Here is a 67,032-nt window from a genome sequence, read left to right on the forward strand (position 1 = left end):
CATAGATCTCGGCACTTTAAACATATATCTGTCAGCAGTTTAAACATAGATCTGTCAGCAGTTTAAACATAGATCTGTCAGCAGTTTAAACATAGATCTGTCAGCAGTTTAAACATAGATCTGTCAGCAGTTTAAACATAGATCTATCAGCAGTTAAACATAGATCTATCAGCAGTTTAAACATAGATCTGTCAGCAGTTTAAACATAGATCTATCAGCAGTTAAACATAGATCTATCAGCACTTTAAACATAGATCTGTCAGCAGTTTAAACATAGATCTGTCAGCAGTTTAAACATAGATCTGTCAGCAGTTTAAACATAGATCTGTCAGCAGTTTAAACATAGATCTGTCAGCAGTTTAAACATAGATCTATCAGCAGTTAAACATAGATCTATCAGCAGTTTAAACATAGATCTGTCAGCAGTTTAAACATAGATTTATCAGCACTTTAAACATAGATCTGTCAGCAGTTTAAACATAGATCTATCAGCACTTTAAACATAGATCTGTCAGCACTTTAAACATAGATCTGTCAGCACTTTAAACATAGATCTGTCAGCAGTTTAAACATAGATCTGTCAGCACTTTAAACATAGATCTGTCAGAAGTTTAAACATAGATCTGTCAGCAGTTTAAACATAGATCTGTCAGCACTTTAAACATAGATCTATCAGCAGGTTAAACATAGATCTGTCAGCACTTTAAACATAGATCTGTCAGCAGTTTAAACATAGATCTATCAGCACTTTAAACATAGATCTGTCAGCAGTTTAAACATAGATCTGTCAGCACTTTAAACATAGATCTGTCAGCAGTTTAAACATAGATCTGTCAGCACTTTAAACATAGATCTGTCAGCACTTTAAACATAGATCTATCAGCACTTTAAACATAGATCTGTCAGCAGTTTAAACATAGATCTATCAGCACTTTAAACATAGATCTGTCAGCAGTTTAAACATAGATCTGTCAGCACTTTAAACATAGATCTGTCAGCAGTTTAAACATAGATCTGTCAGCACTTTAAACATAGATCTATCAGCAGGTTAAACATAGATCTGTCAGCACTTTAAACATAGATCTATCAGCAGGTTAAACATAGATCTGTCAGCACTTTAAACATAGATCTGTCAGCAGTTTAAACATAGATCTGTCAGCACTTTAAACATAGATCTGTCAGCAGTTTAAACATAGATCTGTCAGCAGTTAAAACATAGATCTGTCAGCAGTTAAAACATAGATCTGTCAGCAGTTAAAACATAGATCTGTCAGCACTTTAAACATAGATCTGTCAGCAGTTAAAACATAGATCTGTCAGCAGTTAAAACATAGATCTATTAGCAGTTTAAATATAGACTCCTCAGAGGGTAATGTCACCAAAAATGATTTAAAGCTGTGTGAAAGAATTGAATAAACTTGATAAATTTGTATCACTGCCTTATTTTACTTTATACATTACTTGCTATCAGAGAGCAAATGAGTAAAAAACAAAAGTTAGGGATTTGGGTCCGTGAAGGCCTGTAGCTACCCTGGCTATTGTAAATGGTAAATGGACTGAATTATATAGCGCTTTTCCAGTCATACAGACCGCTCAAAGTGCTTTACACTAGAGCCACATTCACCCAATCACACTCACTCAATTCAATTCAGTTTTATTTATATAACACCAATTCACAACACATGTCGTCTCAAGGTTCTTCACAACAGTCAGGTTCATACATTCCAATTAATCGTAATCATTGAACAGTTCAGTCAGATTCAGTTATTTATTCAAATTGAATAAAAAGTTTTTCTATCTAAGGAAACCCAGCAGATTGCATCCAGTCAGTGACTTGCAGCATTCACTCCTCCTGGATGAGCATGTAGAGACAGTGGACAGTCACTGGTGTTGACTTTGCAGCAATCCCTCATACTGAGCATGCATGTAGCGACAGTGGAGAGGAAAAACTCCCTTTTAACAGGAAGAAACCTCCAGCAGAACCAGAACCAGGCTCAGTGTGAGCGGCCATCTGCCACGACCGACTGGAGGTTTGAGAGAACAGAGCAGAGACACAAAGAGAACAAAGAAGCACTGATCCAGGAGTACTTTCTATGGGAAGGAAAAGTAAATGTTAATGGATGTAGCTCCTTTAGTCGTTTCATCTAGAAAGAAAGAACAGATAAACTCTGATCCAGTTTTCAAGGTTAGAGTCTGAAAGAGAGAACATAGAGTTAGTTACAGTAGAAGCTCAGTCAGTAGCCATGTCTAGGAGAGAGAAAGGGTTAAACACTAAAAGACAGGGCCATGTGGATCATCTGTAGAAGGTGAGCATTAAGTTGTTGCCAGCAGAAGCTCGGACGATTCCCCTCTCCAGAAAGGTGTCACAGGTAGACACAGAGTCAGGCCAGGTGTAGCTCCACTAACGCTCAAACATTCATACACCGATATGCAGATCGGTAGGCAACTTGAGGTTAAGTGCCTTGCCCAGGGGCACATCGACATATGGCAGGAGGAAGCTGGAATCGAACCCACAACCTTCTGATTGAAAGAAGATTACTCTTCCTACTGAGCCACAGTCGCCTATTGTCCACATTGATGCCCTCCAATTTTAAACTGAATGGATATAGAACATCCAGGACCTGAGGGACCCGAAGTTCTTCCTTGGCCTAGGATCATACTGACGGGACGATGAGTCTCAGCTGATAATTCCCAGTGTTGTGATGCTACCCACAACCAGTGGCCCACAAGTGCTTTCATATTGAGGATTTTTGGCCCTCATGGCTGATTGTTTGGACACCACTGAAGTATCACTACTGAGTGTTCTCTATTACTAAAATATGTTCTTCTGGGAAGTTCTTTCTGATTCTTCAAACTTGCTTTGAAAGAACCTCTCTCTTCTGCAGGTAAGCTACTGACTACTTATCACTACTCTACAGGACCATACTGAGCGGTGTTTGGGAGCAGTGGGACTTTTGAATCATCTACTAGTTTCTTTCTTGTTCCTTCAGACGTCAGATGGATGTTGGCAGATGTTACATCAGAGATCTTCAGCCTGCTTCCTGCTGGTCAAACATCAGTTCTTCTGTTTCCAGCTGCACATCAGGATGGTTTCTCTTTGAGATAAACCTTGACCTCTCAGTGCTCTTCTTGGTTTCCTCAGAGAAGGTTATAGGTCTAAGTGCTGCAGGCAGAGGTCCAGATCTCTGCTGGAGAGGAATTAGAGGTTTCAATCTCCAGCTCAGGAAGGTGTGGGTTCAGACAGGATGCAAATATTATCAGGAGTGAAGATCCCGTCAGAGGAAGAAGCCTGTTTGCACTGTTCATAATGAAGGCGTTCACGTGAGTGAGGATGTTCTGCAACCTGACTCCTGCTGTGGACCCAGTTAAGAACCGGGTCAGACACAGTTTTAATCATTAGCCATTAAAGCTTTCCCTGCATGTTTGTGTGGCGTGGACTCGTGCACTTTAAAGATTAAACAATGTAAATGAGGCCGTGGGGGGGGGAGAGCCAATGTAAGAGTATATGGTCCAGACTTCCAGACACTAATTTAAAAAGTTTAATCCTCAGCAGGAGCTGTTTACTTCCCTGAATTAGGTTAATCTATTTGCATAAATGTGCATTTATGAATAATTAGTGGGCCACCGGGGGGTGGGGGGGTCAGGACGCGTGGCCAGACTATTGTTATCGTTGCTGGTGGTAAACAATGGAGCAGCACCAACAATGACCAACAAAGCAGGCGGGTGGCTGGCCTGAATTACTGCTATCATTTACAGGCGGGGCGGCAGGGCGCAGCTTAATCACTGTTGCTGGTTCTGCTGGTCCGGCTGGTGCTGCTGGGGTAATTGATCTCATTAGGGATCCGATGAGGCAGAAACATAAAACCCAGAACGTGGCAGAGTCAGTTTCATCGCTTCCTATTTGTGCTTCAGGATCACATTTCTTCAGAAATCTGCTTTTATCTTCCAAATAAAATCACCATAAAATTAAAACCAGCAACAAAAATGGAATAACAATAACATATAACATACCAAATTATTAGTAAAATACAATAAATTTAACAACTTAAATTAATGTTAGATAAATAAAATGAAAGTAAAACAAACATAAAATGAAACCTGTTTCACTCCCTGTTCAGAACCATTTTACCCGGTAACAAGGTCCAACAGATCTTCCAGGTGCTTTTTGGAGGGAAAGTGATGTTTTGCACGTAAGTGCAGAGGGGCATCATGACAGCCAACAGTCTTTGTGAGGACAAGCTGCTGCTCCTTTATGTTGGGCCCCCAGGGGCCCTGATGGGTCTCCTTGGGGTCGAACCTTCTGGAGGAGACCCGCCTCCTCTTTTCTCTGAGAGCGGCTGAGTGTGATTGGTCTGACTGGTAATCAATGACACACAGCCGCCATGAAGCTATAACCAGTCAGGTTAGAAAACTCCTGATTTATTCCTGCAGGAGGTAACAATCCTGCTGATATGGATCTGGAACATTTCTTCTGTGGGGGACGTCTGACTCCCAGGATCTTGTCTGTTTTAGTACGACTCTTCCTTTTATTTCTGATTTTATTCATGTTTTCTGTTTTTAGCCTTTTTAAATGATCCTGGTACATTTTATCGCACCTTTATTTCTTCATTCGTCCCTCTGCTTCAAATGTTGGAACATCTCTGAACAGAGCTAAGGACCTCTGAAGAGTTGAGCCAGATAGATAAAGATGGACAGCAGTTACACCTGTTGCCGTGTTTAATCAGGAACAAAGAACTTTTCTTTTGAAACTTTGTAAGGAAAGATTCAGCATCAGAACAGGGTTCTTTTAGTAAACCAGGGTGGTGGTAGCATCATGGTTTGGAGAAAACTGAAAACCTTCTTGATCTGAGGAGACTTTTCTGCTCATGAACGACAGAAATTTCTTCTGTTGCAGTCCTAATTCAAACCCATTGTTGCTTGTTCAGGTCATATTTGGGCGGTGCACTAACCTCCTATGTTCTTCAGTAAAGCCACAAAGGAACTGGAAGCTGCTTCTGAAACTCCAGCCTTGAGTCAGTTTGAAATAACTGAATTGATGCGACATGCAGATTACATTCAGCGGCCTTTGACCTCTTACATCTGCACATTAATTACAGAGGGTCAAAGTGAAACGATGAAACAGTGACCGACGGAGATGAAGGGTGGGTGAAAAGATCAGAGCAGCCAAAGATTCAGACCTTAATCTGAAGATTATAATAATCAATCAATCTGCTCCATCATATAAAGGTAATCCACAGTATTGATTTAATCCAGGTTCTTCATCTGATGTTCTGGCTCCTAATCTGCTGGCTTTGATCAAGTCGATGGATCCATCATCTTTTTCTGTTTAGAACAACAAAGAAGAAGATGGAGAATTATCTTCACAGCAGTAGACATGACAAAGATCTCGATCTAGTTTTTATTGAGGTCATTTTGGCTGAATGAAAGCGTTTTATTGGTCCAATAAAACTCACCGTGTGACTAGTTTATTATTGACTACAAGACCAGCATCAGGTTCCTTCTCAGCTCCCATTACAGCATTTCAATCAGGCTGATGTATGGTCTAGGCCATTGTTACACCCTGATTCTTCTCTTGTTCAGCCATTCTGTTGTGGATTTGCAGCTGTGTTTTCAATCATGGTTCTGTTGATGACCCAGTTTGGACCAAGCTTCAGCTGTGGAACAGATGGACTCAAATTTGTCTCAAGAAAGCTCTGCTGTTTAACAGAGATCACAATCCTTTAGTGACTGCAAGGTGCACAGGTCCTGTAGCTGCCAACCAAGCCCACATCATCAGCCCTCCACCACCGTGCTTGAAATGTTCGGTTTCCTCCATCATTGTTCTGTCCATCATGACCAAACGTCTCTACTTTGATCTCATTTGTACAGAGGACGTTGTCCCGGACGTCTTATCCTTCATTAAGATGCAGCTTTGCTAACCTAAGTTCTGCTGCCATGTTAATTCTAATGAGAAATGGCTTTCTCCTTAAACCCTTCCAAACAGTCAGACTGGTTTAGTGTCATGACCTTTAACCTTTAACCTGCTAACTGAGGCCTGTAGAGTCTGGGATGGAGCTCTTGGGTTTTTGGTCATTACTCCGAGCTTCACGCCCTGACCTCAGGCTGAATCTGCTGGGACGTCCACTCCTGGGAAGACTGGCAGCTGTCTGAGATGTTTCCCTCTTGTCTTTCCATCTTGGCATTGGGTTACCATCCACATGATCCAAGAATCTATTCCAGATGCAATATATTCAGTTTATTAATATGGATCAAATTCACTATATGTACTCTGAATGTGTTTTATAACAAAAAAAGGTAATGTTCACTTTCAGTTACATGTTAACCAGATATCTGTTAACCGTTGGTGTTAATTAGCTCTTAGCGTTAACCAGATATTTAGTACTTGTTAGAGCTAATTAGCTGCTACCATTAGCTTGATCTTGATTAACTATCAGCATTTATTAGCTGTAAGCATTAGCTAGATATAATTTAACTATGAGGTCTAAATTGCAGTTAGCATTAACTAGCTGCTGCTAACAATTTTCCAAACCTCTGCCTTATCTGTGCCAGATGAGTGTAGCTTGGTGTGTAGAGTCATGGCTGAGCTGAACCACCGTGATTATTATTACTAACATATTAGCCCTTCTAGTGCCGTCCAACATATTTTCCTGTTTTATTGATTTATTTATCACCAAATTAGTTAACTCTTGTCAGGCTAGTTAGCTATTTTCCCCAAACCAGTGGAAATAAAGAACAATAACTCCATTAAAAATGACAGTCTGATATACAGAACTGTATTTTTTCTTGTGTTTTTATACATTTCAGAACTCAGCTTTTATTAGAAGAACCTGTTTCACCTATAATCTGCAGTTTGGACTCCACTGAGTTCACTTTAAGCTCATTTTGTTGGAATTTTACAGTTAGATAAAAATATTCTGGTCAGATGTTCTACCAGACAGTCCATCAACATCTTCCAAAAACCCACATCCAGAACACCACTGGCTTTTCGAAATAAGAGCTTCAAGGCAGAAATGCAAACTAGAGAATTAAAATTACACAGATGGAAAAGCAGTGAAACATTTCTTTAGGAAGTTTTATTTCATGAAGAAATGTACATTAGCAGGATTAAAACCAGTATAAAAGGGGGATAAAGAAGGAACAACAGATATAGGAATAAAACTGTGATAATGGTGAGTTTTTAGTTGACATTAAATCATAAATCATCTTGTTTTCTGTGTTTCTCCCTGCTGCAGAAACCTTCAGGTTCTAGTTTAACATGATTCAGATATGCAGCTGAAGATAAATGAGATGTTGGAACCTTTGATGGTGGAAACCATCTGATTGTTACATTTTCCTGGTGAAAGTTGCTGTGGACAAAATCAGGGCCAAGTTAGAGTTTAATCCCTGGGGATTGACTGGCAGGCTGGCAGTGAGTGTGCTCAGTGTGTGTCTGTGTGGAAGAAGGTAAAAATGGTCAACGGGTTTAAAAATCAATTAGTTTGGAGGAATCTGCTTATCAGAGATAATTAAAGCAAATTTGAGGCTGGTGTTTTTAATCTGTCTCTGTTCTCCTTTTTCTTTCTGATGATGTCACAGAATCACTGAGATTTATTTCTGCTTAAAATAAACGGTTGAGATTATTTTTAATCAGTGAAATCCCGGTTATCTGTAAGTGGCTGAGCTGCAGGGAGGCTGCAGATCACAGTTCACCTTCAGTCAGAAACACAAATTATTCTGATGCACTGAAGGAGATCCATTTCTACTTAAAGGAACGGCGCTTGTTGTGAACAGGTTTAATGCCTCTAGTTTATCTAAATTGCTCGTTTTCATCGGTTTGTCTAAATCTAAACTTTTAACCAGAACTTGAAGATCAAAAGGGACAAATCTTCTAAACAGAACCAATAAAGATAATCTCGTGAATCAGAACTTAATCCTGAAATCAGCAGGTTTTTTGGTGTTGTCCACCTGCTGGTCTCTAATTTCTGTTTGGATAAAGTTCAAATCAGAAAACTGGAACATGAAGAAGTCTCAGATTTTTAAACAGGCCTGTGGGAGGAAGAAATATGTTTTCCAGCTGGAAGATTCATTTCTGTCCAATCAGCAAACTGGATCCTCCTCCTTCATCCAGGTAAAAGATGCAGGTGGACACAGGAAATGGCGTCACAGTTAAGCTTCTGTCACCCACGTGAAACTTATTTTTATAATTTAGCAGTTTGGACGTTCAGAGATCTGGAGCTGATTCTCGGTTCTAACAACATAAAACAATCATACAGTTATTAGTGAATAAAGTTTCCACCGCATTTGAAATATTATAGGAGAGTATTTCTGAGTTTCAGACTGTGGGTCATTATGGATGTTTTTATTGACATCATATCGGATCTTATTTTGTTTTTTCCTCCCTCTGAAATAATGAATAAATAAAGCAAGCCAAAAAGTTTCTAAAAATAATTATATTTTTAAGGAATCTAGACCGAAACAAAAGTGGCTTAAAGAACAAACGTTAAATTGTGAACATTAAAAATCATCTTTACGCGACTGATGAGAAATTAAAGTCATATTTAATTTTGTTTTTTTCGGCACTATTGACCTTTATGTCATCTTTTTTTGACATCTAGGCAGACAGGAGGTCGCTGTGTCTGGGACGGGAAACCGAACCCGGGACGGGAACCCAGGACGGCCGGTTCGAGGGCCGAAGTCTATAAACGGGCCGCTGGATTTCTTTCCCCTCTCTCTGCTCTCCTGGAACATTTTAGATCTAGAAGAACATTTCTTATAAACTAAAACTAATCCGTATGATTTCAGTAAAGCTGCTCATTTAATGTTTCTCTCTGTCAGAATATTATCATTTATATTTCTTAAAATCACTTTCAGCCAAAATACCTTCAAAATCTTGTTCATTTTAGAAACTTTTTGGCTTTATTTCTCATTTCACGTTAAAGGTGATTTATCATCTGAAGCAGATTTTATTTTGCCTTTTAATGTTCCTTGCTGTTGTTGCTACGGTGTGTTGTCAGGGTAACAACGGTTCTGACCCATTCAATTTGATTGAAATGCTCTGTTAACGAGACTCTGGTGTGAACTAATGTGGATGTTCTCCTGCTGGAGGGCTTTTCTCTGGGTGAAGAGTGTTTGTGGAGCAGATGATGAGGTGAACTCATGTATCTGTGATGTTTCTGTTCTGATCAAAGATCAACAACATAAATTAAACCTTCCTCCTCCTCCTCCTCCTCCTCCTCCTCCTCCTCCTCTGGCCGCACTAAATCCAGATCGGATTGGAGGGAAATTGGTGGCAATTAATCCTCTGGGATTGAGAGGACTCCCCCCCCGCTACCGCCGCAACCACCCCCTCCACACTTTCCATCCTCCTGGTTCTGCCCTCTGATTGGCTCCCGCTGTGAACCCGGGGGTCTGGGGGCCACATAAATTCCTGCCGCCTGGACCCGGTCCTGCTTCTAGACCTTCATCACCTCCTCTCCCTCAGTATGACCGGTAGGGAGGAGCTCAGTGAAGACAAACCCAGAGTCCGGATGCTCTCCCCCGGGTTCGGTATCGATAAGGCACGGCTGCACGGTTCCGGGTTCCGGTCCAAAGGCTTCGCCATCACCGACCTGCTTGGCCTAGAGTCGGACCTTCAAGTGCGTCAGCAGCCCGCCGGGCCCGCGGGTTCGGGCCTGTCTGGGGCAGATTCCGGTACCGGAACGGAGGCTCCGGGGGCGGCCGGCGGCCTCGGTGGCTTCTCCTTCCCAGGGGGGTCTCTGCCACTCGGCCTGGGCTTCCTGTGCAGCCTGGCGGCACAGCAGCCCGCCGGGGCTCCATGCTTCCTGCCGGGTCACCTGCCGCTGCTACAGGCCCGGCCCGACAGCCACTACCTGCAGAACCTGGAGGCCCAGAGGGAGCCGTATTCCGGTACAGACTGGTTCGACTTTAAAGCCCGTTTCTTACCGAGTTCTAAACAGCTGGAAATCTTTATCAGTAGAATTTACTGATTCAGTTTGAATTTTTTTATTGTTTTGTTTGTCTCACTGTTTCTGTCAGTTCGGTTCCGGTCATCCCAGCTCCTTTGTTTTATAGTTTCTCATCATGTTTTGGGTCTGATGTTCTGAATGCTGTTCTGCAGATGAAGAGTGTCTGTCGGACAGAAACGACTCGAAAAGCTCCGGAAACTCCCAGAAGAGGAAGAAGAGGAGACACAGGTGATGAAGACTTTCAGCTGAAAATTAAAAAAATCTACAGAAATTCAAAAAAATCTGAAATATTTAATGAACAAATTAAATTCGTATAAAAACGAAGGTATTATCTGCGGTTCGGTTCTTATGGATTTCTCTGCAGTTATTGGATCCATAGCTGAGTAAATACATCAGAGTTAGAAACAAAATTTAAAAAATATAAGTGAAAAAATCAAAGAGCAAATGTGAAACAAAACGAAATTTAAAATATGAAACTTTTTCAAATGAAACAGGATTATTCTGATGGACCGGTTTAGAGCTGAGTTCTGATTACTGATACATCATTTATATGTTAAAAAACAATCGAATTCTTACTGGTTTTATTTAATTACTTTGATCTAATTATGAATGATTTTAGAAAATGACTGAATTCTAATTTGGTAATTATTGAAAAGATTTAATTAAAAACACATTTATTGACATTTCTTCAGAAAATATCAAAATAAAGCTTCAATGAATAAAAATGTGCAGATTTGAATTTCCTTTCTTACATCGAACCATCAGAGAACATTAGATTCATGTATTAAATGTTTAGTCGTTCAGAGAAATATCCACATATAATATATATCCATTTGTTTCCCTCCTGGTTCCAGTTCTGAAGCTGCAGCTCATTTGGTTCAGTTCAACTTCTCTAAGGACAGAGTTTGACTCCTGTTCTCCTCTTCCTCCTCCTCCTCCTCAGGACAGTGTTCACCTCTCATCAGCTGGAGGAGCTGGAGAAAGCTTTCCATGAAGCTCATTATCCAGACGTGTACGCCCGGGAGATGCTGGCCGTGAAGACGGAGCTGCCAGAGGACAGAATCCAGGTGAGGACTGAGGTCCGGCTCAGCTGATCCAATCAGGCTCTGATGCTGGAAAGGCTGTTGTTGGGTTAGAGGTCAGGGTCAGGGTCAGGGCCAGGCCTTATAACTAAATGAAAAATGAATGTGAGTCAATGCAAAGTCCTTATGAGAATAGAAAAACCCAAGTGTGTGTGTGTAACCTGACAAACATGTCCGAGTTTAAGAAAAAACAAATGAAATCTTTGTTCCAGATGTTTATTTCCTGATTATTTAACAGATTTGTTTCTGACGTTTTAGATTATAGTTATAATAGTAATATAAACATGATACATTTGTTTTTATGTTAAAATACATCAACTAAAATGAAACAAGGAGATTTCTATGTTTATTAATAATTATTTAATTATTCATTGTCTCAATAAATAACACCCAAACTAAATAGATTATTATTATTTTTATGAATATGTTGCTGACACAATAAACGTATTTCTTTGCATTAATTGTGTTTGTTACTAAGTTTGTACTAATTTATTATTGAAACCTATATTTGTATTTGTTTGTTTCCAGTACTTTTTCACAACTGGTCCAAATATTCTGGTTCTGCGATGTTTTCCAGGTCTGGTTCCAGAACCGGCGGGCCAAGTGGCGTAAGCGTGAGAAGTGCTGGGGCCGCAGCAGCGTCATGGCCGAGTACGGCCTGTACGGCGCCATGGTCCGACACTCCATCCCACTCCCAGAGTCCATCCTGAACTCGGCCAAGAACGGCATGATGGGATCCTGCGCCCCCTGGCTGCTCGGTGAGCCGCATGCACGTCAGTGCCACGCACACGCACCACATCGTCATCAATACACACTCTCACACATACAATACATGGATCACATCCCCACAGTTCTCTCTGTGAACCCTGTGACCTGACACCCATTCTGAACTGAATCTGATCTGACTCCGCCCATTCAGGTATGCACAAGAAGTCCCTGGAAATGACCAAGAAATGTTCTAGTCCTCCGCCGTCCGACTCGACCCACTCCAACTCCTTCTGTGAAGCCGCTGGCGCTCGCGAGGAGGAGGAGGAGCTTCTGGAAGGGGAGGAGACAGAGGAGGAAGAAGTGGCCATCGACCTGTCCAGCTCCTCCAAACAGCAGCAGCAGCAGCAGGAAGAGGGCGGTGGCTCTACTAGGACCGCCCCCTCGCCACAGCAGCAGAGTGGCGGCGGATCAGAAGAACGCAGCTGAAGGCGGGAGAAATCTGGGCTGGACTGACTGACCAGAACTGTAATTTGATTGGCTCTTCCGTCAAGGGGCTTAGCCAATAAACAGCTGTGATATCATCTGTTGCTATGCAAAGTTGTTGCACTAAAATGTACAAAACGATCAGAAATAAGTTCAGAAATTTTATGATTTATTATGTGACGTTAGTCCAGTCGCAGTGCAACGCCTCACAGGCCTGTGGAAGCTGACCAATCAGAGAGGAGTAGGCGGGGCTGAAAGAGATACTGATCAAATGGAGAGAAGAAGATGAAATGTAGCTTTTATGGAGGTTCAGTCTTTCTAAGCTCCGAGCATCAAACGTAAAGCTAAAGGTTCTGCTCACGATCCTCCCTGCAGAACCTGGAGAACGTCAGTGTGATTGGATCGGCTTCCAGGACTCAGACTGACTGAGGAGGATGTAAATCATAATGTTTTTCTGTCTGGTCACTTTTCCTTGTTTTACATCTGTGTGGTCCCGGAGGAAACTTCCTGTTTTATCTGTGTTTGTGGTCTGAATCTGGAGCTCTGAATGTAAACTAAAAGCAATATTTATTGTTTATTATTATTATTATTACATGTTTGTACAGCCATCACTCATCAAAGTGAAAATAAAAATCAGATATTTTTGGAACATCAGAGACTTTTTGTCATAAATCATTATGAACGTCAGGATATTGATGAGAGATGTAGGAGGTCAAACAGCACCTGAAACATCTCTGACTATGGCTAGTCCAGCCTGTGTCCAGAATCTCCATAGAAACCAACAGCTGTATGTGATGGTGGTGTTTTCCACGTTATTATAGCATTTACCACAACATCAGGATATCTGTAGCAGACCCACAGCTGTGTCATCTGCACAGAAGGTCGCTAGCTATCAGCACCGCTGGTACATCCATGTTGCTATGGAGACGGTCACAGACAGCAGCAGACAGGTTCTACCTTGTAGATGCACATGTAAAAATCCACCCTTTTATCCAAGGATAAATATCAGCAGGTTCCTGTAGGTCAGCTGTGAGCTGCGCTCAGCTGACAGTTCTGATGCTCAGCCCCAATCTAAGGCACACCACATTCCGTGCATCCTCACTCAGTCACCTGGCTTTCAGGAGTGCACCCATTCTCCATCCATCCACCATCCGTCCATCCAGGAGTACTTTCCATGGGAAGGAAAAGTAAATGTTAATGGATGTAGCTCCTTTAGTCGTTTCATCTAGAAAGAAAGAACAGATAAACTCTGAGCCAGTTTTCAAGGTTAAAGTCTGAAAGAGAGAACATAGAGTTAGTCACAGTAGAAGCTCAGTCAGTATCCATGTCTAGGAGAGAGAAAGGGTTAAACACTGAAAGACAGGGCTATGTGGATCATCTGTAGAAGGTGAGCATTAAGTTGTTGCCAGCAGAAGCTCAGACGATTCCCCTCTCCTGAAAGGTGTCACAGGTAGACACAAAGTCAAGCCAGGTGTAGCTTCTAGGAAGAGAAAAGAGAGAGAACATAAAGTTAAAAGCTGAAATAACAGCAAATAATACAGACTTAGAGAGTAGTATGAGAATGTAGCGAAGAGGGTGAAAGTGGTCATTATGTCCTCCAGCAGCCTAAGCCTATAGCAGCATAACTACAGAGATAGTTCAGGATAAACTAAGCCACTCTAACTATAAGCTTTATCAAAAAGGAAAGTTTTAAGCCTAGCCTTAAAAGTAGACAGGGTGTCTGCCTCACGGACTAAAACTGGGAGCTGGTTCCACAGGAGAGGAGCCTGATAACTAAAAGGATCTGCCTCCCATTCTACTTCTAGAGACTCTAGGAACCACCAGTAAACCTGCAGTCTGAGAACAAAGTGCTCTGTTAGGAACATATGGACCAATCAGATCTCTGATGTATGATGGAGCTAGATCATTAAGGGCTTTATATGTGAGGAGGAGAATTTTAAATTGTATTCTGGATTTAACAGGGAGCCAATGAAGAGAAGCTAAAATAGGAGAAATATGATCTCTCTTTTTAATTTTCATCAGAACTCTTGCTGCAGCATTCTGAATCAGCTGAAGGCTTTTAACTGCATTTTGTGGACATCCTGATAGTAAAGAATTACAATAGTCCAGCCTTGAAGTAACAAATGCATGGACTAGTATTTCAGCGTCACTCCTTGACAGGATATTTCTAATGTTGGCAATGTTCCGGAGGTGAAAGAAGGAAATCCTAGAAACCTGTTTAATATGGGATTTAAATGACATGTCCTAGTCAAAGTTAACACCAAGGTTTTTTACTTTATTATCAGAGGTCAATTTAATGCCATCCAGGTTAAGTGATTGACTAAGCAGTTTCTTTTTTAAAGACTCCGGTCCAAAGATGACAACTTCTGTCTTGTCTGAATTTAGAAGCAAAAAATTTAAAGTCATAAAAGTTTTTATGTCTTCAAGACATGCTTGTAGTCTATCTAACTGGTTGGGCTCATCAGGATTCATGGATAAGTAAAGCTGAGTATCATCAGCGTAACAGTGAACATTTATCCTATGCTGCCTGATAATTTGACCTATTGGAAGCATATATATAGTAAAGAGAATTGGCCCAAGTACTGAACCCTGTGGTACTCCACAATTAACCCTGGAGTTTAAAGATGATTTATCATTTACATGAACAAACTGGAATCTGTCAGACAGATAAGATTTAAACCAGCCTAGCGCTGTTCCCCTGATCCCTACAGCATATTCCAGCCTTTTTAAGAGAATATTATGATCGACTGGATCAAATGCAGCACTGAGATCTAACAGAACCAGAACAGACAAGTCCATTATCTGAGGTCATAAGAATATCATTAGTGACTTTCAGCAGAGCTGTTTCAGTGCTATGATGAGCTCTGAAACCTGACTGAAACTCTTCAAACAGGTCATTGCTGTATAAATGTTCACATATTTGATTAGCAACTATTTTCTCAAGAATTTTAGATAAGAATGGAAGATTGGATATAGGTCTGTAATTTATTAAATCATCTCGATCAAGCGAAGGTTTCTTAAGTAAAGGTTTAATTACAGCTAACTTAAAAGCCTGTGGTTCTGATCCATTTACTAAAGATAGATTAATCATATCTAAAATGGGGCTGGTAATCAGAGGGAACACTTCCTTAAATAATTTGGTTGGGATTGGGTCTAACATACAAGTTGAAGGTTTAGATGAAGCTAATATTTCTGATAACTCAGGAAGCTCCACAGGATCAGAACAGTCCAAACACAGATCAGGTTCTACAGTTACTTCCAATGTTGTCTCACTTGCTGAGGATGAAGTAATCATCTTCAGGAGTATGTCAAAGATTTTATTTTTAATAGAATCAATTTTATTTAAGAAGAATCCCATAAAGTCATGACTGCTAAGAGCTAAGGGAATGTATGGCTCAACAGAGCTATGACTCTGTGTAAGTTTAGCAACTGTACTAAAGAGAAATCTAGAATTATTCTTGTTCTCTTCTATTAATGATGAGAAATAAGCTGTTCTAGCTTGGTGAAGTGTCTTTTTATACAACAGTAGGCTATTTTTCCAGATTAAGTAGGAATCTTCTAGGTGTGTAGAGCGCCATTTTCTCTCCAATTTTCTAACATTGTGCTTTAATGTACGCAGCTCTGAATTAAACCAAGGAGCTAGCCTCCTATGAATTTCAGCTAGCACTTTAAGGAGAAAGCAAGGCACTAATTGTCATGCTGTGCAGCAAAACATCTCACAAAGGCCCACTTAGTGTCACTCATGTTTGATAAATATTGTTGTGGCCTAGCAAACATTTCAAGCATGAATGTATGAATGTATACAGTGTTTTCAGCAGAGTGAATAAACATGCAGTTTTTGGAACATTTTTCACATATTTAACAATGATGAGCTTTCAATAGTATGCACTGCAGTGTTCGCATCTTATACTGCTCTACATTTACTCTTACTCATTTAAAACTGTGCACATATATTTTTATTTATATTGTAGCTATATTTATACTGTTTAATTTGTATTGTATTGCACCGACTACGCCAAAACAAATTCCTTGTATGTCCAAAAACGTACTTGACAATAAAGCTTTTCTGATTCTGATTGATGCAGGCCCTTAACTACGTTTCACAGGGACTGAAGATTATATTTACAATTGTATATTTTAGGTTAATGTAATATTCAATTTGAAGTCACAAGAGGGTTTTGGACAAACAAGTGGATAGTTTGTACAAGTATGATTTTAAGAACAAAAGAGTTGGGGGAGGCAGCTGGGGTAGCAAGGCTCTACAGCAGGGGCAGTTGCCCCCTCCTTTACCCCTCATAGATCTGCCCCTGGTCCCAACATCTTAATTTGACATTAATAGAAAAAAAGCTGCTTAAAAATGAGATTTTCAGCCGCTGTTTGAGTTTTTCCTTGCATGTTAGTGAACACTGTGTTAAAGTAAATAGAAAAGCAGCCACTAGTAGCAGGACGCGACAACTACGTCACTTCCAGTACCAAATTCCAGCCGCTTGTTAGCTCTGAGCTACCCGCGGCCCAACATGGCGGATTTAGCTGCAATCAGAAGCCAGGTGGCACTGATCGTGAGCAGCCTGGCCCAGATGCTGCTGACGGACGTCGACACCGCGGTGGAGGAGCTCTCTAACAGCCCGGAGTCCCAGGCCGAGGTAAGCTAACCGTAGCTAACGGCTAACACAATCAACACTTCCGGGTCCAGAAGCTCTCTCTTGGTGACGTCAAGGTCCTTATGACATTTCCAACCTCCGTTTACAACATTTTATCCCAGGTTATCGGAACAAACTTTAAAGTCCACATATTGGTTATTGTCGTATTAAATAAAGGTTCGGACCAGTTCCGCTTGGTTCGGCATTTCTTAAAAGTATACTTTGATAAGTGCGCTTCACCGAAGGTTTCTGGTGATGAAAGAGTTTCCTGCTAAACTGCAGGCCTGGGAACCAATCAGATGTTTCTCTGTGGTTTTCTGGAGGTCAGTAATAAACATTTCCGACGTTTCCGCAGCTTTCGTTCAGAGATCCATCAGGGTTTTATAAAGCCTCAACAAGTTCTCAACGAGGTGAAGATCTGGGAAGATTCCATGGATTTAAAATCTTTGATCCATGAACCACTTAGTTACCACCTCAGCCTTGTGATAACGATGCTCCATTATCCTGGAAGATCCACAGATCATCACCAGACTCTTCCTGATTATTGGGAAAGGTGAGACCACTGTTGGTCACATGGAGGGTCTGATGGTGCTTCATTCAGGAATACAAGTTGACCGTCCTTGTTCCACAGAGGAAGTTAAACAGACTGGACATTTCTGTAGTCACAACCACCGCCTGCATTCTCTCATTCATTCACAACATCTGTAGCCAACATGGGCTTCAGTGTCTTGCCCAAGGACACTTCAGCATGTGGTATGGGGAAGCTGGAGTGAAACTCGCTACTTTCCACTGATCCACAGGCAGCTTTAATTCTGAAGTATTAATGGGGCATTATTGGGTCTTCTGCAGTTGAGTTCTGGTTCTGAACATCCTAGATATTTTCTTAGAGAGAAGGTTCTTTGCCTTCATGATATCAGGTGAGCATCCAAAGGGGCCGGGGTGAAAAAAGTGCAAATTACTTTTTTAGATGAGCTTGATTTTCACAAGCTTTTCTTAACTTTGCAAATAAATTCATTTGATCTTATCAGTTTCCATAGCAACCAGATTCAGTGCAACTTGCCAGCATAAAGCTGTTGGAATATTGTTTTTAATAAACATGATTGCCACCACCACAGAAGGAAGGTTATCTTCAGGTTATCTGCTTTCATCGTAACCAGCTGATGATTTATGCTGATCCTGGATCTGTGACCTTCAACCAGGAGTCAACAACCTGTACACCTTCGCTTTTACTGACTCCAGATTGTATGGAGTAAGAACGCTGTCAGAAACAACGTGTCTGTAAAGACAGAAATGTGTGCATATTAGTCAATAGTTGTGCAGAAGTAAAATCTAAAAGAGGTTTTGTATATTTTCTCTATAAAAATACAAAATAAAATGTTACAGCTTCAAGAAATTACAAACACAAAGTTCAAGTTTACAGTTGTGGTTTATTCTTTATGAATACAATATGCTATAACAGTTTGTGAATATGATTTATTTTTTATGAGAATATGAATTTATATCAACGACTTGGTGTCACGTGATCTCAGGATCAGAATATAGTGGGTGGAGTTATATTCAATGATGTACAGTAGGTGGCGCTATGCACCTCTGAATTTGTTGTGAACCACCAGCAGAAGAAGAAGAAGCAGCATTAGCACCAAGATGATGGACCAAGAACATATATTAACGACATTAAGACATATATAAACTTTTTAACATCACCTGACTTTGTATCGTAGTTTCTTGGTACCTTCTTTTAGCGATAATTCTGCTTCTTCTTCTTCTTCTGCTGGTGGTTCACAACAAATTCAGAGGTGCATAGCGCCACCTACTGTACATCATTGAATATAACTCCACCCACTATATTCTGAGCCTGAGATCACGTGACACCAAGTCGTTGATATAAATTCATATTCTCATAAAAAATAAATCATATTCACAAACTGTTATAGCATATTGTATTCATAAAGAATAAACCACAACTGTAAACTTGAACTTTGTGTTTGTAATTTCTTGAAGCTGTAACATTTTATTTTGTATTTTTATAGAGAAAATATACAATACCTCTTTTAGATTTTACTTCTGCACAACTATTGACTAATATGCACACATTTCTGTCTTTACAGACACGTTGTTTCTGACAGCGTTCTTACTCCATAAGTTTGGCCTGAGCCCAAAACCTACACGATCCTAGCTTATTGACTACAAGACCTGCAGAGACAAGGTTTGTTTCAAGGAACAACAAGGTTCTACATGTGTTTAGGTTTTAGGAAAGCAGGGAAAATGTCAGACTTGTACAAAAAAGATTTAATTTGTTTTCTTGAAGGGAACCTTTCACAAAAAGCACGTTGTTCGTGGCCTAATGACAGAAAAACCCCTGAAAATTATCTGTTTTATTCTTTTACTAATTAACAATGTTACTTAGGTCTATATTCATTGGGCCTAATGCTATTCAGAGTGTCTCTGGAGGAGCTGGAGAGCCACATGGCTGCAGATTGCAGAGCCCGGCCTCGTCTTAACTAAACTAAATTTGAGTCCCAGTCAGCACAGATGGGACCCAATCACTGTTTTAAAGAATCTCTGTTTAGTGTAGAATAAGTCAGTCCAGATTGAGGTGGTTGAAGTATTTCAGATGTAGATCCAGAATGTGGAGTGATGGAGGTTTACTGGTTTTCTCAGGAGAAACTGGGAGCAGCAGTGGACAGGTTGTGTCTGGAAGCTGTGGATAAAATCCTGAAGATACTCGAAGCAAACATGACAAGGCAGGAAGAGACTGTTAGAGAGGCTCCGCCTTCTCCTGATGATACTTGTGGAAAGTTAATGAAGACTCAGACAGGTGAAGGTAAGTTCTCAATAAACCATTTGTCAGTGGTGGACCCCCAGGTAACTCAGACAGGTGTGAGAGACGGATATGCAGTGGGTTGAGTCCCATCAATTGTTCAGCCTATCTCCGTAGCTGAGACCTTCAGCCTTATTCTGTTAATTTCCAAGCATCTGGAAAAAGTTCCAGACTCATGTGTTTAGTGTAAATCAGATGAAAATCCAATTTTTTCTGTGTTTCAGGTGAAGATGCAGGTGTCCATGACCCCAGCACAGACCACACCTACATCCTGCTGTACAGAGTCAGTGACTGAATCCAGCTGTAAAAAGAGAAACTGTGGATGCTGAGCAAAGTCTGACCATGCTTCTGTTTTTCAGAGCACTGCTGGTGAGTCCAGGAGCCTGCTGGTGGCGCTGCAGAGTACTAACAGTGCTGATGGTGAGTTTACTTGTCAGTAAGGAGGAAAAAAGCAAAAAAAACAGTGGAAACTTTTGGATTTCTTCTGAAGCTACAGAAGGGATGTGTTAATGGGCCAGGAAGGGAGCCTCGAGGAACTCTGTGTGAAGTTATTCAAGCTGTTATTGATGTTTGTCTCTTTCCTGCCTCTATGTGAAGTGTTTATAAGGTAATTACCACCTAAATCACCTGATCAGATAAGAGCGTGACCACGTCCTCTGCTGGTGATCATATGAATCGTTGCTGCTCAATATTTTTCTCTCTTTCAGATGAAAACAAAACCAGCTCCTCTGATTCGACGGTTGAGAAAACACAGTTGCACCCCCGCTTCTCCTCTCCTTCATCTCCAACAAATGACCATGCTTATGCTCAACCATCTGCGCCGCCTGATGCTGCCTCAGCAGCAGAGGTCAGAGTCAGGACTAAACACTGCAGCTGGAGGAGACAAAAAACAGTCAAAGTGAGTGTCGAGACTCATCTGCAGTGCTCGCGGTGTAGCAAGCTGTTTCCCAGTGCTGAGCGGCTAGCTGACCATGAGAAGAAGTCCCATCCGCTGTGCTCGGTGTGCGGCACAACGTTCACCGGCATCTTGAAGCTTCGGGAACACGAGATCAAGGAGCACGGACGTCTGCCATACGGCTGTAACTACTGCCCGAAGAGATTCAACCACAAGACTCATCGTGACCTGCACGTTAAGGCGCATCACACCCGTGAGAAGTGCTGCCACTGTGACATCTGTGGGAAGGGCTACTCTTGCATCAGTGTGCTAAAAACCCATAGAATGACCCACTTTAACAAGACCTTCATCTGCGAGGTCTGTGGGAAGGCCTTCTACCACACTTCCCACCTGACGCGCCACAAACTGGTGCACCAGGAGGTCCGTCCGTACAGCTGCTCCACCTGCGGGAGGGGTTTCAACCAGGCTGCCAACCTTCGCAGCCACCAAGCAACGCACACTAGAGAGAGGCAGCTCTGCTTCGTCTGTGGCAAGAGTTTCCGATGCCTAAAGAACCACATCATCAGCAAACATTCACACGAGCTGCCAGCCAGTGCGCTGCCGGCTGCAGACGCCATCATCAAGTGTGAGATGTGCGGGAAGAAGTTCCCCAACCCATCGCAGTACAAAGCACACCAGCGCAGCCACACTGGGGAAAAACCATTCCACTGTGATGTGTGTGGGAAGAGTTACCGGCTCAAAGAGCTGCTGCGGGACCACCGCTACACCCACACTGGACAGAAGCCCTACAAGTGCTCGCTGTGTTCCAAAACATTCAACCAGGCCACCAGCTTTATGAGGCACTGCAGCATCCACAGCGGTGACACGCCATACAGTTGCCACGACTGCGGGAAACACTTCCGCCTCCTCACCTTCCTCAAGGCTCACCTGCAGACCAGAGCTCACCTGAAGCGAAGTCAGCAGAACCAGAACGCCACCACTGACCTCTGAACGAACTGCTTTTTTTCTCATTAGGCTCATTTCTGTTTTGTTATTCTTGAACATCCCAGTTTATTTTTCTGTGGGTGAAGGTACAATAAAAGTTGAGATGGAATGGTTTGATGGTTGTGTTTTGTTTACACTGGGGTCATAAATGGCAGGACGGGTGCTTGGGGTTCCTCCTCAGTGCAGGTGGATTCATCCATGTTCACACCCAGGCTGTTGCATTTGACCTTCTCCTTCAGATGTTGGAGCTCCACTTCTTCCTGGTCAGACTGGTAACAGCTGAGTTACCATCTGTGGTCAGCAATCTTCAGAGTGAAAGGTAAAGGATTGAGCACAGCCTTGAGGAACTCCAGGTGACGCTGGATGTGTTTCTGACCCAGACTAAGGTCCATTTTCCAGATGAAAGTGTTTTGGTCCAGCGGACTCGTTAACGTGTTAAAGAGGTAAAATACAGTTCAATCTATGAGTGAACATCTGAGCATTCATGTTTCCTTCATCACATCCATCTTCCTGCAGAACAACCACTTGACTCTAGCTTCACTACTGAACTAACACCTTAACCCTAAGAGCAGAATTTGTGAGCCTTTAACTACACCACATTACCTTTTCCAACTGTGTATCTGCTGCTTAGTCAGCTTAGACCTCTGACCCTGGGCCGTTACGATACATCAGACAGATGTGGACTGGTTTCCAGTTTGAGCAGCTTGTCAGAGGCCAGTAATTCCAGATGATAATGTGTAATCCAGTAGACCTGCAGTGAGATTACAGGATGTATACAACCGTTTATCCCACCTTTGTGTTTGAACAATAGATTTAATCACTTTTATGATGACTGGCTGTTAATCTTCTGCAGAGACAAACAGGTTGTTTACATGTTAAAGGGACAGTACGCCACATTGCTCTGTGCTCTGCCTTAATGTGGAGGAACCGATGGTTCCAGATGTTTCCTGCTGGCTAATAAAGCTAAGCGATGAGTGAAGCTGTAGGAGGAGACAACATGTTTGTTTCGGCTTTGACATCATCGTTAATATCATCATGTGACAAACAAGCAGCTGATCTGATTATCAGCTTACTGGGATCAATCTGACAGCAGCAGGGTTAATGAGCAGAGGCTGGTTTTGATGTTTTTATGAAGAGCTGCAGTCATATCAGACTCTGCTTCAGTCTCCAGTAATAAAGTAAAGAACCTTGTGTTATCTTTGACTAGGACATGTCATTTAAATCCCATATTAAACAGGTTTCTAGAATTTCCTTCTTCCACCTCTGGAATATTGTGGAAATGAGAAATATCCTGTCCAGGAGTGACGCTGAAAAACTAGTCCATACATTTGTTACTTCAAGGCTGGATTATTGTAATTCTTTACTATCAGGATGTCCACAAAGAGCTGATCCAAAATGCTGCAGCAGGAGTTCTGGTTTGTGTCAGACTCTGAGTCTGCTTTAAAACCAGACTTGTTAGCTGAACTTTCCTTCCCACCGTCACCAGATGCTGCTGCTGAGTCTCTGGGTCACATTAGGCTGCATCCAGAAAATAAAAGCACTTCAGCATTTCATTTGATTCTAGATAATAACAGGAAATCTTGATCCGGATCAGCGGCAGTTCGTCATATTAATATTTAATGAGAAAAAATCTGATGTAAGAATCATTTTCATCAGAATCTGAATTTTACAGCTTAAGATCAAACGTAAAGGTGAAACGTGACTGATCCAGTCTCTGATGACTGATCCGAGCGAAACCGAACCTGAGCTCTATCCGTCTCGGACCGTCCCGGTGAGCTGCTGGCCCCGCCCCCTGCCTCTGTACCTGAGGCCACCTATTGGAGCCGGGGAAGGGGGACGGAGGTGTTCAGTCTCACGTCTGACCGATCAAGATCAACATGGCTCACTGCAAGGGAACCGGACTTCTATGGATCCTCATGGGCCGCTACAGGACTGTCACGTCCAGACCGAGCCAGGCCCGGACCCGACTGTGCCGGTATGTGTCCTCCTCTCCCCCTCCTGGCTCCTGGAGCTCACACCTGTCCCGACTGCCCCATCGGGACCTGTACCTGCTCTCAGTCAGGGACGCGGACCGGTTCTGGGGCTCCGCAGCCACCGACAGACTCAAATGGATCGAACCGTTCCAGCGTGTCCAGGACTGCGATCTGAGCCGAGGCCAGATCCGCTGGTTCCTGGGAGGGAAGCTGAACGTGTCCGGTGAGTTTCTGGTGAACTATAGGGCTGAAGGTTCGGTCCGTTTGGTGAGTCTGTGTGCTGGTCATATCAGTCTTTTGTTTCGGTGTCCAGCATGCCTGTTCCATAATTAAAGTTCTGGTTCTACAGACTGAAAGTCCAGGTCAAAGTTCTTAAACAAAGCGGCTGAAAAACAGCATAAAGTCCCTTTAACTTGGATCTGTTACTGCTGTGGGTTCAGACTGATCAATAAAAGCAGAACAGAACCAGCAGGCAGGTCCAGGGGTTCCAACCTATGGGGAGTGGCTGGTCCAGAGGCAGTGAGCTGGAGATGTGAGGTTTATTATCTGCAGAGACCAGTTTATAGACTGAAGTCCAAAGTTCTTAAGATCAGAACTTGTCTCATCGTAGTTCTCCTTCAGAAATCCACATTTCAAAGCTTTTCATTCTTAGAACTCTTTTCTGATGCTGACTCCTAGAATCCAAAGCTGGTGTGGCACCAGAACCTTCATGGATTTGTCTACAAAGCCGAGTCAGTATCATGTTCCTGGAACATTAGAACATTAGATCCAGGATCCAATTGTTCATGAGGCAGATCTTTTAGATGATATTCTGGTTTAGATAAATCTAAGCTTATCTGAACTCTTCTGGTTTTGAATTTTTAAGTGGCAGCACCAAGGGGTGGGGGCAGAGCAACGAGTTGGTGTGACTAAGCAGCAGCAGATTACTTATGTTCTGATATTTATGTAAACTTTGGGTCCTCAATCCATCACTGGTTCCCAGCCCAACTCACCTGATGTAGAACAGGTTCTGGTCTGGATGTTGGTTTTACTTTGCCTCCCCAGGATGGGCCCCATCTGGCCCATTCCTTCAAAAGAAGCACCCCTCTTCCCTCTTTTTTATTCTTATTTTAATTATAGAAAGTTAAAAACAGAGACGTCTGGCACTGCACTGGATGGAGACTCTGGGATGTCTCAGAGGTACAGATGACAGTCAGACTTTATTTCTTTAACAGAGTTGTTGAAGCTGGAACGTTTATTCAGATGTTTGTCAGTTTTCTGTCTTTATTCTGCTCTGTTGTTTGTCTCTGTGAGATTATAATCCAATTATAATCCAATAACCGCAGCTGGATGAGTTATTCCCATCAGATCCGATACTGGATCAGCTCTTTGTTACATAAATGAGTTCTTGTGGAGCTGCTGCGTGACACTCCGACGGGATATTCAGCCTTTCAATCCACTTTAGGATTATTGTACAATCAAGTCTAAATGAAGTCAGTTTTCATCAGGATCATGTCTCCCGCTGAGACGGGATGATCACACACTCTGCGCCACTTCACGACACGTAGTAGCGATGTTCCACAGCAAAAAATGTTCCACTGGAAAAAACATGTTCTACATGAAAACATTTTAATAGAAAATATGTTCTACATAAAACATGTTCCACAGCAAAAAATGTTCCACTGGAAAAAACATGTTCTACATAAAACATGTTCTACAGGAAAACATGTTCTACAGGAAAACATTTTAATAGAAAATATGTTCTACATAAAACATGTTCTACAGGAAAACATGTTCTACATGAAAACATTTTAATAGAAAATATGTTCTACATAAAACATGTTCTACAGGAAAACATTTTAATAGAAAATATGTTCTACATAAAACATGTTCCACAGCAAAAAATATTCCACTGGAAAAAACATGTTCTACATAAAACATGTTCTACAGGAAAACATTTTAATAGAAAATATGTTCTACAGGAAAACATTTTAATAGAAAATATGTTCTACATAAAACATGTTCCACAGCAAAAAATGTTCCACTGGAAAAAACATGTTCTACATAAAACATGTTCTACAGGAAAACATTTTAATAGAAAATATGTTCTACAGGAAAACATTTTAATAGAAAATATGTTCTACAGGAAAACATTTTAATAGAAAATATGTTCTACAGGAAAACATTTTAATAGAAAATATGTTCTACATAAAACATGTTCTACAGGAAAACATTTTAATAGAAAATATGTTCTACATAAAACATGTTCTACAGGAAAACATTTTAATAGAAAATATGTTCTACAGGAAAAGATTTTAATAGAAAATATGTTCTACATAAAACATGTTCTACAGGAAAACATGTTCTACATGAAAACATTTTAATAGAAAATATGTTCTACATGAAAACATTTTAATAGAAAATATGTTCTACATAAAACATGTTCCACAGCAAAAAATGTTCCACTGGAAAAAACATGTTCTACATAAAACATGTTCTACAGGAAAACATGTTCTACAGGAAAACATTTTAATAGAAAATATGTTCTACAGGAAAACATTTTAATAGAAAATATGTTCTACATAAAACATGTTCCACAGCAAAAAATGTTCCACTGGAAAAAACATGTTATACATAAAACATGTTCTACAGGAAAACATTTTAATAGAAAATATGTTCTACAGGAAAACATTTTAATAGAAAATATGTTCTACATAAAACATGTTCTACAGGAAAACATGTTCTACAGGAAAACATTTTAATAGAAAATATGTTCTACATAAAACATGTTCTACAGGAAAACATGTTCTACAGGAAAACATTTTAATAGAAAATATGTTCTACATAAAACATGTTCTACAGGAAAACATGTTCTACATAAAACATGTTCTACATAAAACATGTTCTACAGGAAAACATTTTAATAGAAAATATGTTCTACAGGAAAACATTTTAATAGAAAATATATTCTACATAAAACATGTTCCACAGCAAAAAATGTTCCACTGGAAAAAACATGTTCTACATAAAACATGTTCTACAGGAAAACATGTTCTACAGGAAAACATTTTAATAGAAAATATGTTCTACATAAAACATGTTCTACAGGAAAACATGTTCTACATGAAAACATTTTAATAGAAAATATGTTCTACATAAAACATGTTCCACAGCAAAAAATATTCCACTGGAAAAAACATGTTCTACATAAAACATGTTCTACAGGAAAACATTTTAATAGAAAATATGTTCTACAGGAAAACATTTTAATAGAAAATATGTTCTACATAAAACATGTTCCACAGCAAAAAATGTTCCACTGGAAAAAACATGTTCTACATAAAACATGTTCTACAGGAAAACATGTTCTACAGGAAAACATTTTAATAGAAAATATGTTCTACAGGAAAACATTTTAATAGAAAATATGTTCTACATAAAACATGTTCATCAGCAAAAAATGTTCCACTGGAAAAAACATGTTCTACATAAAACATGTTCTACAGGAAAACATGTTCTACAGGAAAACATTTTAATAGAAAATATGTTCTACATAAAACATGTTCTACAGGAAAACATGTTCTACAGGAAAACATTTTAATAGAAAATATGTTCTACATAAAACATGTTCTACAGGAAAACATGTTTTACATAAAACATGTTCTACATAAAACATGTTCTACAGGAAAACATTTTAATAGAAAATATGTTCTACATAAAACATGTTCTACAGGAAAACATGTTCTACAGGAAAACATTTTAATAGAAAATATGTTCTACATAAAACATGTTCTACAGGAAAACATGTTCTACATGAAAACATTTTAATAGAAAATATGTTCTACATAAAACATGTTCCACAGCAAAAATTTTCCACTGGAAAAAACATGTTCTACATAAAACATGTTCTACAGGAAAACATTTTAATAGAAAATATGTTCTACAGGAAAACATTTTAATAGAAAATATGTTCTACAGGAAAACATTTTAATAGAAAATATGTTCTACAGGAAAACATTTTAATAGAAAATATGTTCTACATAAAACATGTTCTACAGGAAAACATTTTAATAGAAAATATGTTCTACATAAAACATGTTCTACAGGAAAACATTTTAATAGAAAATATGTTCTACAGGAAAAGATTTTAATAGAAAATATGTTCTACATAAAACATGTTCTACAGGAAAACATGTTCTACATGAAAACATTTTAATAGAAAATATGTTCTACATGAAAACATTTTAATAGAAAATATGTTCTACATAAAACATGTTCCACAGCAAAAAATGTTCCACTGGAAAAAACATGTTCTACATAAAACATGTTCTACAGGAAAACATTTTAATAGAAAATATGTTCTACATGAAAACATTTTAATAGAAAATATGTTCTACATAAAACATGTTCCACAGCAAAAAATGTTCCACTGGAAAAAACATGTTCTACATAAAACATGTTCTACAGGAAAACATGTTCTACAGGAAAACATTTTAATAGAAAATATGTTCTACAGGAAAACATTTTAATAGAAAATATGTTCTACATAAAACATGTTCCACAGCAAAAAATGTTCCACTGGAAAAAACATGTTATACATAAAACATGTTCTACAGGAAAACATTTTAATAGAAAATATGTTCTACAGGAAAACATTTTAATAGAAAATATGTTCTACATAAAACATGTTCTACAGGAAAACATGTTCTACAGGAAAACATTTTAATAGAAAATATGTTCTACATAAAACATGTTCTACAGGAAAACATTTTAATAGAAAATATGTTCTACATAAAACATGTTCTACAGGAAAACATGTTCTACATAAAACATGTTCTACATAAAACATGTTCTACAGGAAAACATTTTAATAGAAAATATGTTCTACAGGAAAACATTTTAATAGAAAATATGTTCTACATAAAACATGTTCCACAGCAAAAAATGTTCCACTGGAAAAAACATGTTCTACATAAAACATGTTCTACAGGAAAACATGTTCTACAGGAAAACATTTTAATAGAAAATATGTTCTACATAAAACATGTTCTACAGGAAAACATGTTCTACAGGAAAACATTTTAATAGAAAATATGTTCTACATAAAACATGTTCTACAGGAAAACATGTTCTACAGGAAAACATTTTAATAGAAAATATGTTCTACATAAAACATGTTCTACAGGAAAACATGTTCTACATAAAACATGTTCTACATAAAACATGTTCTACAGGAAAACATTTAATAGAAAATATGTTCTACAGGAAAACATTTTAATAGAAAATATGTTCTACATAAAACATGTTCCACAGCAAAAAATGTTCCACTGGAAAAAACATGTTCTACATAAAACATGTTCTACAGGAAAACATGTTCTACAGGAAAACATTTTAATAGAAAATATGTTCTACATAAAACATGTTCTACAGGAAAACATGTTCTACAGGAAAACATTTTAATAGAAAATATGTTCTACATAAAACATGTTCCACAGCAAAAAATATTCCACTGGAAAAAACATGTTCTACATAAAACATGTTCTACAGGAAAACATTTTAATAGAAAATATGTTCTACAGGAAAACATTTTAATAGAAAATATGTTCTACATAAAACATGTTCCACAGCAAAAAATGTTCCACTGGAAAAAACATGTTCTACATAAAACATGTTCTACAGGAAAACATGTTCTACAGGAAAACATTTTAATAGAAAATATGTTCTACAGGAAAACATTTTAATAGAAAATATGTTCTACATAAAACATGTTCCACAGCAAAAAATGTTCCACTGGAAAAACATGTTCTACATAAAACATGTTCTACAGGAAAACATGTTCTACAGGAAAACATTTTAATAGAAAATATGTTCTACATAAAACATGTTCTACAGGAAAACATGTTCTACAGGAAAACATTTTAATAGAAAATATGTTCTACATAAAACATGTTCTACAGGAAAACATGTTTTACATAAAACATGTTCTACATAAAACATGTTCTACAGGAAAACATTTTAATAGAAAATATGTTCTACATAAAACATGTTCTACAGGAAAACATGTTTTACATAAAACATGTTCTACATAAAACATGTTCTACAGGAAAACATTTTAATAGAAAATATGTTCTACATAAAACATGTTCTACAGGAAAACATGTTCTACAGGAAAACATTTTAATAGAAAATATGTTCTACATAAAACATGTTCTACAGGAAAACATGTTCTACATGAAAACATTTTAATAGAAAATATGTTCTACATAAAACATGTTCCACAGCAAAAAAATGTTCCACTGGAAAAAACATGTTCTACATAAAACATGTTCTACAGGAAAACATTTTAATAGAAAATATGTTCTACAGGAAAACATTTTAATAGAAAATATGTTCTACAGGAAAACATTTTAATAGAAAATATGTTCTACAGGAAAACATTTTAATAGAAAATATGTTCTACATAAAACATGTTCTACAGGAAAACATTTTAATAGAAAATATGTTCTACATAAAACATGTTCTACAGGAAAACATTTTAATAGAAAATATGTTCTACAGGAAAACATTTTAATAGAAAATATGTTCTACATAAAACATGTTCTACAGGAAAACATGTTCTACATGAAAACATTTTAATAGAAAATATGTTCTACATGAAAACATTTTAATAGAAAATATGTTCTACATAAAACATGTTCCACAGCAAAAAATGTTCCACTGGAAAAAACATGTTCTACATAAAACATGTTCTACAGGAAAACATTTTAATAGAAAATATGTTCTACATGAAAACATTTTAATAGAAAATATGTTCTACATAAAACATGTTCCACAGCAAAAAATGTTCCACTGGAAAAAACATGTTCTACATAAAACATGTTCTACAGGAAAACATGTTCTACAGGAAAACATTTTAATAGAAAATATGTTCTACATAAAACATGTTCTACAGGAAAACATGTTCTACATGAAAACATTTTAATAGAAAATATGTTCTACATAAAACATGTTCCACAGCAAAAAATGTTCCACTGGAAAAACATGTTCTACATAAAACATGTTCTACAGGAAAACATTTTAATAGAAAATATGTTCTACATAAAACATGTTCTACAGGAAAACATGTTCTACAGGAAAACATTTTAATAGAAAATATGTTCTACATAAAACATGTTCTACAGGAAAACATGTTCTACATGAAAACATTTTAATAGAAAATATGTTCTACATAAAACATGTTCCACAGCAAAAAATGTTCCACTGGAAAAAACATGTTCTACATAAAACATGTTCTACAGGAAAACATTTTAATAGAAAATATGTTCTACAGGAAAACATTTTAATAGAAAATATGTTCTACAGGAAAACATTTTAATAGAAAATATGTTCTACAGGAAAACATTTTAATAGAAAATATGTTCTACATAAAACATGTTCTACAGGAAAACATTTTAATAGAAAATATGTTCTACATAAAACATGTTCTACAGGAAAACATTTTAATAGAAAATATGTTCTACAGGAAAAGATTTTAATAGAAAATATGTTCTACATAAACATGTTCTACAGGAAAACATGTTCTACATGAAAACATTTTAATAGAAAATATGTTCTACATGAAAACATTTTAATAGAAAATATGTTCTACATAAAACATGTTCCACAGCAAAAAATGTTCCACTGGAAAAAACATGTTCTACATAAAACATGTTCTACAGGAAAACATTTTAATAGAAAATATGTTCTACATGAAAACATTTTAATAGAAAATATGTTCTACATAAAACATGTTCCACAGCAAAAAATGTTCCACTGGAAAAAACATGTTCTACATAAAACATGTTCTACAGGAAAACATGTTCTACAGGAAAACATTTTAATAGAAAATATATTCTACAGAAAAACATTTTAATAGAAAATATGTTCTACATAAAACATGTTCCACAGCAAAAAATGTTCCACTGGAAAAAACATGTTATACATAAAACATGTTCTACAGGAAAACATTTTAATAGAAAATATGTTCTACAGGAAAACATTTTAATAGAAAATATGTTCTACAGGAAAACATTTTAATAGAAAATATGTTCTACAGGAAAAGATTTTAATAGAAAATATGTTCTACATAAAACATGTTCTACAGGAAAACATGTTCTACATGAAAACATTTTAATAGAAAATATGTTCTACATGAAAACATTTTAATAGAAAATATGTTCTACATAAAACATGTTCCACAGCAAAAAATGTTCCACTGGAAAAAACATGTTCTACATAAAACATGTTCTACAGGAAAACATTTTAATAGAAAATATGTTCTACATGAAAACATTTTAATAGAAAATATGTTCTACATAAAACATGTTCCACAGCAAAAAATGTTCCACTGGAAAAAACATGTTCTACATAAAACATGTTCTACAGGAAAACATGTTCTACAGGAAAACATTTTAATAGAAAATATGTTCTACATAAAACATGTTCTACAGGAAAACATGTTCTACATGAAAACATTTTAATAGAAAATATGTTCTACATAAAACATGTTCCACAGCAAAAAATGTTCCACTGGAAAAAACATGTTCTACATAAAACATGTTCTACAGGAAAACATTTTAATAGAAAATATGTTCTACATAAAACATGTTCTACAGGAAAACATGTTCTACAGGAAAACATTTTAATAGAAAATATGTTCTACATAAAACATGTTCTACAGGAAAACATGTTCTACATGAAAACATTTTAATAGAAAATATGTTCTACATAAAACATGTTCCACAGCAAAAAATTTTCCACTGGAAAAAACATGTTCTACATAAAACATGTTCTACAGGAAAACATTTTAATAGAAAATATGTTCTACAGGAAAACATTTTAATAGAAAATATGTTCTACAGGAAAACATTTTAATAGAAAATATGTTCTACAGGAAAACATTTTAATAGAAAATATGTTCTACATAAAACATGTTCTACAGGAAAACATTTTAATAGAAAATATGTTCTACATAAAACATGTTCTACAGGAAAACATTTTAATAGAAAATATGTTCTACAGGAAAAGATTTTAATAGAAAATATGTTCTACATAAAACATGTTCTACAGGAAAACATGTTCTACATGAAAACATTTTAATAGAAAATATGTTCTACATGAAAACATTTTAATAGAAATATGTTCTACATAAAACATGTTCCACAGCAAAAAATGTTCCACTGGAAAAAACATGTTCTACATAAAACATGTTCTACAGGAAAACATTTTAATAGAAAATATGTTCTACATGAAAACATTTTAATAGAAAATATGTTCTACATAAAACATGTTCCACAGCAAAAAATGTTCCACTGGAAAAAACATGTTCTACATAAAACATGTTCTACAGGAAAACATGTTCTACAGGAAAACATTTTAATAGAAAATATGTTCTACAGGAAAACATTTTAATAGAAAATATGTTCTACATAAAACATGTTCTACAGGAAAACATGTTCTACAGGAAAACATTTTAATAGAAAATATGTTCTACATAAAACATGTTCTACAGGAAAACATGTTCTACAGGAAAACATTTTAATAGAAAATATGTTCTACATAAAACATGTTCTACAGGAAAACATGTTCTACATAAAACATGTTCTACATAAAACATGTTCTACAGGAAAACATTTTAATAGAAAATATGTTCTACAGGAAAACATTTTAATAGAAAATATGTTCTACATAAAACATGTTCCACAGCAAAAAATGTTCCACTGGAAAAAACATGTTCTACATAAAACATGTTCTACAGGAAAACATGTTCTACAGGAAAACATTTTAATAGAAAATATGTTCTACATAAAACATGTTCTACAGGAAAACATGTTCTACAGGAAAACATTTTAATAGAAAATATGTTCTACATAAAACATGTTCTACAGGAAAACATGTTCTACAGGAAAACATTTTAATAGAAAATATGTTCTACATAAAACATGTTCTACAGGAAAACATGTTCTACATAAAACATGTTCTACATAAAACATGTTCTACAGGAAAACATTTTAATAGAAAATATGTTCTACATAAAACATGTTCTACAGGAAAACATGTTCTACATAAAACATGTTCTACAGAAAAACATTTTAATAGAAAATATGTTCTACATAAAACATGTTCTACAGGAAAACATGTTCTACATGAAAACATTTTAATAGAAAATATGTTCTACATAAAACATGTTCCACAGCAAAAAATGTTCCACTGGAAAAAACATGTTCCACAGCAAAAAATGTTCCACTGGAAAAAACATGTTCTACATAAAACATGTTCTACAGGAAAACATTTTAATAGAAAATATGTTCTACAGGAAAACATTTTAATAGAAAATATGTTCTACATAAAACATGTTCCACAGCAAAAAATTTTCCACTGGAAAAAACATGTTCTACATAAAACATGTTCTACAGGAAAACATTTTAATAGAAAATATGTTCTACAGGAAAACATTTTAATAGAAAATATGTTCTACAGGAAAACATTTTAATAGAAAATATGTTCTACATAAAACATGTTCTACAGGAAAACATTTTAATAGAAAATTTGTTCTACAGGAAAACATGTTATACAGGAAAACATTTTAATAGAAAATATGTTCTACATAAAACATGTTCCACAGCAAAAAATGTTCCACTGGAAAAAACATGTTCTACATAAAACATGTTCTACAGGAAAACATTTTAATAGAAAATATGTTCTACATAAAACATGTTCTACAGGAAAACATGTTCTACATGAAAACATTTTAATAGAAAATATGTTCTACATAAAACATGTTCCACAGCAAAAAATGTTCCACTGGAAAAAACATGTTATACATAAAACATGTTCTACAGGAAAACATTTTAATAGAAAATATGTTCTACAGGAAAACATTTTAATAGAAAACATGTTCTACATAAAACATGTTCTACAGGAAAACATTTTAATATAAAATATGTTCTACAGGAAAACATTTTAATAGAAAATATGTTCTACAGGAAAACATTTTAATAGAAAATATGTTCTACATAAAACATGTTCCACAGCAAAAAATGTTCCACTGGAAAAAACATGTTCTACAGGAAAACATTTTAATAGAAAATATGTTCTACATAAAACATGTTCCACAGCAAAAATGTTCCACTGGAAAAAACATGTTCTACATAAAACATGTTCTACAGGAAAACATTTTAATAGAAAATATGTTCTACATAAAACATGTTCCACAGCAAAAAATGTTCCACTGGAAAAAACATGTTCTACATAAAACATGTTCTACAGGAAAACATTTTAATAGAAAATATGTTCTACATAAAACATGTTCTACAGGAAAACATGTTCTACATGAAAACATTTTAATAGAAAATATGTTCTACATAAAACATGTTCCACAGCAAAAAATGTTCCACTGGAAAAAACATGTTCTACATAAAACATGTTCTACAGGAAAACATTTTAATAGAAAATATGTTCTACAGGAAAACATTTTAATAGAAAACATGTTCTACATAAAACATGTTCTACAGGAAAACATTTTAATATAAAATATGTTCTACAGGAAAACATTTTAATAGAAAATATGTTCTACAGGAAAACATTTTAATAGAAAATATGTTCTACATAAAACATGTTCCACAGCAAAAAATGTTCCACTGGAAAAAACATGTTCTACAGGAAAACATTTTAATAGAAAATATGTTCTACATAAAACATGTTCCACAGCAAAAAATGTTCCACTGGAAAAAACATGTTCTACATAAAACATGTTCTACAGGAAAACATTTTAATAGAAAATATGTTCTACATAAAACATGTTCCACAGCAAAAAATGTTCCACTGGAAAAAACATGTTCTACATAAAACATGTTCTACAGGAAAACATTTTAATAGAAAATATGTTCTACAGGAAAACATGTTCTACGGCATAAAATGTTGTAAAAAAATGTTCCACTGCAAAAAATGTTCTACAAAAAAAGTTTTCCACTGGAAAAAATATGTTAACAGAAAACATGTTTAACAACAAAATAAGTTCTACAGGAAACACGTTCCACTTGACATGTTCCACAGCAAAAAAATATATATATATAAAAATACAGAAAAACAAGTTCTACAGAAAACATGTTCCCCTTGAAAACAAATTTCACAGCAAAAAAATGTCTACTGAAAAAACATGTTCCAGAGAAAAACAAGTTCTAAAGGAAAATATACTCTACAGAAAATATGTTCTACAGATCCACAGACAGGATGTTTTCCCAGTTTTATACAATAACCACACTTATAATGAATCCAAACTGAATTCTATTGAGTCAGATTAAAATGTTGGAGAGGTCAGGGGATATTTGAAGGGACTTAATTTTGAAAGGTTATTGCAGGGATTTCCTCCCAGATTCTGATGCAATAAATTATTTTAACAAGAATAAAAAACACAACAAAACACAGAAAAGAACAGAACAGGATCTGCCGTTGGATCCTCTTCACAGCTGGTGGATCTGGACCCTTGGATCTCAGCTCTGAACCTGTCCCACACCGGTTGGACAGTGGTCCTGTCTGACCACAGTGGGACCTGATTACGATGCAGACGGTCCACAGAAATGTGGGTTCTGTTGTCTCCTTGAAACAAACAAAACAAAACAAGCAAATCATCCTGTAAACTGCTCGTAATACTGTTTTTAAACAGAATATAAGGAATAATCATCTGAAGTTCAATTCAATTCAGTGTATTTATATAGCACCAATTCACAACACATGTCGTCTCAAGGTTCTTCACAACAGTCAGGTTCATACATTCCAGTTAATCGTAATCATTGAACAGTTCAGTCAGATTCAGTTATTTCTTCAAATTGATAAAAAGTTTTTCTATCTAAGGAAACCCAGCAGATTGCATCCAGTCAGTGACTTGCAGCATTCACTCCTCCTGGATGAGCATGTAGAGACAGTGGACAGTCACTGGTGTTGACTTTGCAGCAATCCCTCATACTGAGCATGCATGTAGCGACAGTGGAGAGGAAAAACTCCCTTTTAACAGGAAGAAACCTCCAGCAGAACCAGAACCAGGCTCAGTGTGAGCGGCCATCTGCCACGACCGACTGGAGGTTAGAGAGAACAGAGCAGAGACACAAAGAGAACAAAGAAGCACTGATCCAGGAGTACTTTCTATGGGAAGGAAAAGTAAATGTTAATGGATGTAACTCCTTTAGTCATTTCATCTAGAAAGAAAGAACAGATAAACTCTGAGCCAGTTTTCAAGGTTAGAGTCTGAAAGAGAGCACATAGAGTTAGTTACAGTAGAAGCTCAGTCAGTAGCCATGTCTAGGAGAGAGAAAGGGTTAAACACTGAAAGACAGGGCCATGTGGATCATTGGTAGAAGGTGAGCATTAAGTTGTTGCCAGCAGAAGCTTGGACGATGCCCCTCTCCAGAAAGGTGTCACAGGTAGACACAGAGTCAGGCCAGGTGTAGCTTCTAGGAAGAGAAAAGAGAGAACAAAGTTAAAAGCAGAAATAACAGCAAATAATGTAAAATTGGAGAGTAGTGTGAGAATGTAGCGAAGAGGGTGAAAGTGGTCATTATGTCCTCCAGCAGTCTAAGCCTACAGCAGCATAACTACAGAGATAGTTCAGGATAACCTAAGCCACTCTAACTATAAGCTTTATCAAAAAGGAAAGTTTTAAGCCTAGCCTTAAAAGTAGACAGGGTGTCTGCCTCACGGACTAAAACTGGGAGCTGGTTCCACAGGAGATGAGCCTGATAACTAAAGGATCTGCCTCCCATTCTACTTCTAGAGACTCTAGGAACCACCAGTAAACCTGCAGTCTGAGAACAAAGTGCTCTGTTAGGAACATATGGACCAATCAGATCTCTGATGTATGATGGAGCTAGATCATTAAGGGCTTTATATGTGAGGAGGAGAATTTTAAATTATATTCTGGATTTAACAGGGAGCCAATGAAGGGAAGCTAAAATAGGAGAAAGAAGCCTCGGTGACCCGTCCCCCCTTGTCTTGTGTCATGATGTATGTTTGGATGGGTTGTACTGGACTTCTAATTTCCCCTCGGGGATCAATAAAGTATCTTTGAATTGAATTGAAAAGAATGAAGCTTATTTCCCAATCCTCTCAGTGAAATACTGAAAAACCATCTGAAAAAGACGGTAATTTCTCCAGAACCTTCAAAACCAGTCTTATTACTGGTCCTACAGGATGATTTCAGTTCCACCACAATGATGGAAACAGGCTCACAAACACCTGATTTACTGTACGTTTCCATTGTAACGCTGCCATGCTTTTGTCCAGCAGTGTCTGAGTAGACTAGTTAGGTCCAAAAGTTCTGTGTGGTGAAATAAAGAGACTGAGGCCTGAAGCTTCTAAGGTTTTCCTGCTGAAACTCTTTGTTAACCTGCTGGTGCCTAATGATGTTTCCTCCTGATCTGGACTGCAGCCCCTCACTGTTCTGTTTGAATTTCTGTCTCAGTGAACTGCCTGGACGTCCATGTGGACGCTCATCCGGACCGGGTGGCTCTAATCTGGGAGCGGGACGAGCCTGGCACTGAGGTGAAGGTCTCCTACAGGTACAAACACCAAATATATATATAAATATATATAGCAGTGGGTAGCACTGTTGCCTTGCAGCAAGAAGGTCCTGGGATCAATTCCCAGCCAGGGGTCTTTCTGCATGGAGTTTGCATGTTCTCCCTGTGCATGTGTGGGTTCTCACCAGGTACTCCGACTTCCTCCCACAGTCCAAAGACATGCCTGTTAGGTTAATTGGTCACTCTAAATTGCCCTTAGGTGTGTGAATGAGTGTGTGCTTGATTGTTTGTGTGTTGCCCTGCGATGGACTGGTGACCTATCCAGGGTGAACCCTGCCTCTCACTCATAGACTGCTGGAGATAGCCTCCAGCTCCCCCGTGACCCACTATGGAAGAAGCGGTAGAAAATGACTGACTGACTATATATATAGTATTATGCAAACATTTTAGGCAGGTGTGGAAAAAATGCTTTCAAAAATGGAAGTGTTAATCATTTCTTTTCATCAATCAACAAAATGCAGTGAATGAACAAAAGAGAAATGTATATTTGGTGTGACCATTCTCTGCCTTCAAAACAGCATAATTTCCTCTAGGTCCACTTGCACACAGTTTTTGAAGGAACTCGGCTGGTAGGTTGTTCCAAACATCTTGGAGGACTAACCACAGATCTTCTGTGGATTGAGGCTTCCTCACATCCGTCTCTTCATGTAATCCCAGACACACTCCATGATGTTGAGATCAGGGCTCTGTGGGGCCAGACCATCACTTCCAGTAAGTCTTGTTCTTCTTTACGCTGCAGATAGTTCTTAATGACTTTGAGTGTATGTGTGGGTTCGCTTACTTATGATTTTGTAAATTGATAAAAATAAACAATCATTTATGTTTCTGAAAGCATCCTTTGTTTACAGCATTTTTTCACACCTTCCTAAAACGTTTGCACAGTACTGTATATTATATATATATAAATATATGTATATATGATAACTGCTGCAGAGCTGAAGATGATCCTGTTCAACTTATCATCATTAGGATGTTACAGCTCCATAAACCTGCAGGAAAGTGAAACCTGAACAACCGAGAGACTGATCCTGAACTAGGTTATCTCCAAAGACAACCTCAACAACAGCGCTGATGGTGTATGGGGTTAAGTGCACAACCTATATATGGAGGCCTCAACATGGCTGTCCCGGGTTTGAGTCCCGGCTCCAGCAACATTTGCCGCATGTCTTCCCATCTCTCACCACCCATTTCCTGACAAATAAAGTGCTGCAAAAAAATCTTAAAAACTAAAACCTTGCTTGATGATTTTTAATCAGCAGAGAGATTCTGCTGAGAACTGTTTGAGTGAAGAGAAACTTTTATGTTGCATATGACACCATCATCTGTATAGAGTAGACAGTTTGCACAAAGAGTAAATAACCAAATTAAAGACAGAAGCTCACAATAACAAGTAATCAGACTTTCTAAATTGGAACTGAAAATAGCTAAAAATGACATGGATCTTCACAGGAAGGAGTTTTTGTGTTCCTGCTTCCTCGTTAATTTCTTATAAAATACATAGTTACCATGATTTTTCTCTCTTAGGGAGCTTCTGGAGACAACCTGCCGCCTCGCCAACACTCTGAAAACTTATGGGATCCAGAAAGGCGACAGAGTGGCCATCTACATGCCTGTTTCGCCTCTGGCTGTAGCTGCCATGTTGGCGTGTGCTCGGATCGGTGCGGTGCACACGGTGGTGTTTGCCGGCTTCAGCTCCGAGGCATTAGCAGGAAGGATTCAGGATGGTAAGTTTTCCTCTGCCAGGTTCTCAGTACAGGACAACCCTGGTTCTCTCTCTGCGGTTAGCTGAAAGTTTTCAGAAGTTCAGGAGAGGCTTGAAGGTGGAGAGAAAACCCACCCTCTACTTTGATATTAGCTGGTTGTACCATGGTGGAGCCACCAGTGACAACAGTTTGGAGGGGGAATGCAGAACCAGACAACATTTCTTAGAGGAACTCAGCGGTCCAGAAGGGGCTTCAACCCATATAACTGTTTAGTAGTGATACATTAAATGAAAGACTGGACAAAATAAGGTGGTGGATATCTTGACATAAAAAGAGTCCCAGCACCAAGCCTAGTGGTACCCCCACAGTGGGAAACTGATATTTATTCTCCATTATCTTGAAAAAATATCCAGTGAGGAACACTCCAGATCAAGCCTGTCTATGTGGTGTTAAAGCTTCAGGGAGGTTTGACCCGCTGCTCTGGCTGACCTTAGGTCAGAAGTGATCTTCAGAGCATTTCTTTGTGCCTCAGATGGGTGACACCTGTGTTAAATGAGCTTTATTATGAGTTATATTTACCAGTTTGGTAAGGTGACTGTTTGCTCTGACGGGCTGATGATGATTGGTTCAGAAACAGAATTAAACTGTTGCATTGTTTAAATAAGGATCTGAGCATATTTGATGTTCCAAGGACTGTCATGGTTCTAGAAAACTAGAGAATTGTTCCTGCTAGCGTCATATCTGTAATAATCAGACCATAACAGCTGTGGGACTCGGGATTAATCTTTGTAAGGGATCAGAAAACAAAGTTCTGGAACATTTCTAGACTCTTCATCCTGCAGGAGAAAGAAAAGAAGCCAACAGTTTTTCCCCAGCACTTTGAGTGTCTCGTTGCTGAAAAGCACTATATAAATAAACTTACCTTACCTTCAGACTGGAGCTCAGATCCACTGTCAGTGTGATGAGCAGTGGAGGTCAATGCTGAGAAAAAACCAAGGGCGATGTTTCCGAGCAGCAGGAGGAACTTTAGAGGTTGTGTTTCTGTAGAGGTCGGGTCTTCATCACTCTCTCCCAACTATTTTTAATCAAAACACAAACACAAATCAACAGGAACAAATGTAATGAATCCGTGACTAAAATGTTGTCGAGCCTGGACAAAGAAAAGCATTTCATAAATACGTCCTAATGCTCATCCATACCATTTCTCAGAAAAGATGTGAATAAGAAAGCTGCTGTGTGGAAAGGTTGGGATTTTTTTCACTAGCATCCAGTAAAAACATGCTTTTGTTGTTTATGTTTTGAAAATATGCTGAAATGCTGAGCTTGTGAGTTTTGTGGGAACATTAAAGTATGGTGTGTGAGTTTACACAAACCAAACAGTACCTGTCCCACCTCTTGACCCCAAATGACATGCCTTTGTTTTAAGTGTCCATCCCAGTTTCAACTCAGAGACGCTCCATCACTGCATGTTACACAGCAAGCAGCGAGCTTACTGCAGGTCTAATCCCTCTGTGGTGTGGTCCTCTGAACAAACATTAGGTAGGAAGGATGGAGGGGAAAGCTGTGTTCTGGTTGTTCTGTGCTCTGAGCAACACCTGGCTAACAGGAGATCACAGCCACCTCCTTCAGTCTGATCGCTCAGCTAATAAATGGTGAAGGACAATTATCATTACCAGCTCCTTCCTGTTAGTCATGTAGAACAGAGTTTAGGACCAGGATGTATGTTTGCATCAGCATGCATCATTAAAACATTTCTATATCTGTGTCAAATTATTGTTAACTGTTCAGCTGGTGTCAAAATCTTATTCTAAGGCCAAAATATATGATGAGCTGAGGCATGAAGCTCAGAGATCCTGCAGAGGTGCACAGCAGAAACTACAGGGGGTTAAACACAAACATCCGACATGATGGAGCAGGGTGATAAAATGTTACTGATCAACAAGAACAATAAAGACTTTAAACCATAAAAGCAACTTGGACTTGAGCTAAACCTGAGACTCGGCCTTTCGTAATGAGCTCAATGAACCAAACTATGCCGATGTTCCTGAAAACAGACAAGATACATGTTTGCTGCTGTCATAGAAAAACCCAAAGAAACAAACCATGTCAGGTCCAACAGAACCTTGTTCTATCACAGCTTAAAGTTTCATAAAGAGATTTCAAAGTGTAACACTATTTCCAGAACAAGGAGACCAAAACTAGCTCTGAAAGTCTGTGGCACATCTGGAAAACACCTTCAGACTGACCTGGGTTCAGCTGGAGGCGAGTGGTTCTAGTCCAAAAAGGAAAGATGAAATTTCTATGATGAAACACAGTGGAGGAAGTATCATGCTGATGGATTGCTGTTCTGTGTTGTTGTTGAATTTAACTCTAAAAGAGTTAAAGAGTTGAATCACTTTAAAACCTTATTCTCATTAAACTATGGAAGATTTGCCTCCAGATGTCTTTAAACACCAAAGAGAAAAGGATTAAATGAAGAGGTGGTTAGTTGTGTTCTCACATTTGACCCAGTTGGTACCAGAATCTGATCTAAGGTTTCAGAACAGGAATCTTGTCACCACTGTGTGAAGTCTTCTTTATCTCCAAACATGGATTATCCTTATAGCTTTACAGCATCTTTTCAGGTTCAAAGGTTCATCCTTCATCCTGGAAGACAAACAAACAGCAGGTTTTATGAATCTCAGAAGGAACCCAGAAATTTGGCGGTTCACTCATGAGTCTTCATTCAAATCTGGTTCTTGATGCAGTTTGGGCAGAAAAACACACTTGATTTTCAGACAAAGCTTTTTCAGAAGAAATTATCCTAAGAGGGGCCAGTATACATCCCTGAGGACACCCACACCTTATTGGAGCTCATAAAGACCAAAAATCATTGACCTGTGTGTGTTCTCTGTCAGCTCAGTGCAGAGCAGTGATCACCTGTAACCAAGGTGTGAGGGGAGGCCGATTCATCGAACTCAAGGCCACTGTGGACACTGCAGTGAAAAGCTGTCCATCTGTCCAAAATGTCTTCGTCTCTCAAAGGACTGAACACCCTGCAGTGATGGGAAAGCTGGACATCCCACTAGAAGAGGTGGGACACATGATCGATATGTTGTAGAGAGCCCGGTTCAGAAAGTTATCGACTTACCTGATCCATACTCAATCACTGTAGCTAGAACAGCCAATCCAAAAGAAATTGATACACCTAATCCAGTCCATCAGAATCATATGTAACTAGTCAGTCATTTTCTACCACTTATTCCATAGTGGGTTGTGGGGGAACTGGTGTCTATCTCCAGCAGTCTATGGGTGAGAGGTGGGGTACATCCTGGGCAGGTCACCAGTCCATCGCAGGGCAACACACAAACAACCACACACACACTCATTCATACACCTAAGGGTAATTTTAGAGAGACCAATTAACCTAACAGGCATGTCTTTGGACTGTGGGAGGAAGCCAGAGTACCTGGAGAGAACCCACACATGCACAGGGAGAACATGCAAACTCCATGCAGAAAGACCCCTGGCTGGGAATTGAACCCAGGACCTTCTTGCTGCAAGGCAACAGTGCTACCAACTGCACCACCGTGCAGCCCTATATGTAACTAATTTCAATTAAATTCAATTCAGACTGGAGGTTTGAGAGAACAGAGCAGAGACACAAAAAGAACAAAGAAGCACTGATCCAGGAGTACTTTCTATGGGAAGGAAAAGTAAATGTTAATGGATGTAGCTCCTTTAGTCGTTTCATCTAGAAAGAAAGAACAGATAAACTCTGATCCAGTTTTCAAGGTTAGAGTCTGAAAGAGAGAACATAGAGTTAGTCACAGTAGAAGCTCAGTCAGTAGCCATGTCTAGGAGAGAGAAAGAGTTAAACACTGAAAGACAGGGCCATGTGGATCATCTGTAGAAGGTGAGCATTAAGTTGTTGCCAGCAGAAGCTCAGACGATGCCCCTCTCCAGAAAGGTGTCACAGGTAGACAAAGAGTCAGGCCAGGTGTAGCTTCTAGGAAGAGAAAAGAGAGAATATAAAGGACTCAGAGTAGAGCCGCTGCTTCTCCACGTTGAGAGGAGCCAGTTGATGTGGCATCTGGTTAGGATGCCTCCTGGACACCTCCCAGGTGAGGTGTTCCAGGCACGTCCCACCGGGAGGAGGCCCAGAGGAAGACCCAGGATGCGCTGGAGGGACTGTGTTTCTAGTCATTTACATGAACAAACTGGAATCTGTCACACAAATAAGATTTAAACCAGCCTAGCGCTGTTCCCCTGATCCCTACAGCATATTCCAGCCTTTCTAAGAGAATATTATGATCGACTGGATCAAATGCAGCACTGAGATCTAACAGAACCAGAACAGACACAATGCACCTAATGCATACATCACCAGACTACCTGATCCACATGCAACCAGTATACCATGTAGCATCCTACTTGTCCTGTAGTCCTTTCTACCTTCCTCTGCTGTCCTCAGGTGATGTCCTCTCAGCCTGGGGTCTGTCCAGCAGAACCTCTGGACAGCGAGGACCTTCTCTTCCTGCTCTACACATCAGGCAGCACTGGAAAACCTAAAGGCATCGTCCACACTCAGGCTGGATACCTGCTCTATGCCTCCATCACTCACCAGGTACTCCTCTCGTACAGGTCTCACTGAAATTAACACTAGTTCAATTCACTTTCAGTTGAGTTTCTTTCTATAGCACCAATTCACAACACCTGTTGTCTCAACACACTTTCCCTGTCAGCCCCATCATACAGAATCCAAGTCAGGTACATCCATCCCAATGAAAGCTATTCAGTTCAAACAGTTCAGTCAGATTCAGTTATTTATTCAAATTGGATAAAAAGTTTTTCTATCTAAGGAAACCCAGCAGATTGCATCCAGTCAGTGACTTGCAGCATTCACTCCTCCTGGATGAGCATGTAGAGACAGTGGACAGTCACTGGTGTTGACTTTGCAGCAATCCCTCATACTGAGCATGCATGTAGCGACAGTGGAGAGGAAAAACTCCCTTTTAACAGGAAGAAACCTCCAGCAGAACCAGAACCAGGCTCAGTGTGAGCGGCCATCTGCCACGACCGACTGGAGGTTTGAGAGAACAGAGCAGAGACACAAAGAGAACAAAGAAGCACTGATCCAGGAGTACTTTCTATGGGAAGGAAAAGTAAATGTTAATGGATGTAGCTCCTTTAGTTGTTTCATCTAGAAAGAAAGAACAGATAAACTCTGATCCAGTTTTCAAGGTTAGAGTCTGAAAGAGAGAACATAGAGTTAGTTACAGTAGAAGCTCAGTCAGTAGCCATGTCTAGGAGAGAGAAAGGGTTAAACACTGAAAGACAGGGTGAGTGAAAGAGGTCATTATGTCCTCCAGCAGCCTAAGCCTATAGCAGCATAACCACAGAGATAGCTCAGGATAAACTAAGCCACTCTAACTCTAAGCTTTATCAAAAAGGAAAGTTTTAAGCCTAGCCTTAAAAGTAGACAGGGTGTCTGCCTCACGGACTAAAACTGGGAGCTGGTTCCACAGTCATGATTGTTCTGCTGGTGAAGAACATCTGAACCAGTGTGTGAAAACCTGAAAGTGTGGTCTTTGTTCTGCTTCAGAATAATACACAGTACAGACCAAAAGTTTGGACACACCTTCTCGTTCAAAGAGTTGTCTTTATTTTCATGACTATGAATATTGTAGCTTCACACTGAAAGTATCAAAACTATGAATTAACACATGTGGAATTATATACTGAACAAAAAAGTGTGAAACAACTGAAAATATGTCTTATATTCTAGGTTCTTCAAAGTAGCCACCTTTTGCTTTGATTACTGCTCCGCACACTCTTGGTATTCTGTTGATGAGCTTCAAGAGGTAGTCACCTGAAATGGTTTTCACTTCACAGGTGTGCCCTGTCAGGTTTAATAAGTGGGATTTCAAGCCTTATAAATGGGGTTGGGACCATCAGTTGTGTTGTGCAGGAGGTGGATACAGTACACAGCTGATAGTCCTACTGAATAGACTGTTAGAATTTGTATTATGACAAGAAAAAAGCAGTTAAGTGAAGAAAAACGAGTGGCCATCATTACTTTAAGAAATGAAGGTCAATCAGTCCGAACAATTGGGAAAACTTTGAAAGTGTCCCCAAGTGCAGTCGCAAAAACCATCAAGCGCTACAAAGAAACTGGATCACATGAGGACCACCCCAGGAAAGGAAGACCAAGAGTCACCTCTGCTGCGGACGATAAGTTCATCCGAGTCACCAGCCTCAGAAATCGCAGGTTAACAGCAGCTCAGATTAGAGAACAGGTCAATGCCACACAGAGTTCTAGCAGCAGACACATCTCTAGAATAACTGTTAAGAGGAGACTGTGTGAATCAGGCCTTCATGGTAAAATAGCTGCTAGGAAACCACTGCTGAGGACAGGCAACAAGCAGAAGAGACTTGTTTGGGCTAAAGAACACAAGGAATGGACATTAGACCAGTGGAAATCTGTGCTTTGGTCTGATGAGTCCAAGTTTGAGATCTTTGGTTCCAACCACCGTGTCTTTGTGCGGCCCAGAAGAGGTGAACGGATGGACCCGACCTGCCTTGTTCCCACCGTGAAGCATGGAGGAGGAGGTGTGGGGGTGCTTTGCTGGTGACACTGTTGGGGATTTATTCAAAATTGAAGTCATACTGAACCAGCATGGCTACCACAGCATCTTGCAGCAGCATGCTATTCCATCTGGTTTGGGTTTAGTTGGACCATCATTTATTTTTCAACACGACAATGAACCCAAACACACCTCCAGGCTGTGTAAGGACTATTTGACCAAGAAGGAGAGTGATGGGGTGCTGCGCCAGATGACCTGGCCTCCACAGTCACCGGACCTGAACCCAATTGAGATGGTTTGGGGTGAGCTGGACCGCAGAGTGAAGGGAAAAGGGCCAACAAGTGCTAAACATCTCTGGGAACTCCTTCAAGACTGTTGGAAAACCATTTCAGGTGACTACCTCTTGAAGCTCATCAACAGAATGCCAAGAGTGTGTGGAGCAGTAATCAAAGCAAAAGGTGGCTACTTTGAAGAACCTAGAATATAAGACATATTTTCAGTTGTTTAACACTTTTTTGTTCAGTATATAATTCCACATGTGTTAATTCATAGTTTTGATGCCTTCAGTGTGAAGCTACAATATTCATAGTCATGAAAATAAAGACAACTCTTTGAACGAGAAGGTGTGTCCAAACTTTTGGTCTGTACTGTACATCCAAACATGGAGAACCTTGGTTCTTCATTTCAGTCAGATAAGGTGAGATCTCATCATGCTCATTACTTTGATATAATTTGTGTGCACATTGTTCAAGCAGAACATTATGACCACCTGGCTGGCACTGAGCAGGGTTCCTGTTTCATTCAGGACTTTTCTGGACCTCTGAAGGTCTGGTGTTAGATCTTGCTCCAGGCTGTCAGAAGATTCTTTAAGTCCTGGAATGTGCAAGGTGGAACCTCTGTGGACCAAACCTGTTGCTTCAGAACATCCGTCAGACACTCGGTTAGACTGAGATCTGGAGACTTTAGAGCCACATTAGACCTGAGGAGCTCCAGGATTTTGGTTGAGATGTTCAGATATCTGATGAAGCTGCAGATTCATGGATGTGAAAAACTGTCCACATTCACTAAAATCCCTGGATCTCATCAGGAAGTCTGCTGGTGTTAACAGATCATCAGAGCTGGCTGAATTCACTGGTTAGATGTTTCAGCTCAGGTTGTGAGTTGAACTAAAACTGAGTCCAGAACTCACCAGAACTCTGATTGTTTGTGTTGTTCCAGTTTGTGTTTGACTACCGAGAAGGTGACGTTTTCGGCTGCATGGCGGACATCGGCTGGATCACAGGACACAGCTACGTGGTCTACGGCCCGCTGTGTAACGGCGCCACCACTGTCCTGTTCGAGAGCACACCTCTGTACCCAGATCCAGGTGAGTCTGATCCTGTCAGACAGAGTCCAAAGTACTCCCTGCTTTATCTGATCAGCTTCACTTCATCTGCTCCTGCATCTCAGGCTGCAACATTCCAGAAGAACATCTTCCTGTTCCTCCCCAGGTGTTCAACAGAACCACCTTGTCTTTGTCCCATTTCCGGTTCTTGAATCCTTCAGCATTCTGTAACAGATATCAGTGGGTCAAGCAGCTATACCCTCTTCTTCCTCAGCAATGTGGTTTTCCACTGTCCTGCTCCTGGAGAAGATGTGGTCCTGAAAGCAGCAGATGTTGCTCTAAAATCTCTGCTGTATTTTTCTGCTTCAATGCTGCATCACAGAGGAGATGAGCCAAGCCCATACCATGATACAACCTCCTGGTGTAGCACTGCGGTTCTATCAGCTGTTGGTGAATGATGGGTCTTGATTCAGAACCATGTGAGGAAACAGAGGATCAGTCCAGCTGGTGGTGCTCCATGAAATTCCTCCTGGTTCCTTGGATGGTTTCATGATGTTTTTCTCTGGAAAGGGAGGAATCTGTGAATCAGTTCCAGTCCTTCTGTGAGGAACTTTGTTTTTAATCAGTTCAGCAATTTGCTCTTAATCCACAGATCTTCTGAACATTGTGCTGCAGCTTGGGATGCAGGAATGAATTCAATTCAATTCAATTCAGTTTTATTTATATAGCGCCAATTCACAACACATGTCGTCTCAAGGTTCTTCACAACAGTCAGGTTCATACATTCCTATTAATCCTAATCATTGAACAGTTCAGTCAGATTCAGTTTTTTATTCAAATTGGATAAAAAATTTTTCTATCTAAGGAAACCCAGCAGATTGCATCCAGTCAGTGACTTGCAGCATTCACTCCTCCTGGATGAGCATGTAGAGACAGTGGACAGTCACTGGTGTTGACTTTGCAGCAATCCCTCATACTGAGCATGCATGTAGCGACAGTGGAGAGGAAAAACTCCCTTTTAACAGGAAGAAACCTCCAGCAGAACCAGAACCAGGCTCAGTGTGAGCGGCCATCTGCCACGACCCACTGAGGGTTTGAGAGAACAGAGCAGAGACACAAAGAGAACAAAGAAGCACTGATCCAGAAGTACTTTCTATGGGAAGGAAAAGTAAATGTTAATGGATGTAGCTCCTTTAGACGTTTCATCTAGAAAGAAAGAACAGATAAACTCTGATCCAGTTTTCAAGGTTAGAGTTTGAAAGAGAGCACATAGAGTTAGTTACAGTAGAAGCTCAGTCAGTAGCCATGTCTAGGAGAGAGAAAGGGTTAAACACTAAAAGACAGGGCCATGTGGATCATCTGTAGAAGGTGAGCATTAAGTTGTTGCCAGCAGAAGCTCGGACGATGCCCCTCTCCAGAAAGGTGTCACAGGTAGACACAGAGCCAGGCCAGGTGTAGCTTCTAGGAAGAGAAAAGAGAGAATAAAGTTAAAAGCTGACATAACAGCAAATAATGCAAAATTGGAGAGTAGTATGAGAATGTAGCGAAGAGGGTGAAAGTGGTCATTATGTCCTCCAGCAGCCTAAGCCTATAGCAGCATAACTACAGAGATAGTTCAGGATAAACTAAGCCACTCTAACTATAAGCTTTATCAAAATGGATGGATGTTAGATGAAATGAAGCTTCTGAGGTGAAGTTGATCATGTTTTTGGTTCAGTGTGTCTTCAGAGGATCGGCATGACATTAATGGAAGAATCAGGAACAGATCTGTTGCTTTGATTTCAGTGTATCGCTGTTTCAGCTGCTATGAACCTCCATCAGTCCTCTCAGGTGAGTCTCACCTGCAGCAGGAAGTGGTTCCATTGACAGATAACAGGAACTTCAGACAGTGTCTGCAGCTTCAGTCACTCATTAACCTCGTTAACATTGTTTTATGATCTGCAGTTATACAGATGACCTCCGCTGTTTGAGCCCTGAGCTCCCTCTGAGCTCTGATTGGTCAGAACGGCTCTGACCCAACACACCCTCCTCAGAAGGTGGTGTCGACTGTTATCTCTGTTAGGTGACCTTGACCTGCAGGGTTTTGGAAAGAGACATGGAGTCCGCAAGGTGGTTCCAGAAAGAAAAAGCATCATTAAGCAGGTCCTGTTAGAGCTTTAGGTGTGAGATGCGGAGCCTTAACGTGAGGAAGTAACACAGACATATATGTGACTCATCCTGCTGCTGTCTTCCAGGCAGGTACTGGGAGACGGTGGAGCGACTGAGGATCAACCAGTTCTACGGTGCGCCAACGGCCCTGCGGCTGCTGCTGAAGTACAACGACAGCTGGGTGAGGAAGTACGACCGATCATCTCTGAGGACGCTGGGATCAGGTGGGACATCGGGATCGAACATATGACCACAACCTGAACCCAACAGGAAGCTGTTCAGTTGGTAAACAACAAACATCAGGGTGTCATCAGCATAAAATCTGCTTCATGGATCCAAAAATACACCAGAAACTTCAACAAGCAGCTTCATTAATTTGAGAAGTTCATATTTTTTGCAGAGGTTTTCCTGAGGTTGGTTAGATGTGATCATAGGTTTTAATTAGAGGTGCATCGACAGCAGTTTTCTGGCTGATCACTGATTACCGATCTTTCAAACGCCTGACCTGCCGATTCCAATTTTGGCCGATACCGATTTTCTTTATAAGTGACACTAGCAAGTGTCATAAGATCACAACAGACCTTCAGTTTTCCAATCTTATGTTGTCAACAGTTGTGAACCGTGCATATGACCTGATGGGTGAGTCTGTCATCAGCTCTCTGTCCAAAAGGGGACAGTGGGTGATTTTCAGACCTTTGCAAAAAGGTAGATAAGATTGGTGGGAAAGATCGGTTTCACATAAAGGTATCTGCCAATCACCCAAAATGAAGGAAATCGGCGCCGATCGATTGGCCAGCCGATTAATTGGTGCACCCCTAGTTTAATGTCTCTAGACCAGCTTGTGCAGTTATTGGACCCTGATCTTGTGGTGGTCTACAGAGATTGAATCAGAACTATGATACTCAGAATAACTTTCTTCTCTGTGGTTGTGGGTCAGAAGGTTCTAGTTGTTTCTCTCTAACAACACTTCATCATTGGCAGCTTAGTGAGACGCTGCCCTGTGGCGGAACCAGAAGAGAGGCCCGGATGTCTGAACACTGCACAGGAAGGAACATGGACATCGCTAGAAGTCCCACTACTATAACAGATATGTTCCTTTCACACATAGGATCAGCGCCGACATGAAGTCTAGGCCCAAAATAAATAATGATACAAGTTCTGATGATCCAATGCAAACAATTATATAACTGAATTACAATTGTTGTTGTGGGCGTTTGCACCAGGGTGAGAATTGGTGTTATAGAGTGGTCTGGTCCACTGCAGTGTACCAGACAGACTGGACCTCTCAAACTTATTTAAGGACATGAAGATTTGATAAACTCTGATTAAACTCTCTGAACTCAGCTGGACTTTCTGGTCTCTACAGAACTTAAACGACCCAAAGCTCCTATTAACAGGTTCTGATGAAAACTCTACAGCCAATTAGAAACCAACACATGAAGCCTGTTTAGATGTGATCAACATTGGTGGGTTTTAGCAGCCCTGAGTAACAGTCAGGGCGTCCCTGTGCAGGTTAGAAACAGAACAGCATTGGGTGTGTTCTGGTAGAACCTGTAATGCTGCCTGGGTCCTCCTCAAACAAGCTGAAACCTGATGAGAACATATCAGTGTGGAGCTCTGAATGTTTCATGTTGTTGGTTGGTTTTAGTAACCTGTGTCCACCTCTGCAGTACAATGTCTGACATCCTGGTCCTTCCGTGTTCTGAAAGACATCCCTTAGTGTTGCTCCACCTGGTTCAGGTTCAGCTCAGGATTGGTAGGTGTCAGAAAATGATCCATGCTCTATGTTTGGTTCTTCACAGTGGGGGAACCCATCAACCACGAGGCTTGGCACTGGTTCCACAGCGTGGTTGGAGAGGGGCGCTGCCCCCTGGTGGATACCTGGTGGCAGACAGGTGAGACTCCCCACATGATAACGTTGGGAGTAAAATAAGATAAAATCCTGATTCTGAGCTGCTGGTGAATGTATCTTCACCAGTCTGAGAGACTTTAGTTCCTCTCCTGTCTCAAATCAAGTTGAAACCTGCAAACAGAGGTTCCTGTAAAACCATCTGAAAGAATAATGAAACACATCTCAGCAGCTGGAGAAGCTCCTTCAGGAATCTTCCCTCTCTCCTTGGAGAGCATAAGTCATTTAAGTCAGTTAGATCCTCCCAGGGTGTCCATGTTTGTTTCTCCCTCTGTGTGTGTTTGTGGTCCTGAAAGCTGATCTGACTTTAAGTCCTTCTGATTGTCTCCTCACTGAAGTTTAAACCCTAATTGGAACGATTAACAGCAGAACATCTGCAGCTTTACAGAGAAAGAATTAAGGACCCCCCCTCCCCCGGAGGGATCATGGAGATTCTGACCCAATTCCTCGACAATCACTTGCTTTGAACTCTTGTCCAGCTGCTCTAAACGCTGGAGTCCAAAAAATCTCCAAGAAGTTTAGAGATAAAATCACAGCAGTTAGGTGTGGGGACCTCTGGTGGCAGACGGGGGAAGTGCAGGAAGGTTGTCTGAATGAATCGCTATTATTTTTTGCTGTTGGATCAGAACTCCCTAATCCTCTAAAAGGAAAAACAGAGATTGACAGAACCGGACCGGACCATCGCTTTAACCTTTCTTTTATTCAACAGAGACTGGAGGAGTCTGCATCGCCCCCCATCCTGCAGACCATGGAGCCCCTATCATTCCGGCCATGGCCATGAGGCCGTTCTTCGGCATCCAGCCGGTTCTGATGGGAGAGAAGGTGAGGTCCTACATGCAACAGTACCAGGTGTCCAGAGTTTTTTGTCCAACCTGTCTTTGTTCTGATGGATCTCAAAGGTCATAATGTCCAGCTGGGTCATATCAGCCTGGAGGTTCTGAGATCAGTCTTTCACAATACAACAGTTAGAGGATAGGTCATGAAGGAAACAGAACTTGACAGGAAAAGATCCAGAATGTGGTTCAGAGACCCCGACTGAGCCGATCCAATTGACCGAAAAGGTTTTACCAGATTGAGGGTCCAGCTTTTTCTCTGAACTGATTGGCAGTCGGTGGAAAAGCTTCATCTCTGTTGCTTCTGTATGAAAAGTATTTGGCCCTTCTTGATTTCTTTTTTTTTTTGCATGTTTATCACACTGAAGTGTTTAGCATCATCAAACTCATGTAAATATTAGTCAAAAACAACACACTAGATACAAAATGCAGTTTTTAAATGAAGGTTTTTAGAAAATATCCAAACCTGCATGGCCCTGTGTGAAAAACCGATTGCCCGCCCTGTCTAAACTTACCTGTAGTTTATCACACCTGAGTTCACTTTCTCTAGCCACACCCAGGCCTGATTACAACAAACAAGAAATCACTCATGACAAACATGTAAACAATGAGAAATTAGGCGGAGGGGAAATACTTTTTCACACCACTGTATTTGGAACATTTGATCAGGTTCTGTAATTCTGTCCATCTGAGGTGGTTCTGTAGGTGTTCTGTGTCAGTGTGAAGTCCTTATGTGGGTCTTTAGGTAGTTTCTCTCTGTCTTCAGACTTATTTCTTTGTCTTTGTGTTTTCCTGTTGTTGTATTTCATCTCCTCGACCTTCTGACCTGGTTCAGACTTCGAGTCCCTGGTCTGACCCACTATGGGGTTTGACAGTAAGCATCCGTCTGATTCCTGGCCGGTAGAGGGTTGATTGGCTCCAGTCCAATCTGGGCGTCTGGTTGACCTGTGTGACCCTGGCTCGGGATGGCGGCGTTGCAACAGCTGTTTGCTCCCATGATCTTGGAGTGCTCCTCATCTGCTGCAGATTAGATTAGATTAGATTAGATTAGGATCCTCAGAGGGAGCCTCACTTTCACTGCAATCCGCTCATCTGAACCAGAACTCATTTCATTTGGACCATTTAACTCTAAGAGGAAATTCATGTATTACCAGAATAACATTCCTACAGCAGGAATGTTATTCTGGTAATACATTAATCTGTGTTCTCCTTAACACAGACCTTCTGTCCTCAGGATCCAGCAGAGTTCTAAGAGTCTAAACCTGAAACAGAACCAGAATAAAACATTATTTCTAATGTTTCCTCTGTAACAATCCCCAACGTTCCCTATTGTGTCCTATCTAATGTTCCTCTAACATTCCCTGATGTTCCCTGTCTAACGTTCTCTCCTGCTGTCCTCAGGGTGAAGCTTTAAGTGGGAACTCCGTCAGCGGATCTCTGTGCCTCAGTAAACCATGGCCTGGAATGGCTCGGAGCATCTATGGAGACCACCAGAGGTTCATCAACTCATACTTCAGACCCTATCCTGGTCAGTAGGATCCCCAGATACTCTGGAGGAACATCCTGGCTGTGAGCTCACGGTTTCCTCTGCAGGTCACTACTTCACCGGAGACGGAGCCTTTCGATCAGAGGACGGATACTACCAGATAACGGGCCGCATAGACGACGTCATCAATGTCAGTGGCCACCGGCTCGGGACAGCTGAGATCGAGGACGCTCTGGTAAAACTGGACGCTTTGCAGGAGTCGAGTCCATCCTTGGTTTGATCCTCATGTTCCATTCTCAGGGAAGTTTTCCAGATAGTAAACTGAGATGTAATCTGGGATGAAACCAACAGGGACTCCAGAAACCTTATTAAAGATGGTGGCCAGTCGGGCAACAGAAAGAATCCTGGGATGGAAACCAGTACAGAACTTCAATAAATAACTGTTGCAACTCATGGGAACATGTAGACTTATATGAACAGCAAACTAATAAGCAGGGACAATAACCATAAACAGGGAGAAAAACAGGACCAGAACCTGATCAGATCTGAATATTATAGCCAGACAGAAATTAGAAGAAATCCTGAAGTACAGAACTCCTGGTCCAGGCCTGCCTGTTTAATGGGTCTTGATCAACGGTTCTCTGGACCTCCTGAAGGTCTGTCAGAGTTTTCCCTCCTAGTTTCAGTCAAATTTCTGGGCTCTAAAATCATTTCAGGAGGTGTTTCTCAGACCACCCCAAAGTCTTAAAGGTTCCAATTGGTTGAGAAAATAAAACAAAAGTTGAAGAATTGAAGTAAAAACAGGAAATTCAAGAACATGCAGAAGAAATGAAGAACATTTCACCTCTGACTGTGACATAAATAAACACATGAATATGTTCTAAAGTTCTGATGTTCTGTCTTCCATCTCAATGTTCTCTTTCTAAAATAGCATAGTCACGCCCTCTGGTGGCAGCTTGACTGAACAGAACCAATCTCTCCTAATGTGTTTGGAGTTGAGGAACTGGATCTGTTCACCAAGTAGGTCTGGAAACGTTTGTTTTGTTTGCAGGACGAGCATCCAGCTGTTCCAGAATCTGCTGTGATTGGAACTCCTCATGAGATCAAAGGAGAAGGTGAGACCTGTAGACACACCTTCACTCTGAGACCATCACTCTGGACCCTTTCACAATAAAAGCCCGCACAGAATGAATGGAAACACCCCTCCAATGAGACAGAGTCTTGATCGCCTGGTAGAACCTCAGGGCTGGACTGAGCCACCTGATTCTGATCTCTGCGGAACCTTTGTTTAAAGGCAACCAAAAACTGCAGTTTGACGCTCTGTTGCCCCCTGCTGGTCACTCGGTGCAGCTTCACATGGAGACAAACTGCCCAAAAGCATCCTGGAAAAAGCTGTTAAAACTCTGACAACCCAGGGTTCAGACCAGGAAGCAGGGTCGTAGTTTAACACTCCTCTCTGCAGCTTCTGTACTGCTACCCACCCATTACCCTATTAAGACAGTGTCTCGCCCACGGCCAAAATTGAATAAATTTTAAAATAAAATCTAATAAAAATAAACACAACTCAGACTGAAAAGAAAAATAAAACAATTAAATGTGGCTTACTGAACATAAGATCTCTCTCTTCAAAGACATTGCTAGTTAGTGACCTGATTTGTGACAATCAGATTAATTTATTTTGCCTCACAGAAACCTGGCTGCAGCAAGAGGATTATGTTACTATAAATGAGTCAACTCCTACTAATTATTAAAATTTTCACATTCCTCAAATTACTGGGCGAGGAGGAGGAGTTGCAACTATCTTTCAGTCCAATTTATTGATTAGTCTCAGACCAATCAATAGCTACAACTCTTTTGAATATTTAATCCTTAGTTTTCCTCATTCAAATATCAAAGCACTAAAACCTCTTTGTTGTTTTGTACCGTCCATCAGGTCCTTACTCTCAATTTTTAGATCAGTTTTCAGACCTTTTATCTGATTTAGTGTTAAATACAGATAAAGTTATTATAATGGGGGATTTTAACATTCATGTTGACACTGAAAGTGATAGCCTAAATATAGCCTTTAATGCTATCTTAGACTCAATTGGCTTTGCTCAAAACATTAACAAACCTACCCACCTTTGTCTTCATTCTCTGGACCTTGTGCTGACATATGGCATTGAGTGTAAAGACATAACAATATTTTCTCATAACCCTGTCCTGTCTGACCATTTTTTAATAACCTTTGAGTTTAATTTAACAGAGTACTCCACACCTGAAAGAAAATGTCATTATAGTAGATCATTATCAGGCGATGCTGTAACAACCTTTAAAGAATCTGTTCCACTTTTAATTTCCTCATTATCACTGAAAAACACAGTGGAGGGCAATAATTCTGTTTCTGCCCCTTCACAAATTGATTCTTTTGTTCATAGTGTTACATCATCATTGCGTGATGCATTAGACAATGCAGCCCCCTTGAAAAAGAAGGTAATTATTCATAGGAGGCTAGCTCCCTGGTTTAATTCAGAACTACATACTTTAAAGCACAATGTTAGAAAATTGGAGAGAAAATGGCGCTCTACACACCTAGAGGATTCCTACTTAATCTGGAAAAATAGCCTATTGCTGTATAAAAAGACACTTCACCAAGCTAGAACAACTTATTTCTCATCATTAATAGAAGAGAACAAGAATAATCCTAGGTTTCTCTTTAGTACAGTTGCTAAACTTACACAGAGTCATAGCTCTGTTGAGCCATCCATTCCCTTAGCTCTTAGCAGTCATGACTTTATGGGATTCTTCTTAAATAAAATTGATTCTATTAAAAATAAAATCTTTGACATACTCCTGAAGATGATTACTTCATCCTCAGCAAGTGAGAAAACATTGGAAGTAACTGCAGAACCTGATCTGTGTTTGGACTGTTCTGATCCTGTGGAGCTTCCTGAGTTATCAGAAATATTAGCTTCATCTAAACCTTCAACTTGTATGTTAGACCCAATCCCAACCAAATTATTTAAGGAAGTGTTCCCTCTGATTACCAGCCCCATTTTAGATATGATTAATCTATCTTTAGTAAATGGATCAGAACCACAGGCTTTTAAGGTAGCTGTAATTAAACCTTTACTTAAGAAACCTTCGCTTGATCGAGATGATTTAATAAATTACAGACCTATATCCAATCTTCCATTCTTATCTAAAATTCTTGAGAAAATAGTTGCTAATCAAATGTGTGAACATTTATACAGCAATGACCTGTTTGAAGAGTTTCAGTCAGGTTTCAGAGCTCATCATAGCACTGAAACAGCTCTGCTGAAAGTCACTAATGATATTCTTATGGCCTCAGATAATGGACTTGTGTCTGTTCTGGTTCTGTTAGATCTCAGTGCTGCATTTGATCCAGTTGACCATAATATTCTCTTAAAAAGGCTGGAATATGCTGTAGGGATCAGGGGAACAGCGCTAGGCTGGTTTAAATCTTATCTGTCTGACAGATTCCAGTTTGTTCATGTAAATGATAAATCATCTTTAAACTCCAGGGTTAATTGTGGAGTACCACAGGGTTCAGTACTTGGGCCAATTCTCTTTACTATATATATGCTTCCAATAGGTCAAATTATCAGGCAGCATGGGATACATTTTCACTGTTACGCTGATGATACTCAGCTTTACTTATCCATAAATCCTGATGAGCCCAACCAGTTAGATAGACTACAAGCATGTCTTGTCTCAGATATAAAAACTTGGATAAATGGACTGAGCTTAAATAGAGCTTTTCCAGTCATACAGACCGCTCAAAGCACTTTACACTAGAGCCACATTCACCCAATCACACTCACTAACGCTCACACATTCATACACCGATACGCAGATCGGTAGGCAACTTGAGGTTAAGTGCCTTGCCCAGGGGCACATCAACATATGGCAGGAGGAAGCTGGAATCGAACCCACAACCTTCTGATTGCAAGACAACTACTCTTCCTACTGAGCCACAGTCGCCTTTAAACTTTCTGCTTCTAAATTCAGACAAGACAGAAGTTGTCATCTTTGGACCGGAGTCTTTAAAAAAGAAACTGCTTAGTCAATCACTTAACCTGGATGGCATTAAATTGACCTCTGATAATAAAGTAAAAAACCTAGGTGTTAACTTTGACTAGGACATGTCATTTAAATCCCATATTAAACAGGTTTCTAGGATTTCCTTCTTTCATCTCCAGAACATTGCCAAAATTAGAAATATCCTGTCCAGGAGTGACGCTGAAAAACTAGTCCATGCATTTGTTACTTCAAGGCTGGACTATTGTAATTCGTTACTATCAGGATGTCCACAAAATGCAGTTAAAAGCCTTCAGCTGATTCAAAATGCTGCAGCAAGAGTTCTGATGAAAATTAAAAAGAGAAATCATATTTCTCCTATTTTAGCTTCCCTTCATTGGCTCACACTGAGCCTGGTTCTGGTTCTGCTGGAGGTTTCTTCCTGTTAAAAGGGAGTTTTTCCTCTCCACTGTCGCTACATGCATGCTCAGTATGAGGGATTGCTGCAAAGTCAACACCAGTGACTGTCCACTGTCTCTACATGCTCATCCAGGAGGAGTGAATGCTGCAAGTCACTGACTGGATGCAATCTGCTGGGTTTCCTTAGATAGAAAAACTTTTTATCCAATTTGAATAAATAACTGAATCTGACTGAACTGTTCAATGATTACGATTAATTGGAATGTATGAACCTGACTGGGAATCTGGATGATTGGATTGAATTGACTTTGTAAAGAGCCCTGAGACAACATGTTGTGAATTGAAGATACAGAAATAAACTGAACTGAATTGAAGCTTGCCCTGCGATGAACTGGTGATCTGTCTAGGGTGTACCCCACCTCTCCCCCCTTGACTGCTGGAGATTGGCCCCAGCTTCCCCGCGACCCACAAACCAGACGGTTCAGAGCTGACAAAGCTCAGCCATTTTCAGAGTGGTTCTGGTTGGCTCAAATGGAGACAGACTCCCAGAGTTTAAAACTGATCATCTGAAACCTTTAAAGTCATAAAAGATTACCGTTTAACAGCCTTCTGTGTGTGTATGTGTGTATGTTGGCCCACTCTCAGTCCCGTTTGCCTTCGTGGTTCTGAAGGAGGATCTGATTGATGACCTCCCCTCTGTTATACAGCAGCTCAGAGAACTCGTCTCTACAAAGATTGCCAAATACGCCGTCCCTGAACACCTCCTGGTGAGTCTCCATCCCTTTGACCACCAACAATCAGTTCAAGGTTCTGTCTCGGATATAATCTGTTGCTCTTGTTTACTTTCCGTCAACTGATTTCGATTTGTTTTTTTAGATGATTTCTTTAAATGACGTGCTGAAATCTAGCTGACTGCCTAATAGCTCCTCCCATTGCCCCTCATAACACCTCCTATTGTACATCGGCTCCTCCCACCACTCCTCCTTGCAGTGCCTCCTCTGGCCTCAAGGTGGTGCTCAGGAGCTGGTTCCTAGGAGGGATGGAGGAGTCTCTTCTTGCTGTTTTGACCTGATGCCTCTCAGCCAATCAGACATCAGTATTCTTCTCCTCCCTCTAAGGTGGTGAAACGGCTACCCAAGACCCGATCTGGAAAGATCATGAGACGGATCCTCCAGAAGGTTGCCATGGAGGCAGGGGATGAGCTTGGCGATGTATCGACACTGGACGATCCCTCCGTCATCAAAGAAATTGTCGAGGTCTACAAGCAGTACAGGAAGCAGAGACAAGAGGAGAAGAAGTAGTAATTAGACAGATGGGAGCTGACAAATTAAATCCCAACAATTAATGACATTAGATTTAATATTATAAACTGCCTCTGATCAGCTTCATTAAAAATTCATGAATTTATTTAATATAATCAGCTGATTTTACTGATTCCATTCGAATTAAGGACAATCTGATGTTCCAGATTTAATTAAAGGTTAATACTAACGAACATGATTGGATCAGATCCGTCAACAGGAACTCCATCTGGTCCCAGTTTGTAGAGACTGACATGAATGCTGACATGTCGGAGGTTTCAGCGGTACCTGAACGGAGCACAGTGGATGCTCAAGGTTGAACAAAAGCAGCCCAGGGGCCTCATGGCCTGAAGAGTTTGGAGCTTTCATTTTAAAGGTTTGCTTCAGAAAAATTCTGAAACTTGCTGCGCGCAAAAACATTCAGATGAAGCAACCGTACGCAGACACGTCACCGCACACCTAGCCTTCAAACATCCCAGTCTGTGGGATGCGCTTGGTCAGCCCAGTCTCCGCCCATAAATTCATATGCAAAGTAGTATAAATGACAGGAAACACCCACCACGTGTCCAAATAACCACGGCAACGGTGCTGTGACAGTCAAAGAACCGAACCGGTTCCTTTCCTTTCTTCCTTTTAGAGGAAAAATGCTAAGAGAGATTTTGACTACACCATGAGGGATGCTTGTAGTCAGTTACAGCAAACCAACAACTACTTGAATGAATCAGTGACTCAAACCCGTTTAGTTCTACAATGTCTGCATCAGGTCCAAACGGCGCCATCTAGCTGCTGCACTGAGCTCAATCATAGCTCAATGCTGATACCCGACCTGTCAGTCAGCTCCCTCTGAGAAGTTCCAGTTGAAAGTACGGTGGAAAAGTGAGAACTGGAACTGGTACCGGAGACCCATGGTTGCTCCTGGTTTCTCTCTGTAACACTGCCGATCGTACGCACAAAAACCTCGTGTCTCAACGTTTTACGCACAGCTCGGCATGTACAAAAAATGAACGTTGCGTAAAAATGTGCGGAAATCCACGCAAACATTTCAATCAACAATAATAAACTACAGAGAACTAAACTTCCTCTAAATCCACTGAAATATGACTCCATCCAGTTTAATTCATGGAGCATCAAACCTGATGTTTCTTCATGACTTTGAGCTTTTATGGTTTAAACCAGAGCAATGAAACTGAATCACATTCAGCTTCAATAACGTAACACACCTCAGAAAATGATGGAAACTGTGAAACTTCCTCAGTTTCTGTCACCTGTAGATGGAAATGCTCCTCGGTCTGAGCGCTGAGGAGCATAAAATGCATGAGAATCATCTGAGGGACACTTTCATTCTCACTGAGAATAAAACGGTGTTGGATCAGCAGATTAACTCCTAACAAGTCAAGTTTGAGTCACTGATGACGTTAGAGAAGTTGCTGCTTTCTTGTAATTCACAAAAATACCTCATGGTGTAGTCAAAGTCTCTCTGTGACTGCCACAGCAATGGAAACTTCTGGTTATTTATACTACGTTGTATAAGTATTTAGGGGCGGGGACCCGGCAGTCCAGTACAAGTGCCACGTGCAGCTGAGCCCAATTCGCCACAGAGTGGGATGTATGAAGGCCACGTGTGTGGTGACGGGTCTACACACATTTTCTGCATCTGAATCTTTTTCTGCACCACAAGCTTCAGAATTTCTCCCTACCGCAAACTTTTAGTATGAAAGCTCTATTATGATTGAGGTCCCAGATTTCTGAAACAAATAATTTCTTCTGCAGCACCATGAAAAGAGCTGCTGGTTCTAGATAAACAACAGAACAGTTACCTGCTAATCCTCAGGCCTCCAGTAGGTGGCAGCAGAGGCCGGACAGTTAACTCACCTGAAAACCTGCCAGATGTCGCTGTTCTGAGATGTGAAAACCGTGTTTGAACCAGAGAGGATCAACAGTTCTATTTCGTATAGGCTTCGCCCTTTAAGGCTGTCGCTAGTGGGTTTATCCCTTTGCGCGCAGTGCAGCACTGAAAACTTTAGTCCACGCCCACCTGCTGTGTGGGCCCCATTCCGGTCCGTATAAATTACGGTGAGACCGGACAAACGCTTCCCATTTTTTCTTCAGCGACAGCTTAAGAGCACTGATTCAAGAAGATCCATGGCTAGCGTCGGCAATATCCGCCTTTGCCCGGCTTGTAACACCGGCTGCATCATGAGCTACGACCTGCATGTCATCTGCGAGGGCTGCCTCGGTCCTGATCATGCAAGCCTGGCCTTGACCCCGCAGTCCACCTGCCCTTCCTGCAGGCGTCTGCCTCTGGAAGAGAAGCAATGGCGGCTAGCCATTTTCTCCCCGCTAGAAGGGAAATTCCCCGTAGCGGACCAATGCTCCCTCGATGAGGCATTGGACATCTTTGGTGTTGGGCTGGAATCGGACGATTCCGCCCCAGAGACAGCGACTGATATCTCCACTCCACTCCGACGAGTGAAGGCAACATGTTGCCCAACTACAGATTAAACAAAGTGGCCACCTCTCCACCTTTTCTTTGCTGTCTGCTCTCACAAAAAAAATTGTAGTTCAGAGGCGTCGCCTCTATCAGAATGGGAGCTTCATTAAATTCATGTAACCATGTTTCTGTTAAAAACAGAACATCAAGATCGTGGTCAGTAATGAAGTCAATGATTAAAAATGATTTTCCTGACAGAGATCTCTTGGGACCCACACCCATGGATTTCAACATTAAAACTCCGGTACAAACTTTTCTGGAACTTTCAAAATAAATTGCATTGAACCTACTTCCAACATTTGGAAAAGGGGGGGTAACAGCGGACTTCCCATGATGCCACTGCCCATATAAAATCCCCACCTTTCCAATGGTCCTTTCTCTTCCACCCGGACTCCGTGCGAGGCTGGCCGGAGAAACAGCGCGCTAATGTCTCTTTGTGGGCAAACAGACATAAACTCTTCAAACTGGATCCAAGAGTGTCATACAATCATCGATCATATGCACTGAGTAGTTAAGTACGGAGGAATTAATGTTTGTGTATCTGGTATTCAAGCCGAGTGGAGCGGTTTTCCCAGTCTGGAAGGAGGACAACAGGAGCCGCATCACCATGGTAACGTACAGCTTGGTCGGCCCGACAGCGAGCCGCGCCCCCCCCCAACAGCTTCGGAGGTTAGCTGAAGTTAACCTTCGTTCAAAGTGGCTGTTTCTTCAAACTTCGTCGTCGCCCGGACAACTCCTCCTCAGCACGATTCATACAAGGTTAGGGTTTGGGCAGAGAGATATTTAGGATGAAATGATCTGAACGTTTTTATTTTATGAAGTTTGGTTTTGTTTGTGTTGAACTCAGCTATCTTGGTGCTAACAGAATATCTGCTGCACACGTACTCGGGTTGTGTTCTTTGTCTGTTTTTAAAACTTTACTTGAAGAGTGATTTTAAACACAAAACATTGATCATAACGCGCCGTCCGCGCTTCTGCATTTCAACCCTTTTATTGACGGTATTTTAAAGGTATGTGTTTGATTCTGGTGCTAAGCTATCAGCTTCTTTGTTAGCTTTCACTGCTGACAGCTAAGAACATGCTAGCTGCTAAATAATATTTACCCAGAAAGGTTGTTAGTTTTCAATCCAGTAAATAATGTGTCCCTAAAATTATTTGACCAAATTTGATAACTAAGCAAACACCATTAAGCCCCATTTCTCCAGAAAGATTTGGTTCTTTTCCAAACTATTTCCTTAAATATTTGACCATTTCCTTTAATAATAATATTTCTTCAAATATTATTTTAATAAATAAAGGCAGCTAATTAGACACCGTTGAGAATTAGTCATCCAGAAGGTTGGTTTTATTCAGCAGATCATTCATTAAAACATTATTTTATTAAAATAATATTTTATCTGATCTTACATTGTGAATGGTTGTCTAAATGCTGCTGATTATTGTCTAAGTTGGTTCCAAGACTAACTTAACTTCATTTCCAGATTCTTCAAGATAATCCTTGGTTCTCAAACATAAACATTGCATGGTAATGTTGCATCACTCTTTTGGTCATAATTATCAATCATCTTTAATCAACTTGTTTATATTGTACATAGTCCATTAGTCTTCATTATTCTTTAATTCTGCTTGATAGTTTAGTTGGATTGTTTTAGCAAAGTAAAGAGTTTGTTGATTGAAATATGTTTGACTTTGAGTTGACTTATTTTTGTTAATAAATTCTTGTATTTTAAGAAATTGTGTGAATTTATTCCATATATGTGCAGAGTTTATGCTGTTTAATAATGTCAGAGCTCGTCTCACACCTTTCTATTCTGTCCTAATACCATCGCCTTACCCCTCCTTGAACCGCCACCATAACATGGTGGAGGGGTTTGAGTGCTCAATCCTAGAGGCTATGTTGTCTGGGGTTTAAATGCCCCTGGTAGGGTCTCCCATGGCAAACAGGCTCTAGGTGACGGGTCAGACAAAGAGCAGTTCAAGAATCCTTCATGAGGACTAAAATATTGAGGCATGTGACGTCCCACCCTGGAGACAGGCCTGGGGTCGGGACTCGCCGGAGAGCACCTGGTGGCCGGGTTGCTCCTCGCGGGACCCGGCCGGGCCAAGCCCAAATGAGAGACGCGAAGCCATCCCCCAGTGGGCCCACCACCTGCAGGGGGAACCGTGAGGGACCGGTGCAAAGAGGATTGGGTGGCGGACGAAGGTGGAGACCTCAGCGGCTCGATCCCCGGATGCTTAGGCTGGCTCTAGGGACGTGGAATGTCACCTCGCTGGGGGGGAAGGAGCCTGAGCTTGTGCGGGAGGTCGAGAGATATCGACTAGAAATAGTCAGGCTCGCCTCCACGCACAACGTGGGCTCTGGAACCCATCTTCTTGAGAGGGGTTGGACTCTCTTCTACTCTGGAGTGGCCCACGGGGAGAGGCGGCGGGCTGGTGTGGGTTTGCTTGTTGCCCCCCAGCTCAGCCGTCTCGTGTTGGGGTTTACTCCAGTGGATGAGAGGGTCGTATCTCCGCGCCTTTGGGTTGGGAGAGGTCTCTGACTATCATTTCAGCCTACGGGCCGAGTGGTAGTGCAGAGTACCCTGCCTTCTTGGCGTCCCTGTCGGGGGTGCTGGATAGTGCCCCTCCTGGGGACTCCATTATTCTGCTGGGGGACTTCAACGCCCACGTGGGGAACGACAGTGACACCTGGAGAGGCGTGATCGGGAGGAATGGCCTCCCCGATCTGAATCCGAGTGGTGTTTTGTTATTGGACTTCTGTGCTAGTCACGGATTGTCCATAACGAACACCATGTTCAAACATAAGGGTGTCCATCAGTGGACTTGGCACCAGGATACCCTAGGCAGGAGGTCAATGATCGACTTTGTTGTCGTATCATCAGACCTTCGGCCGCATGTTTTGGACACTCGGGTGAAGAGAGGGGCTGAGCTGTCCACTGATCACCTCCTGGTGGTGAGTTGGATCCGTTCCAAATGCATAGTGAGGGTCTGCTGGGAACGTCTGGCGGAGCCCTCAGCCAGGGATGTATTCAACTCTCACCTCCGGGAGAGCTTTGACCAGATCCTGGGGGATGTTGGAGACATAGAGTCCGAGTAGACCATGTTCTCCGCATCTATTGTCAATGCTGCCGCCCGTAAAGTCTGCGGTGCCTGTCGTGGCGGCAATCCCAGAACCCGGTGGTGGACACCGGCAGTAAGGGATGCTGTCAAGCTGAAGAAGTGGTTGGCTTGTGGGACTCCTGAGGCGGCCGACGGGTACCGTGAGGCCAAGCGTGCCGCGGCCCGGGTTGTGGCAGAGGCAAAAACTCGGGCCTGGGAGGAGTTCGGTGAGGCCATGGAGAAGGACTACCGGTTGGCCTCAAAGCAATTCTGGCAAACCGTCCGGCGCCTCAAGAGGGGGAAGCAGTGCTTCGCCAACACTGTTTATAGTGGGTGTGGGAGGCTGCTGACCTCGACTGAGGACATTATCAGGCGGTGGAAGGAGTACTTCGAGGATCTCCTCAATCCTGCCATCACGGATTCCGTGGTGGAAACAGAGGCTGGGAACTCGGGGTTGGACTCTTTCATCACCCAGGCTGAAGTCACCGAGTTGGTTAAAAAGCTCCGTGGTGGCAAGGCTTCGGGGTAGGATGAGATCCGCCCTGAATACCTCAAGTCTCTGGATGTTGTGGGGCTGTCATGGTTGACACGCCTCTTCAACATTGCGTGGCGGTCGGGGACAGTACCTTTGGACTGGCAGACTGGGGTGGTGGTCCCCCTACATAAGACGGGTGACCGGAGGGTGTGTTCCAACTACAGGGGGATCACACTCCTCAGCCTCCCTGGTAAGGCCTACGCCAGGGTATTGGAGAGGAGAGTCCGGCCGATAGTCGAACCTCGGCTTCAGGAGGAACAGTGTGGTTTTCGTCCCAGCCGTGGAACACTGGACCAGCTCTATACCCTCTACAGGGTACTCGAGGGTTTATGGGAGTTTGCCCAACCGGTCCACATGTGTTTTGTGGACCTGGAGAAGGCATTCGACTGTGTCCCTCGTGATGCCCTGTGGGGGTTGCTCCAGGAGTATGGAATCGGGGGCCCTTTATTAGGGGCCATCCGGTCCCTGTACAAGCGGAGCAGGAGTTTGGTCCGCATTGCCAGCACTAAGTTGGACCTGTTCCCGGTACATGTTGGACTCTGGCAGGGCTGCCCTTTGTCACCGGTCCTGTTCATAACTTTTATGGACAGGATTTCTAGACGCAGCCAAGGGCCGGAGGGGGTCTGGTTTGGGGACCAGAGGATTTCGTCTCTTCTTTTTGCAGATGACGTGGTCCTGCTGGCCCCCTCTAGCCAAGACCTACAGCAGGCGCTGTGGCGGTTTGCAGCCGAGTGTGAAGCGGCTGGGATGAAGATCAGCTCCTCCAAGTCCGAGGCCATGGTACTCGACCGGAAAAGGGTGGCTTGTCCTCTTCAGGTTGGAGGGGAGTTCCTGCCTCAAGTGGAGGAGTTTAAGTATCTCGGGGTCTTGTTCACGAGTGAGGGAAGAATGGAGCGGGAGATCGACAGACGGATCGGTGCGGCTGCCACAGTGATGGGGGCGCTGTGCCGGTCCGTTGTGGTGAAGAGAGAGCTGAGCCGAAAAGTGAAGCTCTCAATTTACTGGTCGGTCTACGTTCCTACCCTCACCTATGGCCATGAACTTTGGGTCATGACAGAAAGAACGAGATCCCGGAT

General features: G+C 40.6%; 3 protein-coding genes across 7 annotated transcripts; all 3 read left to right on the plus strand.

Moving 5' to 3' along the window:
• Window positions 1-9,357: 9,357 nt before the first annotated feature.
• vsx1 (visual system homeobox 1 homolog, chx10-like) lies at window positions 9,358-12,871 on the plus strand. Of its 2 annotated transcripts, none has more exons than XM_047351887.1 (5): window positions 9,358-9,885; window positions 10,097-10,172; window positions 10,888-11,011; window positions 11,604-11,784; window positions 11,946-12,871. In XM_047351887.1, the coding sequence occupies exons 1-5, from the start codon at window positions 9,462-9,464 to the stop codon at window positions 12,218-12,220; spliced, it is 1,080 nt and encodes a 359-aa protein (XP_047207843.1). In that variant the 5' UTR covers window positions 9,358-9,461; the 3' UTR covers window positions 12,221-12,871. The 2 variants fall into 2 exon arrangements, with proteins under 2 accessions (XP_047207843.1, XP_047207842.1); XM_047351886.1 differs by having other exon boundaries at window positions 9,359-9,885; window positions 11,604-11,799.
• A 3,668-nt stretch (window positions 12,872-16,539) lies between these two features.
• Window positions 16,540-21,666, plus strand: LOC124858756 (zinc finger protein 708-like). 2 transcript variants are annotated; one of them, XM_047350958.1, is made up of 6 exons: window positions 16,724-16,860; window positions 18,966-19,063; window positions 19,519-19,681; window positions 19,903-19,961; window positions 20,038-20,098; window positions 20,386-21,666. In XM_047350958.1, the coding sequence occupies exons 3-6, from the start codon at window positions 19,594-19,596 to the stop codon at window positions 21,561-21,563; spliced, it is 1,386 nt and encodes a 461-aa protein (XP_047206914.1). In that variant the 5' UTR covers window positions 16,724-16,860; window positions 18,966-19,063; window positions 19,519-19,593; the 3' UTR covers window positions 21,564-21,666. The 2 variants fall into 2 exon arrangements, with proteins under 2 accessions (XP_047206913.1, XP_047206914.1); XM_047350957.1 differs by lacking the exon at window positions 18,966-19,063 and having other exon boundaries at window positions 16,540-16,860.
• Window positions 21,667-23,424: 1,758 nt separating this feature from the next.
• On the plus strand, window positions 23,425-60,025 carry acss1 (acyl-CoA synthetase short chain family member 1). Of its 3 annotated transcripts, none has more exons than XM_047350995.1 (14): window positions 23,425-23,753; window positions 38,004-38,100; window positions 39,646-39,845; window positions 42,722-42,897; window positions 44,278-44,430; window positions 47,609-47,756; window positions 49,949-50,086; window positions 51,665-51,757; window positions 52,481-52,593; window positions 54,006-54,132; window positions 54,198-54,325; window positions 55,142-55,205; window positions 59,176-59,297; window positions 59,649-60,025. In XM_047350995.1, exons 1-14 carry the CDS (start codon window positions 23,435-23,437, stop codon window positions 59,829-59,831), a joined length of 2,061 nt encoding a protein of 686 aa, XP_047206951.1. In that variant the 5' UTR covers window positions 23,425-23,434; the 3' UTR covers window positions 59,832-60,025. The 3 variants fall into 3 exon arrangements, with proteins under 3 accessions (XP_047206951.1, XP_047206953.1, XP_047206952.1); XM_047350997.1 differs by having other exon boundaries at window positions 59,238-59,297; window positions 59,649-59,789; XM_047350996.1 differs by lacking the exon at window positions 51,665-51,757.
• Window positions 60,026-67,032: the final 7,007 nt, after the last annotated feature.

Source organism: Girardinichthys multiradiatus, chromosome 22 (assembly GCF_021462225.1).
Source record: "Girardinichthys multiradiatus isolate DD_20200921_A chromosome 22, DD_fGirMul_XY1, whole genome shotgun sequence".
Classification (NCBI taxonomy): domain Eukaryota; kingdom Metazoa; phylum Chordata; class Actinopteri; order Cyprinodontiformes; family Goodeidae; genus Girardinichthys; species Girardinichthys multiradiatus.

Bases quoted from the DNA above. Each gene is read 5' to 3' on its own strand.
- vsx1 (XM_047351886.1), top strand. From the start codon at position 9,462: ATGACCGGTAGGGAGGAGCTCAGTGAAGACAAACCCAGAGTCCGGATG. The intron at 11,012-11,603 runs GTGAGGACTGAG...GATGTTTTCCAG, and splicing joins TGCCAGAGGACAGAATCCAG to GTCTGGTTCCAGAACCGGCG. The intron at 11,800-11,945 runs GTCAGTGCCACG...CCGCCCATTCAG, and splicing joins GCTCGGTGAGCCGCATGCAC to GTATGCACAAGAAGTCCCTG.
- LOC124858756 (XM_047350957.1), top strand. From the start codon at position 16,735: ATGGCGGATTTAGCTGCAATCAGAAGCCAGGTGGCACTGATCGTGAGC. The intron at 19,962-20,037 runs GTCAGTGACTGA...TCTGTTTTTCAG, and splicing joins CCTACATCCTGCTGTACAGA to AGCACTGCTGGTGAGTCCAG. The intron at 20,099-20,385 runs GTGAGTTTACTT...TCTCTCTTTCAG, and splicing joins GAGTACTAACAGTGCTGATG to ATGAAAACAAAACCAGCTCC.
- acss1 (XM_047350995.1), top strand. From the start codon at position 23,435: ATGGCTCACTGCAAGGGAACCGGACTTCTATGGATCCTCATGGGCCGC. The intron at 39,846-42,721 runs GTAAGTTTTCCT...GTTCTCTGTCAG, and splicing joins AGCAGGAAGGATTCAGGATG to CTCAGTGCAGAGCAGTGATC. The intron at 51,758-52,480 runs GTGAGACTCCCC...TTTATTCAACAG, and splicing joins GGATACCTGGTGGCAGACAG to AGACTGGAGGAGTCTGCATC.